The sequence below is a fragment of the Centruroides vittatus genome, unplaced genomic scaffold, assembly GCF_030686945.1.
Source record: "Centruroides vittatus isolate TY-2023 unplaced genomic scaffold, ASM3068694v2 scaffold_1015, whole genome shotgun sequence".
Classification (NCBI taxonomy): Eukaryota; Metazoa; Arthropoda; class Arachnida; order Scorpiones; family Buthidae; genus Centruroides; species Centruroides vittatus.
This window is the reverse complement of record NW_027122666.1, coordinates 3,893,890-3,965,978: the sequence shown is the minus strand read 5'-3', so window position 1 is coordinate 3,965,978 and position 72,089 is coordinate 3,893,890. Positions and strand designations below refer to the sequence as shown.

Below are 72,089 nucleotides of genomic sequence, written 5' to 3'. Positions count from 1 at the left end.
GTGGGATTCAAAATTAGGCATCTAGCAATCTACAAGGTGCGTAATACATTAAACAAGATAATGCATTTCTGAAATGCATTATATGCAAAGGTAATATATAAAAAACTAAAAATTATAAAAAAATAGAACAAATATTTCAGTTGCCCACCAATGAACGAGTGTATAAAACCATTAAACAATGTTAGTTAGTCGCGAGTTCAAACTTAACCAACGGATTGGTTTCGTGGAATTTTCCGGGCGTTCTTCACGTGTGTAACACCTAAATACGGTCAATTCCCGTATAAAATTCTCTCGGAGACCTCCCCTTGGCAGGACGCCCATGTGCTGCATTTCTTTATCCCATCAATCCAATTCAAATATTTCAGTTGTTACTATTACACAAATACAGGTCTACAAATACATTACTTAGTATTATACAGGTATATACAAAGTATTGCTCAATTTTGCGTGCACAACCAATGGGTGAGGCGACAAATATTTAATTAATATAATCAAAGCATATGTAATCAAATATTTAACATAGCATCTATTTTGTAAAGACATTTAATCTTATTTCTAGCTTTAAATTAATGAATGCAAAATTAATGATAAGCTGATTTATGTTGTTTTGAACCGTGGATAATTTGGTACTGTTAATCTTATGGAGGGGTTTTTTATGCGTTACATCTAATAAGAAAAGAAATAGAATCAAAACATAACTCTGTTATGAAAACTTAGCCAAACAAAGCTTTCTTTTATATTTTCTAAGTTTAGTTTGCCAGAAAAAAAGATTATAGTTTTGTTATGACTTCTTTATTTTTAATCTAATTTTTGTATGTTATTTGATCCAAAAACGACCGTTTTCTGTCTATAGCTTATTAATGTACAGTACATAATGTTAACAACTGAAGGATTTGTCATTTAATGATAAAAATCTAACCATCCAATCTGTAATAAAATAAAATATTTATCAAAAAATTTGAGGTTCTGTCTGAGGAAATATAAATTGAACTATATAATACATTACTGAGATGGATAACAAAAAATAATGGTGCTTAAATATATCAAAATTTATATCTATTGCATATTTTGTTTCAATTTTTAATAATAGATGGCACCACTAACAAAACAAGTTTTTAATTTTTATTTTAATAATAGTTTTATTACTCGTAGATTGTAAATTCTAATATTTTAAATATTTTAAAATTTTGAATTTCAATTTTTAAATTTAATATCACTTATTTCATTGTCAAACAATTTCTCAGTTTGATAATAAAGCTTTTATATAAGTATACGAAATGTCTCACTTTCTACAGTAAATACAGGACTGTCGTAATTAAAATTCTCCTGTTTAATGCTGTCTAGAGAGATATTCAGCAGCCTAATTGCAACCACCAAATTTGGTATGATGACATTTCAGGACAATTCCGTTAAAAAAAAGCAGGGACGAATTCTCTGGTCTTGCTTAGCATAAGCCGCATGCTTAAGAGAAAGTTTTGACTGTCAGTATACTTTTTATATGAGAACAAATATGCCAATAATAATTTATTCTAACGTGTAAACTCTTTTATCATTTGTGTTTGCTTTTACACTGGCAGCTAGTGGGTAGCCGTTTTAAGTCAGTGCGATGCTTGCGGGAACTCGATCGCTCGCTCGTGTGGGTTTGCCGCAGCAAACAAGCGCGCGCATGACGTCATTAGAAGCATTTAACGCAGCCAGATTGCGGTACCCAGTCAGCATACATGTATTGTGTACAGGGGCAGATCTACATAGAGATTAATAGGGCTTAAGCCCTGGGCTTCCAGTGTCAAGGGCCCACAAAATTTGAATTATTATCATAAATTTTTAATACTCTTTCATTATATTTCGTATATTTTGTGTGTAGTATAATGGGCTTTATAATAGTCCATACTTTTATTCACACCAAATAACGTTTCGCCTATTGTTTAGTGCTAGAGATAGGCCTATTATTTTTATTATAACTTTCAGCATGCTCAAAAATTTTAGGATTCGCCCCTGAAAACGTTATTGACAATACTTACCACTCTGGTACTTTTGACTCTGCAAGCAATAAACATTTTATTTCTACAGTACAAGACATTTATGTTTAACAGTGACCTTATTCCGGGGTTAATGCTCAACGTGGTCCATATTTGGAGGGTGTAAAATCTGAAGACGATGAACCGAACGTCGAACGTTGAACGGTATTCAGTTTCCGATGTTCGATTCATCGTCTAATAAATCAATCATTTTCATCAATTATGAACGCAGTTCAATGCCCGACCATAATCAATTAGAAGGTTGGACTCAGATCTTTGGCTTGGAGATGAATCCGAACAAGTTGAAAAATCCCAGGAATTTTTCGGAGTGGTCCGTCCTGGATAAGTCGTTTCCACTTTCATCACTCGGCCGCTCCATTGTAAGCCTGGCAGAATTCACGATGGGCTTGTGTAAAGTCGCCGACAGGTGGGGATAAGTTAATCCCGTGTCAGGATGAACCTAAGGGACGTTTGCATGTGGGTGTGGCGGAGGAGGCAAATGATGACAAGTGTTTTCCATAAGAAAACCCGTTTATTGGAGAACATATATGCTTACATCCACAATAGACAGTCCACTTCTCTACAGTCTATCGGAGTGGCGAGGATTTCCCTTCCGTCGAAGCCCCGGGGCGGACGAGATGAGATCGCTGGACCGATGCTAGAGGTGCTGAGGCGTCGTACGTCGTTGGCGGCGACACAACACAACACAGATCACGGCTCTTTGCGGGATGCGGAGGAGACTCTCGCGACCTTCAAGATCCCGGGTTTTTATAGTTCTTCGCTCGCTATTCCAATTTCCGATTGGCTCCTCATCCCCTTTCCCGTTTTCCGATTGGTCTTTCCCTTGTTTCTAGGCGAAACTCGGGACGACCCGGGTCATGGGAAAGGTCCGATTCGGAGTGTCCTTCTGGCGTCTTTTTGACCATTGTGTTCGGAGACTGTTGACAGATTTACATGACTCGAACTCATAATTTAGCTCGTTAATTGCGATTTCTGTCATAATTTCATTTATTTATGGACTTTCGTGTCAGAGTTCGACTCTTCCATTTGACATAGATGGATCGTTTTGAACACGTATTTTGGCACGTGTTCCGGCACCTGTTCCGACACGTGTTCCGACACTCGTTGTTTACATTTTGCGCCGCGATGTCTAGATCAAGAGTTTTTTTTTCTTTTTCTCTCTCTCTCTCTTTTCTATATAATCTATTGTTGTAATTTAAATGGAAGAATTTCGTGATTTACGAACCTCGTCTGCAACCTCACACTTGTGAAAAAGGCGCTCCTAGTGCCCATAGGACAGAAGTACAAAAAAAGATCATAATAGACCCTCTGTGATGCTTCTCACACGCAACACAATATTATTTTTTAAGGCTGCTAAATTTGCAACACGTCTCCATAAACTACGATTTTTAAGTGTACGGATTATGAGCCAGATGATGGGAAACGAACGAATAATACGTATAAACTGCTATGTGCTGCGTTCGATGTATGAAAACACTCGAGACGGAAGATAAAGGCATTGTAACTGAGCACTAAATAGCGGTTAAGACTAAAAGATTACCACTCTGAGATTCCGTGATCAAATTCGGACGAACATCTAAGAAATTTTTTATGGGTGATCTGTTACAAATATGTTATATTTGTACTTCACCACCCGACGCCCATTGTTGTCTGGTTGAACCCACGAGAGTATGGAAAAAAGATCCTTTTAGTGCTCACAGGACGGAGAATCAAAAATTAGAAAAAAAAAAATCACTAGAAAAACTTAAATAGGGATAAAAACTAATCATCAGGATTAATGGAATCTTTACTTTTTTTCTTCAAATAAACATATACGAAAGCTCGTATCACAGTGTGTTGTTAAAGCCACGAAGCTTGTGATAAAGAAAATACAATCTTGATTCCACCAAATAATAATGTTTTCCTAATGATTTTTAAAGTATTTTTTGTTCTTTTCTTCAGTGAACGTCAGAGATATCCATAGACGTGCTTGCGCATGATATGCTTGCCGTGTAAAAGTTCACGCTCATAATTTCTGATCGGTGCGTCTTTCGAAAAAGAAATGTTTTAGGTAAAATTTGTTTATTTTTGATGTAGAATCCTAATATGCAATAAAAGAAAGATATTTCCATTTAAGAAAATGAAGTTGACTCCGTTTTCATAGGTTGTAGCGCCATCTATGATGAAACCAATAGATTGTACAGATTGTATCAATACTGATGTACAGAACTGTAAAGAAATGTAACGTTTACAGAACTGTAAACGTTACATTTAAACGTTAAACGTGTAAACGTTTAACGTTTTACAGAAATGTAGTTTTTGGTTCAATGATTTTTTTTCTTAGGATGCATATCTTTCCGAGTAGGCCTACTTTTAACTTTAGACGGTCAAAAATGAAATATTTATATATCTATATATATAAATAAGGACGTTTGTTTGCTTTTTTAGTTTGTTTGTTCGCTATGTACGCCTATTCCGTTCGACCAATTACTATGAAACTCGGCAGTTACGTTCAACTACTTTCAACTTAGATAATGTCGTACATTCCACCCAAAATTATCGATTGGATTTATATGTATCGATTAATCGTATGAAATCGATTAATTTCTGTCTACATTTCATTGCTGTCTTTACATGTAGCACCATCTGTTGGAAAAACTTGACAAAATATAATTTTTTTAAAATGTATATTATATTCACTGAATTACGGCGACAATGATACAGCGCACAATAGACGTGCCATATGCCATCACTGCGAGAGGTAGCACATAGCACTTACCTGCATGGAGTGTAGTAGTGTTTTGCCCCCGTACATCATACTTTTCCTGTTAGAAATAGAGTCGTGCCGGTTATATATCTAATTCCGTTCAGGGCAAATTTTTTGAATTGAAATAACGTGACTTGCAGTACAAATCGGAAGTTCATATATAGTTAATCTGGTCCTCTTTCTCTTACTATTTGGCATAGATTTTGGAAAATTTAGGGGAATTTTAAAAGGGATGTATCTCATCCAATTTTTTGCGACTTTTATTAAAATTCATTCGTAATTAATAAAATATTTTTATGGTTTTCTTAGTGTGTGCTCTCTTTGATAGCCATTAATATTGATAACATTAAAACTCCGTTAATTGTCGAATCACATACAGATTATTGTATTCTATATGTTACTATTATATTTAATTAATGATGTTAAGTAAGAGTTAGCAATATTGAAATACGAGCGAAATTTATGCGCAGATAATTTTTTACTATAATAAATTTACAGAGATTTTAACAGAAAAATTCATCACAAAGCGATTATTGATGCGAATGTGTGAAATTCCATTTAATCCATGCAAGTTGTGATTACCAGAGCCCCTTCGGCCGCCAATTTAAAGTGTTTTAATCTTTAAAATTGGCGTTTCCACTTCCCGGGACGAGGACCCAGGGGTTGGATTTGTGGGAAGCGAGTGTTCGGGTTGTTTCATTGTGTGGAATTATGCAAAACGAGGCGCTTGACGTGTAAGTGCGTGAGTGCGAGGATTCGAGTAAAGGTTAAACGGTGTATATCTTCGTGTACAGTGATGTTATGTCCGTGCGTGCGTGTGTGTGTGTCTGTGTGTTCGGAGAACATCTTCGGCACGTCTGAAAACAGAAAATCCAGTAAATTTCGATACGAGAATAAGATGTGTTGAAAATGAAATGAAAGAGTTCTTACCATCGGAGATTTCGGCAAATATTCACTTGTACGATAAATGGCAAATTGGTCCTCTTCCTGGTAAAGTTGAGGAGGGAGATTCTTCTCCCTCCCAAATGTTCCTACAAAACACAAAAACAGTGAGAAAACGAGAAGTTGATTCATTTATTATCTAAAATCAAAATTATTACCTTTATCAGATAGACTTTCTTCCCGAACAGTGTCATGAGGAGAGCGAAGGACCTGACCAAGCCTATCTTAGCCTAACCTAACCTAACCGGAAGCTCAATCCTCGTAACAGCTGTTTGGGAAGAAAGGTCGGCCGAATGTCGCGTCCGGTGAAGAAACGTGTCACGTCCGGGTGTCACAATCGGGAGTCAAATCCGTTGTCGTCGACCGAGTGTCACGTTCGGGAGACAAGTCCGTGGTCACATCCGGGTAAGAGAAGGTCACGTCCGAGTAAAGGTGTCATGTCCGGGTGAAAAGTGTCGAATCCGGTCAGAATGTCGCATCCGGGTGCAAAAGACGAGTTGGGTAAAACCGAAGAAGATCACCGCCTAGGCCAAAGGAACCGCAGCCACCCGCAACAACAAAACCGCGGTTCCTCGACTTCGGCGGCGCTCTCCTCCGATTCTTCCCTGTTCCAAGTTCGGACAGGCGGTGGCCCTAACCCGTCCGTCGCGAGCTCGGACGAACTGCTGTCACTCTCTACGTCTTCCACAACAAGGCCTGTGGCCGGCTGATCCCTGACGACCTTGACCAAGTGGAATGGACTCAGAACTCTCCCGCCTCCGGGAGAGTCCCACGCCACACGCACTGGGGGAAGGTCGTCACCACCCGCTGCCTCTCGCTCGACGGTCTCCAACGACACCGAACATTCGGCAGAGACCAAGTCCACCTCCGGCTCCTCGAACGTCTCATCGGAGCCGTCCGAGGAACCCCCTCCCTCCGGCGCCGGCGCCACCGCATTCTTCCGTCGGAACCTCCGGCGAAACCACTCCAACATCTTCATTCTGAAAAAAAAAAAAAAAAATTGCAATTAGTCGATTAAAACAAAAGCTTAAATTAATGTCTAAATTCTTCCGAGAATAAGCAGAATGCTCACCGCAGCTGCCTTTTTAAATCTAAAAAATTCGAATCCGACCATCGAACGACGTGACGAGATGTCTTCTGGGACCGATTAACGCAGAAAAAGTTCAAGATTATACTCACGACGAATCGGAATTCGGATAGCTCGCGTTAGATCCTACCGGAAATTGCTAGAACGTTCCTACTGTATTTGCAGTAGAGAAGACCGACCCGGAACGAAGAAACTCTCTTACGTGTAATTTGTATTTGTACGACAGTAAATTAAAGACACGCCGCACGTAGCCATGAGGAAAAGGCACTCGAGCCCGAGTCGTAACAAGTGTTTCGTTCTAGAGCAATTTACCTAACGTGTACGTCAAATAAACGCAACGACGGCATTTAAAATTGCAAAGAAATTGCCAACGAGTCGACCAAAACACAAGACAAACGTACGAAGAAGCGAAACCCGCCCGCATCCCAACTCGCCATTCGGGACACGAACGTTTAACTGGCACAAAGCATAGGCAGATCGACTGCACTCAGAAAAGACCACCTCGTGGAAAGAGACAAAGAGCCTAAGGAAAAGAATTCTTTGTGTCCAGCCTGTATAGATAACTGTTAAGTGTATTAGTATTAGATGTATCACAAAACCTTGTGTCTTCTTTTAACGTCCTTTTCGCACTCGGGAAACAACTGTCTTTACGGCGGAGTCGACCTTCTTTTGTAGGCTACTCTTCCGCCTCAATATGTAAAACACGGTTAAAAATATCCCCAAGGCTTTCGGCACAATCATTAAATTTAATTTACAAAAAATATAATTATAATTAAAATTATAATTAAAACATGCCAGGACAGAATTCATACTTTAAATATTAAAATTCACAGAAGCAATCACAAAAGGACGTTAAAAGAAGACACAAAGTTTTGTGATTGCTTCTGTGAATTTTAATATTTAAAGTATGAATTCTGTCCTGGCATGTTTTAATTATAATTTTAATTATAATTATATTTTTTGTAAATTAAATTTAATGATTGTGCCGAAAGCCTTGGGGATATTTTTAACCGTGTTTTACATATTGAGGCGGAAGAGTAGCCTACAAAAGAAGGTCGACTCCGCCGTAAAGACAGTTGTTTCCCGAGTGCGAAAAGGACGTTAAAAGAAGACACAAGGTTTTGTGATTGCTTCTGTGAATTTTAATATTTAAAGTATGAATTCTGTCCTGGCATGTTTTAATTATAATTTTAATTATAATTATATTTTTTGTAGTATTAGATGTGTTTGCAGACAATTTAATTCTGGCAAAATAAGCCATTGAAGAGCGTTGTAAGTAGTACATAAATTGCATGGAGAAGTCGGAGGTCAAAGGGCGAAAGTTTTGACCTGTCCAAGGAACATCCCATGCTTCGGAATACGGTCTCCGTTTATCAATGTTACCAGAATATATTTCAGTTAAAATTACGATAGAATTCGTATTTAAAGTTTAGTATTAAATAATTTTTAATTGAATTTCTATAAATAATCCTTATTCTTTGACCGCGTTTATAAAATATAAAAGAATTAACTACGAAAATAAACCAATGAGCAAATACTTAATCCGTTTCCGGCGCTTCGGTCGCTTTCCAATGTGGCGGCAAGTTTAAAAGTCGTTTCGGATTCTGATTCACAAGCGACGTCTGTTCGGAGAAAGAGCATACAAGGCTAACATCTCCATATAAACCAGGAAGAAGAAGAATTCACAAGCGACGGCACATTTAAACGCAAATACGCCGCCCGATGTCGTCTTTGAAAGTTGGACTAAACGAAACGAAAATAAAATCTTACAGCTAGCTAAATTCTAATTAAAATCTTACTTGGTATAATGTAGGCGTCCAAAAGTCTTCTTAAAACCACGTTCCGGTAGCAAAAAACACTGACGAAAGGCAAAAAACACAGCGAAAACAAGAGCACAGAGCGCACACGTCCGTCCGGCAAGCGAAAAGCGTGCAAAGTGACGCAAAATCGTGTTGTATGGAGATTAGAAAGCGCCTAACGAATTCGAATGCAATTGACGTAATGAATTCTTTTTGAATTTTAAGGCTAAATATCTGCATTTTTTATGTTTCTATCCCCCGAATGACGACGGATTGGGATCGAGAGACTCCCTACCACCCTACGCCTTCGGTTTCCATTCTCCACAAGGGGTTAGAAGCAAGATTTTCTATAATCGAACGTCTCCACCCCCAAAACTAGAACAAATCATTCCTCTCGTTCGTCCAGTATTCTCCGATTGCAATTTTTACTAAATTTCGTAATATTTCGTTTATCCGACGCCATTTTAAAAGCGATTACCTGACGTCTTCGGACGTTGGTTATATGAAATATGCGTGTTATAGTTTAGTTACGAAGTGATGAAATATACAATGAGCACGAAGATCTTTAAAAGAATTTCGAATGTTTACAGATGACTGTTTCTACGCTCAAGCAAACTTAAGCCTTCACGCGATTGAAGCGCGTGAAGGGGTAAGTTTGCTTGAGCATAGGCAGCCGCCTTTTTAAACCTAAAAGATTCGAATCCGACCATCGAACGGTGCGCCGAGATGTCTTCTGGGACCGATTCTCCAAGTAATATTAAATAAATTCTTACGTCTAGGGTCAATATGGACTAAGACTTACCTGAAAAATCTTTAATCTTCTCTGCAAAAGTCTTCAAACAGCAAAAAAAGCAACGCAATCCAAGAGCACAACAAGAAACACAATCGAACTGCGAATCGTCATGCGTGACGAATTTCGAACAAACGTTAAAAGATGTTCGAATTACGTAAAAATAAGAATTAAAAATAATCAATTTATTTTTTTAAATTAATTTTTAATGTTTTTTCTTTTTTAAATTTTGCTTCGATCATTTTCTTGTGTTCGGAATTTGATAAATAAATTATTTTCTGCATTTACGTGGTGCAGAATGTCCACCGTGGACAGGTAAAAGACGATCGTTTTAAATTCTACGTTTCGAGGCTTGATTATCTCCGAAAATTGCCCGAAATTCGTTTGATAAATATCTTTTTCGTCCATTTTCGGCCATCGGATGAAATAAATCAAATTCTTAGGATTTCGATTTCTTTCGCCCAATATTATTTCGCTTTACGCCGTTTACGGAAAGATTCATCGGTCGCCGTAGGGGTTGCGGGTTTCGCGTATTAGTGCGACATCAAACTGGATAAAGTTAATATTAAAAATACCGAAAAACCTATATAATACGCCCGAACTAAAATGAAGTCGGGTCGGAGACAAAGGGGAAACCGTCACGGAGGAAAACAGACCGAGCCGGGGAAGAAGCCACCATTCTTTCTCCTTGAATTTTTGGCTTTCTAAATAAATTTATTAATTATTACTGTGTTCATTAAGATAATTAAAGGGGCAGGATTAAGTTTATACAGGGTTCCTACTGAAATTTCTGTATTAAATTTTATAACATTCCCTGACCAACTTTATACAAATTCTCCGGCAGTACATCACATTGACAAAATGAAACAGCACACGACTTACTATCCAAATTTGCTATTGTTTCTATTACCTTTTAGTCAGTTATTTTTTTAATTAACAGTTACATAATTTATATATTTGCTGAATAATTAAAATTAAAATAAAATGTTTTATTATAAATCCCTTGTTTGGTCGCCGCTTCTGTGAGAAGCCATCTGGTCGTTATTTTCGTGGCATTTTTCCTGAAATTTTTCAAAAAATTTCAAAAAATTTAAGTTCACCAATCTTTTCGAACTGCAAAAAAATGCAATAAATAACATTTTTATTGCGCGCCGAGTTTATTCAGAAAAAAATTCCAAAAAGTGCTGACTTTTAACAAGCTTTTAATCCACAAGCTAACAAGCTTGTGAATCTTAAGAAACCAGAAATGAATAAGATTAAGACAGTTCTCGATAATATCTCAGCTGCCATATTGCAAGTGTGATGAAATATACGATGAGCACGAAGATCTTTAAAGTAATATTAGTTATTCTTTTCTTTATAAACAATGATAATGATTAAAGCTACATATAATTCTTTTGTTATTTTAACTCTTTCAGCTCTGTGGAGACTAAGAGAGACTCTCCAGGAAGCGTCTAAAACATGCGAGTTGAGTCACGTGCTGCCATACTGAGGCTAGTTTTTATTTTAAGATAGTGAAATTATCGGAATCGCATTAAAATCTACGATTATACTTTTAATTTTTGCATATTGTTTCATTTTTTAATGGTGAAAATACTCGTGGGTTAAAAATGCGTTTCACTACTGTTTCATGTATACATAACAAGGCAAAGTATTGGAATTTTGTCAAATTTAACTTTCCGAGTTATTTGCAAATTTCCACCTTTTCAGAGCTCCTGAACCCAAAAAAGTCAAAAAAAAAAAAAAAAAAGGAAAATCATCTGTGGTTGTGTAATAGAAATTCCTGTTTGAACTTTCCAAACAACGAGATAACATTAGAATAAATGAATTTACTTGATATCTGTAAATTTCATTTTATATAATTTTATTTATTAGAAAATAGACGAATTTTAATTTTTAAAGTGAAATAATTCAACTCGATTAATGTTATGACGTAACGCGCACGTATTTATCAAAAGTAACCAATTGTTAGAATGCATTGTTGGATGATTCCATTATTAGCGCCGTTTTGTTGAAGGAGAAAATACGAAACCGCGAAGAGAAGACGAGGAATCGTTAACGTTAAAAAGATGTTATTCAAGTGTGAGTTAGGACGAACGAAACTACACAAGTGATGTTAATCACGTGAAGAGTTGCATTCTTTCCAACTCTCAGTGGAACTCTGACGCAGCCACCTCTCCGTGGCGAGTTCTGAGTTGCCGTTCGTTTGGAAATAACGAAAAGCAAGCGAAGAGTTGCGTGTTTTTCTTTATTTTATTATTAAGAATTATAAGAAGGGATGAAAATAAGCCAATACACGTAAAAGTAACAGACGTAAAAAGCAGCTATTTATTTTGACAACGTCATAATGTCTTGTTCCTGTGCACTGTAGATTTTCTGTTAACAATGGAATTAAATTGAATGCCGGTCATCTATCCAAATAAATGGCTGCCATTCATTGGAAAATATTTGAATTGAAATAACCTGATTCGTATACGCCTCTGTTAATGGCGCCTTCTCCCCAAAGCTTTCCATATCTGCTTTCGATTTTTATGCATCTAATTCTAGAAATTAAAAAAGGACACACAGATAGACAAACGTTAGAGGGAATTTATATGTACATTTAAATCACGATTATGGATTTTGAATCTACTTCATTTAGCTTTATGGCAAGAAATAACTTGTTAATATCGAGTTACTATTTGTGTGGGTAGAGATTTGCAGCATAAAATAAATACTTATAGAACGAATTACCTTTCTAACTAATTCCACATATCGACAATTATAATTACTGCAGTTGTTTGGTAGATTATTATCATTTTAACAGTCGATTTATTAAATTAATATCTAAAAATTATGTTTATCACATGAAACGCGTTGTACTTCGTTTATGTACAACGCGATAAATTATGGAAATTAATTTTTAAGCCTCTTCAACACGATCGCTTTGCATTGTCATTGCCGTTCAATGACACACAGAACGTGTAGAAAGAAGATTATGGTCTATCCGAAAAAAAGGAGTTAAGACAGATCGGGCACGCTTTAGGAATGTGTTAGCATTAGATGATGGCAATTGCAAATCAGATGTCACTATTTGTTAGAAACATTCAGGTTTTACATTCATTTTCTGTCTGATTATTTATCCAAGTATTTTATTAATTTGCATTTGCATATTAAAACATAAACAGATACACAAATTTTTCAGGTAATTTCATCAAGCCCCAAGCTGATCAAAATCGGTGGGTAGCAGGAGCACCCGTACAGCACTAGGGGCATGTGCCCTCTTTTGTCGTCGGGATGTCCTTTTCGTAATTCTCAACTGAACTCTAAAGTTTCATTTTATTTTAAAATTAGTTACTCAGTTTTATCACAAAAAACTTTTTACTGATGTCAAAATTAAAATAAAAATATTTCTATTAACCGAAACTTGTTCTTTCGAATCGTGATTGTTTGACGAGTACAGAGTATTGTATTTAATTAAAGCGATTTTGATATATGCGGTAGCATCGAGAAATTAATTAATTGCGTTAAGAAAGGACAGAGACGAACGGACGACAGTGGGAATTTATAGGTCTACAGTTTATTTGAATTGCAATCCAATAAATACCCTCCAGTAACCGAGTGGATAAAACCACCGAACACCTGTCGTGAGTCGGACTGGCCACATGGAGTTTTCTGGGTTTTTTTCGCGTAAGTAACATTTAAATTGGGGCCAGCTTTACATAAGTCTTTCCGAGATGCATCCTCTTCGGCAGATCGCTCATGTGCTGTAAACCAAACCAATTCTAATAATTTTTCTATAAACGCGATATTTACGAAGACGAGTTTAGCTACCAGGAAACCTGGATATCCCCAACTGTCACAGGTGTGGTTGCAAACTTTTGCATTTCTCGTTAATCGTCAGAAATACTTAATTTCAATACCTATTATTATTATTACTTTTTTGAATAAGAAACCCATCATAACCCATCCAACACGGATCATTTTTCAAATATTAATAGTAAACCGGTATTAATTAGTAGTGATTGACCACCCGGGAGGAGGTTAACTACTACTTTTGGTCAAATTAACTTCGACTCCCTTTTTTTCTATCGGACCAGCGGTATGGTGGCATTCGAATAGGAAAATTACATAATACGAGGTTACCGGCGAGCACAAAATACTACTTAAGTGGTTTCGAGGGTGCCGAGTTTAAATATTTGGACTATTTTTCCCCGAGATTTGATTCGTTGGCAGATTACCGTTTGATATTCGGCTGTGAATGGAACAGTTTCTTAGAGGCAACATTTGTAACTATATAAATCAAATACTATAATATAATATAATGGAAGGGTTAGAAGTACGAAAGAATCTAATAATGTTTATGTTTATTGTTATTTTTTGCCCGAGAAACGTCGGGCTCATCTGCTAGTTTTATATATAAACCAAAAAGGAAAATCATAATAGTTTACATAAGAAATATTCTGTTATTAAATGAAATCAATTTTATATAAAAGTATTTTATTTATATAAATAGCATCTACATTTTGTTTTTACATTATACGTAAATGATCATAAAAAAAAGTGAATTTTTAAAGAAATATTTTCGTTTATGGCTAAGTTAGGCTTTAAAAAAATTGCACATGAAATCATATGTTAGTTTCATAAAATAGAACCATAATCGTGATTTAATTTTGTCTCAGAATGACTTTTAATCTCAAAGGAACTTTTGGACGAAGAACCAATTCTCCTCCTGTAGGTACTCGATCTCTAGGATCTAGAGAAATGAAACTGAATTTTCGTAATATCTGAATTAGCATTACTTTAATTACAATCTGGGCGTATCTCTGACCTATTAATAACGATAGAAATGCTATAAATGTTTTTAGTTTTGTTATGAATAACAAAGAAACTATCTTACCCAAACAATTTCTTGGCCCAGCGGAAAATGGCAAATAAGCAAACGGATGCCGTTTTCGGCAGTTCTCGGCTGAAAATCGATCGGGATCGAATATTTCCGGGTTCGGAAAAACTTTAGGGTCTCTATGAAGTTGATATAAGAAGAAGAGGCAAAACGTTCCCTTCGGAATAAAATGATCACCTACAATTACATCACATGAAATTATCTTATTTAAAGAGGTTCACGTGCCTACATTAAATCAATAGTTTTTATGATTTCATTTAATTTTTGATTGTAAAAATAAATTACAGTCAAATGCTTTACAATACAAGATACAGGGTGATCATAATTAAACTTGTCCTACTTAGAGAACTTCGTAGCTCCAACCAATAAGCCGACTGACACGAGCATTTGTTTAAACTCTATTCAAAGGAAGCTGAAAAGGATTTTGCAAAGAAAAATTTTAGTTCCAAAGTTGTCTGCCGCAAGCAAAGAAATATGATATGCAGAGTCACGTGGAATGCAGCCGAGACGGGGTAAAAAAAATGCCGACAACAGAGCGAATGCTATTCTTATCAGCTACAACTATAATGACCATCACTGTTGAAGCGCGCATTTTTCTTTAAATGGCTGTGAGTCCATTTGAAAAATGGTTTGTCATGATAATGTTTCAACATCGAGAGACTTAAAGAACAATTTGTGTAGCACGTACCAGTATGTTCATATAATGCTTTAACAAACGAATAACGAATGAAAAACGAATAAATGCGTTTTCACTGTGTTTCTGTTTCGTCGCATGCAGTGCCATTTACCCCGTAACGAGCAATTTTGAAACAATTTTTTCTTTTCACATTCTTTCGATACACAAATTTTGGTGCCACTCGGCATATTGGTTAGAGCTACAGAATCCTCTGAATACTCCAACTTTAATTCTAATCACCTAAAATTCCGTATCCAACAATAGCTTTTTAAATTATTTTAAAAATATATATACTTTCAAAGCATTTATCAAAATTTTCAATTTTAATTTCAGTGATTAATTATGAAGAATACAATCATTAAAATTATTTTAAGACCTTGAACATTTATCTGAATTTAAGTTATAGCAATCAAGTTATATTAGATTACATTAAGGAGTAGTCTATAGGTTGTCTTGTACCTGTCCAATTCCAAATTTTTACATCGGAGAAACAGGGAGAAAGCTTAGTGTAAGGATAAAGGAACACGAAGCGGCGATCAGATTCAAAAGAAAAGAGTCAGCGTTATTTTTACATTGTAACGAATTTAATTGTTATAATAATAATAATAATGTAAAAATATTATACAAAAAAGAAAATTGTACCGAAAGAAGAATTATAGAACATTTTTGTATCATCGCACATGCAAATGCTATGAATTTGAATACCGGCATAGCTGTCGATGCATGCTGGGATAGATTTGCTTGACAGATTTACACTGAAGAAGCTCAGTTATTGAGAGAAATGCATCTGGAATTTCTAAATTGTAAAAAGGATAACAAAATAAAACTGGTAATATTAAAATACTGAGGTCGTTTTTCATCATTGATTCGTCCATTTAAACTTGTATCGTTCCTCGAAGTCGGAATAAGTCAAAGTAGTTTTCACTTGTTTTAAAACTAAAGATAATTTTATTTTTAGTACATTAACTTTTTATGTACACTACTAATAACGGCTAGAGGCGATACGATATTGAATTCTGCCTATACGGCCAATACGATAATTTTCAACCGATCCGATACTTGCTTTTACTTGTATTCCTACTGGACAGATGTTGGTGATAAAGGAAGACATGAAAGCTTATTAGTTTAGAGCAGCGTGTCCAACCTTTTTGTTTCTCTGGGCCAAATTGGAAGAAGTCAGCTGCCACAAGTATATTATATATACTTGTGGCCCAGGTATTGATATATTGTGGTCCAATCCTTAAATATACAAGTATATTTGTAAAGTTCTTTTTCCCGTCTTTCGGTATCCGTCGTTTACACGTGGTCCTTTCTCCTTGCCTTCTCGAAGCTTCCGTCTCCATCTTTTGTTCCACGCTTGTCCTATTGTTTCAACAATCACCGGTTTTTAGGCACTGAGCCGTGAAAATAACTTTTTATACTTATGTTAGTCCACTCTTAAACCTCTATTTATTTGTAAAATGATTGGTTTGCTTCATTCAGGGACTAGCCTTTGGTGCCAAAATGCGACAACAAATGTCATGTATCTATCGATGGCAAATCACATAGGGAGAGGATGCACTGTCTATGGCAAGGCTACTTAGGCATAAGGGGTACGAATTAGGCAAGTTTCCCCTAAAAGAAAAACCATCATATTATCGAAATTAATAAACAAAAATTATTTTTTATTTTAAGTAACTTTTATTTGAGAAATATTTTATTACTACCATAATCAAATTTAGCATAAATCTTATAAATTTCTGAGAAATAAACAATTTAAAAAAACACTAAAAAAGTACGATTTAGAACCATTCATCTTAAATCGTACTTTGAGATCCTATCATTGGTTTGCATCCTAAGAATCAAAATCTTAATCAATAATGTATTAATACGTGTGTAGATTTGGCTGATGGTCTTCGCCAATTCTTAGCAGTCATCGCAGTTGTAATCCGTTGCTTTTTATTGGTTCCTGCGCAAAGTTCATATACCCATATCTCACATCGTGTGCATCTGATCATACTTTCTTTTACGTCTTCTTGGCATAATTTACAGTACCAACTGTTATTTTCATTTTTTTCTTATTTCTTTTTTTATTCTCCTTTTGTGATATTTTATTAGTTTTACTTTTCTTTACACCAAGATTCTTTGATACGTTTTTGTTCTTGAATTCTTCTATTTTATTCTCGAGCTCTTTTTTTATAAGGACTTTCTATAAGAACAAGAACGCAACTTGTGTGGTATGTGCTGGCAGAGAGAGCATGATTATTCCATAGTCCCTTGCAAGATAAATGGATCAATATTCTTCATATGCGTCGAATGACCGTCTAAGATGAGAAGAACTTGACTGTCTTGTGATGTTTGCAGTCTCAGACACTTTATAAAATGTTTAAGCCATTCGACAAATAATGTACTCAGAATCCATCCGATTTCTTAACAACTTTATAACGTATTCGGTGGCCCTCCACGCTTTAAGTCATCTGCTATTCTTTTACGTTTACATATGAGCATGGGTGGCACGAATTCTCCAGCAGCGTTCATACAACAGATGCATGGTGGTGTTGATACCACGTTCGCTACTAGTGACAGCTCAAACCTGGTGTTTCCCTTTTTGAGCCAAAATTTTAGAAAGCTTATAAATCGTCATTATATTTTTTAATCGCTTCTTCCATATTTTCTTTACTCCAAGAATTATATTTTCTTTTTGACACGTTGTTCTAAAATTAGACAATTTAGTTTTAATTTGTTTTGAACTTTTGCGGTTATTTTTGAAATCAGTAACTTAGTAAAAAATAACAGTTTACGAATCGGTAATAGCTTATTGTGACATTCGTCTAAACTGGTTTTCCTAAATCGTACTAGTACGTTTTAAGAACTTGCCTGGAGTACGAAATAGGCGCAAGAGTCGAACAAGTTTTACATTTGCCTCCAAAAAATTTGACAACAAATACTCATATATCATCACATCAGGTGAAATCACAACAATACGCATTAATACATCACAGATAGTTAAAAAACTTATACACGATCCAATTTGAAGAACGTTCTTACGAAATGTGCAAAAATATTGCAGAAAAAGTTGAAAAAACTTACCTTTTCAATATTTTTGTCGGAAGTTGCGTAACAACGTGTTGTCTGTCAGATGGTAATATGGCCGACTGTTATTTACTTTTTTTTGTCACTAAAGGCACTAATAGCTATTACCGGAGTCGAGATATAAACGAAGTACGAATTAGGCGCAAGTACGAATTAAGCAAGTTCCCCTACAAACGTGAAGACACCCGGAAAAGTCCACTTGATCATCCCGTTGACTAGGCGTGAACCCACGACCAACATGCAACTGTTTTTATGGTTGAGTAGACACTACCCATAAAAATAGTTGCATGGGACAATAGACAAATATCGTTCATTAGCTTCTTTTATATTTGCAAAATAGGCTACTATAAGTCATGAAGTTTCTGTTGTTTGTTGATTATGAAATTTGGTCCCCCTTTGAGGATTAGGAAAAGGGCAACTCAGACGAAAAAGGAAACGCCTGCCCCAAGTGCTCCAATGTACGAGCGTCCGTGGCGAGTAGGTAGACCCAATTATTATAGATAACTGAAATACTGTATTAACATTTTTTTCTTCGTAAAGTAAAGTGCATCTTCATAATTATTTACTAATGAATAATCTAATACTTAAATTTCCTTCTTTAAAGTTTTATTACATCAATTTATTATTAACATATAAAGCAGATTGTAAATGAATTAATTATATTTGAAACGCCTAAAAACTCACCAACTGTGATGTCTTCAAGCAAATCTCTTGCTATGAAAGGTATACTTGGATAGAGCCTCAAAACCTCCTAAAAATAAATATCAGAAATAATATTTTTGATTGCTTTAGTATAAGATACACTGTAGATATATGTAAACTTTCTTTGATCACGCAGTCCAAATATTTAAAATGTTTTAAGTGTTCCGGTTGCACAGGACTATCGTTTTCTTCTCCGAAGAACGAGTCAATTTCATCTTGCAATTTTTTCTGTACATCTGGATGAAGACCAAGAAGATAGAGAGTCCAGCTTAGATTAAAAGTCGTAGTATCGTGTCCCTGTGTATGAAGAATACTTTGTAGGATATCAATTTATTCTATAAACTAATAAAAATATAATGAGACTAACAGCAAACATGAAAAGATTAATTTCATTCAAAACATCATCTTTTGTTAAACTGCGATCTCGAAAGTAATAATGCAGGAGAAGATCCATGAAGGCTTTTCTTAGTCTAATCTCAGTGTAAACGTTATCATTTAGATTAAGGTCTGATTCTTCATCTTTCTTTCTACAGAATTCTTGTTGCTTCTCTGCAAATACCTAAAATTAATTTTTAATGAATGCAAAAGTCAAGAAAAAGTTATATGCTGTAAGAACCATATTAGAGCTCATTATTATTATTATTTTATTATTATTATTCATGAGAAAAATAAAAAGTGAACCTTAAAAATATTGAAAATATTTAAGAAATCTTTTACTTAATACACTATTATTGAAATAAATATTTATTTATACTTTAATACTTTAATTTTAATCATTATAGAGAATTTATAACATAAAAATAATACAATACAAATTAGCAATACAAAAAAAAACAATTTCTCTGTTATGGGGGGAATAAATAAATATTTATTTATAATAAATAGGGTGTCATGTATTTCTAAATTTTCGATATTTGAAGTACAGTACTTTACTATACAGTAGTTTTTGGTCATTGTAATTAACTTAAAATGCACCTAAACTGATAACAATAACCGTCTGTTATGGTTTGCAAAGTAAGTAAATAAGATTATAATTAATGAGAATTCTCGTTTTATTCACTGTAAACAAGAAATTGAAGAGTGTACATGTAAAAGGTGGTAACTCACATTAATCTAGTTTTTGGAAAAATGCAATAAAGATTCTTTTATCGTTTGTACTTTAAAAGTCGAAGTTATAGGATTTTTGATTGAATTCGCCTTCTCTATATGATCATAAATTAATATTTCTGATCACTTCACAAGGCGGGTGTTAGAAACAGCAATGATCAGTAAGGAAAAGTATATTTTTAATGGGTTACCATCTTTTGTGTGCTACCACAGAAACTCTTCAATTATTTAACTAAAACCTGAAAATTTTCAGTTTACTACAATTGATTCACACTCATTGACAAAAAATTTATTCATCAGACAGAATTGTCTGATTACTGACAAAATCATCATATAACCTAGTTATGTCTCAAACAGGTATGTAAATAGATTTTAGTGGTGTTCCGATTGGACGCCATTTAATGCCAGCAGTGTCTTAAAATGTCCTAGTATTTTATAAAAAGCTTGCAGAAGATCATTGACTTGCATTTAGAATTTTTAATATATCTAATGTTTGGAGGCTTTCAAGCGGCAGTCATTCACTGTGTCTTACAAGTGTACGACGCAGTTAATTAAAGAGATTAGGCGAAGCTATTCATCAGGGTCGATCTGTATAAATATTGAGGAAGACGGCATATGACTATGAAAAATTTCTCATTATCCAGTTTTGACTGAATATATAAAATAAGCATATTTCTTATGTACAGTACTCGTTTCTGCTTTTAATTTTTGTAATATGGTATACATTTAAAATACATTAAGAGGGGAACAATTTGATAATAAAAAAATATTGGGGAAATATGTCTCCTCTTTCTCATATAGACCAACGTTCTTGCAGCTGATAGAGTTTGACAAAGGTCGCATAATCGGGTTGAGGGAAGCAGGATGGCAGTTTCGCCGAATTATTCACCCTTTGGACTTTTCTGACCTAATTGATTTGTGAGGACACACATGATACATGCATGCTGAACAGGCTCTGGACGTCCCAGACAGACTACCAAATGAGGTGATTGTGTCTGATCGTGATACAAGCACGAACAGCTGCCACGGTTTTTTATTCAACATCCAAAGAAGATGGAAACATTGATACAGAACCCTGTTTCCTATCTTACCAAATGGCATAATATAGCACAGCAAATTTGCATGCAGGGCGACCGCCATGCGTCCTACCATTAGCACTCCAGCATTTTCAGCTTTGTTTGTAGTGGTGCTATGACAGAAAGCATTGACTGCTACAGATTGGCAGAGTATCGTTTTTAACTACAAATTCCAGTTCTGCTTGGGAACGGACGAGCCCCGTGTTAGTGCATGGAAGACCATTTCAATCCCGGTTTTATTGTTGAGTGGCACACTGTCCCCACTGATGATCTGCATAGTCTTAGTTACTGATGTGATAGTAAGCCATCTTGTATGACGGTCGGTTACCCTAACAGGTAGTACGAAGGACATTGACGGTAATGGTAAATTCAAGAAATCCTGCTCCATTATGTGTTGCCTTTCATAGAGAGGTTGCAAACAGTAATTTTCCAAGTAATGCTCGGCTGCAGATAGTTAGGTTTTCCTAGGAGTATCACCGTCATTTTGTAACATTTGTTGCGCATCGAGCATTGTAGGATCAGGTTTTGCCCATCTACGAGTGTGAGGGATCTGGAGTGGCAGTTGCAACATCTGTAAGAAATCTGTGTTGTGTGTTTGCTTTGAAGGATAGCATACAGTGCTTCCATGCCTGACCATATTATAGCATGTTTCCAAACTGTAAGGTATGGAATCGCCAAGACGCGCGATTCCCACCTGTTTGTTATAACGAACTGTCATAACGGAAAAGTCGTTAGGATCGGCCGTTGGAAACGACCGTTAGGAACTTCCGTGGGAAGAACCGTTAAGTTTCGAATCGTCAACCATCGGACGATTGGCCGGCGGGAAGTGACCGTTGGCGGCCGTTGCGGGAACATTCAAATTTGATTGGAGCAGGGTTCGAACGCCGTCGACTATTTAAGCTCGGATCGAGCTCCTATCGGAGGAGTTCGGATCGGATGGTGTGATCGTATCGGAGGTGATCGGATCGGATCGGATCAAGGGAGATCGTCGTTATCGAGGTGCTAACTAACTCTCTCGTGGGAAGTTACGTGTTTGTGTATGAACTTGTTCCTGACTCGGAGGTTTTGTTAATTACAAGTCTGTTTGTTCGTAAGGAGTTCTTTCGACGACTTTGTACGGGAATAGTCGGTTGTTGTTGGAATTAGTGTTGTGCATATTTAATTGTAACTCTAAAGTGGATTATTTTGTACATTACTGTAAATATAAAATTTGTGTTTTCGTCAAACCGACTGAGTGGTTATTTTGAACATTACTCAAACAAAGTATTAAAAGTTTGTTTAAATTGTACCGTTGTTTCATAGTAAATTTGCTATGATATTATTATCCACCAAAGCAAAAGATTTAGTGGGTACCTTCTTTTTTGTCAATGAATGTATTTGAATTTATTTACCTTTTCTATTATCAAGTTTTGTCTTATATAAAAATTACTCTTACTTGTTCTGAGAATGTATTAAGACCTTCGACGTGATGTAGAAACTGTTTGCCAATAGACGTGAGAAAAAAAACGAAATCGATCCATAACCATGGTTTGAATAATCTACATAGAAACAATTCTGCAACTCTGAAATAAATTTATTTTTTACTATTATGTTTATTTTGAATTTAAAAGTGAAGAAAAACATAAAATAAATTAGAAAAAGTAAGATGAAATTAACATATGTACGATTAGTATATTTTTAAAAATTATTTCTAAATTAAGAATAATTTGGAAATAAGTAACATTCAACAAAAATGATAAATTTAAACAATAATTATATAAATTTACTCATTTTACTTTTCCGACTTTATATAACAGAGGGAAAGTATGACAATCTGTTAAAAATGATTCCCCAAGGTTTTTATATTTTTAGACTCAGGGAACTTTAATAACGTCGAGAAATGCAAAATAATTCGTTTGTTTTTTTTTTTTCATCTATATGTATAGATCTTAGTGTTTGGAAGGGGCATGATTTTGTTCTTTTGCAAGGAGGTTTGCTTATTAAGGGAATTGATGCTAATAAATTTTGGTGGCTAAAGGTAGAAGGGGTTGGAAGATAGAGGAGGTCGTGTGTGATGAAGACTTGATGAAGATTTACTCGTAATTAGTATTTACATTTATAAAATTCATCCCTACCCTCAAAATTAAGCGTTTTGCAATTTTATGATAATTAAAAATATAATAATTTATTTAAAATCTTTTTATAACAGATGTTGCCAAACGCAATTTTAAATGTTGCCGAAAAAGTTAAGCAATTTGTTGCTGGTTTTATTTATTTATTTATTTATTGAACTCTTCTTGTTCTGTGAGCATTAAACGGGTATCTCTGAAATGTTTATCTTAGGTACGATTAAACATGCAATAGGATATAGAATGGCGAGAGAGGGGACTCTATTCGAATCTAGTTTGTTCTGAGCAAACTGGATTCAGGCCAATGTCTTAGAATTTTCGATTATTCGCTTGCCATTTGATTTACATTTTAACTTGTTATTTATCATTATTTTGAATATATTATAATTTTCTGGAAAGGAATGTATTCCTTTTCGAGAGGATTATGATAGTATTTACAGTTATTTGAATAAGAACGTAAAAAATATTAATTTATAAGATATAGTAAAGACATGTGAAAAAATGTAACAGAAACAAATCGAAAAATATTTCATTTTTATTGATTTAACGAAGTAAGAGTTTTCATATTCTCATTGGATCATAATTTTTTATAGATAAATATTTAACATTTGTAATAATGTATTTATCTCTTTAGAATATGTATATAAGAATAATATATTATTTTATAGCTAACTTATTGAAGTTTTATAACGCTTTCAAAATATAGTGCTAGACTACAATAAACTCTCGGTAATCCGGCAATTCCTTGCACAAAGATATGTCGGATTAGCATGAATCCCGGATTACTGAGAATGTGTAGACCTAAAGGCAATGGAGGGCAATGTTACCTGTCGTCCTTTGGTATCGATTCTGTTTGAAAGAAGTAGAAATGGCCAGTTAACTATTCTCAAAATAGTTAAGTAATGTACTAGTTACAATAAATTACTGTCCAAATTTAGTAATTAAACTACTAGTTAAGTACATGTTCAGTTTCAATTACTGTAACTACTTTTGCTTTTAATTCACTGAAATATTGTATGGCATAATTTACAGGTATTTCATTAAGAAGAATAGACACGTCTTAATTTTTATAGAGATTTTCTTCATGTGTCTAACAACTAAATAGAGGTCGGTTTCCCATAAAAGTCCTCTCATGAGGCACTTTCCTTTTATACTAGTTTAAAAAAAGTTAACTATACAGTTATTTTTTTTTATAAAGTTAGTGTTCATCATTAGAAGACAGGTAGGTAAACACAAAAATGAAATCCGAGTGAACAGGAAACAAGTGTGACATGACTGGCATTTTCATGGAAATGGAATCGCATAGGCGATTACACTGGACGGTATGCCGGATTATAGCGAGAGTCTGTATTCGTTTCCTTAAAAAATTAATTAGTATAATATGTTTCATTCGACTAAGATTATTCAGCATAAAAAATAGTGAATATATTCATTTTATACGCATATACGAATACAACAAAATGGATGTGGCGTGGACACAAAGCATTTTTCTTATCAAGAATATATTATTGTATGTTAATTATTCAATTCTACAATGGAATAAAAAATAAATTACGTACTTTTCCAAATTGTTTCTATAACCTCTATCCTGATGAGTTTGTGAATTTAATTTAGTTCCCATTGCTGTCTCTGTAAAATAAATAAATAAAATAACTATTAAAATACTTAATATAATATAAAAAGCGAATTATTTTATGAACTAACCACAGTTAATATCAAGATTGCATTTAGTAATAATAGGCACGATATCAACCCATTCTTTGTCAGCTGATTGTTTCATTATTTCCAACATGATTGAACAGTGTTCATTAAAAATAGGAAAAAAGTCTTCTAAAATTTTAAAGTGAAACGAACGAGTAAGAAGTTTCCTTCTTGTTTTCCATTTCGATCCAGAACTAAAATAATAGAATAAAACATTAAGAAGAAATAACGAAATTTAAATTTTTAAAAAATTTCATACCTTATCAGTAAGCTATCCTTCAACCAAATTTTAAGAAATTTATATCCTGTTTCCTTGTAGATATTTGTGTTATTACTCAGGAGAATCTGAAAGAGAGATACTAGTAACATACTTTTAAGTAAATAATTCTATTGTTGAAAACTATATATCTCATACTTCTAAATATTCCGCTTTGTAGATAACTACAAGTGGACACGTTCCTACACATGTTCGAAACAATCCTTCTTTTAAGTAAATTTGAGCACAACCACTTAATAATTGAAGATGCCCTAAAACAAATTTAAAAGATATATTTAATTTAATTATTAATAGAATTAAAATAATTGAATCATAGTTGCAATAAACACATTAAAATACCTGATAGAACTGAAGACAATACAGATTATACAGTAATATTGCATACCACTTTCTATTTTATAATTGTATGTATTTTATATAATCATACTTTTACTTTTTAGTATATTAAAATCAATTAAATTTTATTTTTAAAATACTAATCAAGTAGAAATAAGGCTAGTTTTAAAATATTTAAAGCCACTTTATTGTTATTTTAAAAATAAAATTTACATTATGTAAATTTTAACATGTCTGCAATCTTTGATGTGTGAAATTTAGAGAATAAAATGTAACGATTTTTGCGACTATTTTCGATTTAAAACCCTTTTATGCGGAACTGCAACATATTTATGTAAATTTTTTAAAATAAATATTATATATTTTTTTCCTTTTCTATTTTAAACGTTATAGAAATTATGTTAATAAATTTTAAGTTAATTTTATGTGAAAATTATTTATGCCATTCAATTATCGATGCATTTGAAGTTTTTAAATTATTCATTAAAGAAGTGGTGGGCCAATTTGGCGGACCAATCTATGCATACCAAAAATAGTCTATTTCTATCATTCAAGTCAAATATATTGTGGTATGGTCCGTTTGGTGGTAGTTTGGGCACCACTGCATAAAGGCATACAAATTCCTCTTATTATAAAATTAAAATTTTTACAATTACAAACAAGCAAATTACATCGATAAGATAACATTTTAAATTAAAATAAATCATATTTTTATTATATTTATTGAATTATTATGCTATTTGAAAGTCACTGTAAAAGAGTTCAAAGGAAAAAATTAAACCAAAACAAGTTATAATAAAATAAAAAATAAAAGTGAAAATTGAATAGTTGGGGAGTGATTAAGAGTTCTGTGAATAGCAAAATACAGTGTAATAATTCTTGGTATCAAATAATAAAAAATAATTTTAAAATAGTATTTAAAACTAGATATATAACAATGTATTAATAATTATTTATTTGTTATAACTACAATACATATACAGGGCATTTAAAAAATATTTAAGGTCAATATGAACCAGTTATACTGTATTTATAGTAGCAAGTTGTTCTTTGTGCGTAGTTTTTAACAGGTACAAGTCACAATCCAATTGTGGAGTTCCCAATAAATGTACCACTTCACTACTTGTACACCTTCTCCATACAAGTGTTAACATTTTTTCTAATATTCTAAATTAATATCAACTATAAAAATTAGATAAAATTACAAATATGTATAAAATTTAATTATAATCAACTTACAGACATTTCTCTCGAGGTATTTATTTTCGAAATATATGTATAAAACAGAAATAATTTCTAATAAAGGGTGAAGTTGATTTCCTGGTAGACGTCTAAGTAAGCGACGACTATATGTCAAATAAAAATAAAATGCAATGATACAAATGACACCAACAGAAAAAAGTATTATTGTGTATTGAAGAAATGAAGAACTGTCAAATAAAACATTTTCTACTATCCATAAGTTTAGACATATCTGAAACATGTTTATTTCTGAAGAATTTCGATATCTTGCGACTAAAATATTTTATTATAACAAAGTCACATACACACACATATATATATTTTAAAGAAAGTTTCGTTTGATTGGTTAAATACTCAAAGGGAAATTTTAATAGAATAAAGAATGACAAATAAATCGTATTCTCTGATTAATCATTGTGACAAAATATTTTGAATATTTTCTCATCTTTGCCTCAATGTTAATATTAAACTATTTCTTTCTGAAAATTCTGTGTTGTGATAAATTTTACTTATTTAATAGCCATGATGATAAAACAAGTCACAAACTTAATTGTTTTTCATTCGTTTTTACTCTCCCAATACAGTTTCTTTTCTTGATTTTTAATAATAATTGAAATGGTGAAAATGTAATTTTTTTAAATAATTCATAGGAAAAATTTACGAGAAATGAACGAAAATGAGGGAAATGATACTTAACCCAAATCAAGCTTTTATGGTAATTAAGTAATTTGTTTTTTAATTTATCAAGTGTTTATTCATATTTAACATTATCATTTAATATAGTAAATATATGTCAAAGGTTTGAATAAATAGTTGGATCTTTGATGACTATTATCAGAGTTTTGCTATGAAACGAATTTGAATATCTTTTAAGGAATATTCGCTAACTTCAAAGAACCTATAAAACTTTTTATATTAAGATATGGGTAGAAGACAAAAGCGTAAATTTAGACTTTTATTTATTTTCTAATGCGAAAATAATTATATCAAATTTTCAATTACTGATATATATACAAATTTTTATTGAAGCATAACGAAAATTCAGTTCGAAAGAACTGTTTTTAATATTCTGTACACAACTGAGACTTTTTCTAATTTACACTCTTCTGATGGTTTGGCAGGCCATGTACAGGATTTTTAAAATAATAAAGTTTTAAAAAATTATTATGTTTTAATATATATATATTAAAACATAATAATAAACATATATATATATATATATATACAAATTAATAAAATACAGTAGAATGAGGAGAAACTATAATAAATAATACATATAAGTTGTATACAATATACTGTTTTATTAGCACAGTAACATCTTTCTGTTTGAATTGCCAAATGGGAGAGGTTAAATTCTATTGAAAATGAAAATTTTCTTATATTATTCAAATTATGTTTCTTAATAAGGGTTACATAAATAATAAAATTTAAAATATACCAATTTTAGTTTATGATCATTCAATCATGTTTTTCATACATCATTGTTGCCATGCAATCATTCTCGTGAATCATTTGCCTAAGTTCGATGATCCTCAAGATAGAAGAGTAAACATTTTAATTTCTCTGAGTTTACAAGGATAAAGATAGTTTGACACGTATGTAGTGTCACGTATAGGGAATCTTTCTTTTTATATGAACTTTGATGCGCGGAAAAATGTGATAAAAATGATTGAATACTATGTAATTTGATCGAAATTTTATGTAATTCGATTCAATTACTGATTGATTTGATGAAGAATAATTTATATTTATATTAAATTTTTGGTTAATAAAATAGTAATATTTTTCTTGTTTTACGTATAATCATTAAATCGTTTAAATTTTTTAAAAAAATTACGTTACGTTAAATATTTAATAATAACTAAATGTAACGCAAACAATTTAATATATATTATATAAATATTTCATATAATTAAACTATTCTAATTAAATATCACCAACAGTCACTGTTACAGAGAAAAATATAATGGTCATAAAATAAATTTAAAATTAAATCAAAATAAGAGTTTAATATTTTTTTTTAATTTAAAATATTATAATAACTAATTTAGAGTGGTTTATGTTTGTAATTTCAGAATTACAATTTAAGTATTTTATGTTTTGAAAAATGTATTGTTTAATAGTCAGGCTTGCACACTACAGCTGAATTATGTTAAAATTATTTTTAAATTCAAACAATCAGTGGCAAATAATTAAATGTTAAATGTAATACTGTAATGGGCGATAAACACGCTTTTATAACAATAACTAGTAAGTTTATTCAAGTTTAACTCGGTTCGCTTCGTTAGCACCCAAAAAGCGAAACTGAAACAAACTTTCTGTGGAGTTGCTCGTTCAAGTAATTTCAACTTTATAAGGTTAAAGTGAATTAATAATCTATTCAATAAATAAAAACAAATGAAGTTTTTACAAAGATTGCCATATTCTGTCAGTATGACTTTGATTTATTCCGACCTTATAGACTAACTGTTTGTTCCTGTAGATCTTTCATTAATGAGATGCATTTCAGAGATGCTGTTTACATGTAAAATACATGTAAACAGAATCTCTGTATTGTACATCCGAACAATATAAGCAAAAGTATGTAGTATTATGTAGGCTTAAGTTATGTCTATTATCATGATTAACACCGTTATGACTGATTTCACTTTATTTTTTATTTTTGACATTTCAGTCTTTAGTTGACCAAGAGAGCTTTTTATACCAATTTTATTTATGACGGAAGTCCTACAACGAAACTGAATTGTAAGTCCACATATATATTGATCAAACTAATATTATAGTCAACGTACACATTATATTAGAATTAGTTTAAATTTGATATACCACTTCTAAAATCTATCACGTTTTTTACGCATCATTATTATGATAATTTATTCTCGTAAATCACTAGTTTAAGTTCAATAATCCACACTAATAGAAGGTTAAACGTATCTGTACTACTAGGTTTATAGGCTAAGAATAAAGATAGCTTGACACGTATACGGTGTCATATACACAAATTCTGTTTTTATATTTTATAAAAATATAAAAACAGAATTTGTGTATATATTTGAATAAAAATATTTTAAAAAATTCACTAATGCTCTATTTAGATAAATTTTCAGAATATTGAAATAGCAAATTAAATTTTAAGTAATATTTACAGTTATTATTGAAATATGCAATTATTTGTTTTTATGTTCAAATTAACCTTTTGTTCAATTTGATGATTTGTTGAAAAACATGCTTAATTATGTTTGAAAGTATTCGAAGATTATTGTTTTTGTTTGTCACTTGACTTGCATCTTGACTTTACATAGAAACGATCAATTGTTTGCTATAAAAGTCAAGATGCAAAGGTACTAATAATGGAATTAACAGTACTGATAATGGAATTATCAGTACTGTTACATTGCAGGCAGAATATATTAAAAAGAATAAATTAAAATCGACATAAGCAGTTCGTTTGCACATTTATTGCTACTATTTTGAATCCTTTCCCTAAACCCTCATTTTTATATTAAAAAAGTATTTCAATATTAAATTATTAAAATATTAATTCGATACTTTAATTCAATTAAAATACTAAATACAGCCCTAATATTTTGACTATTTAAAAATTAAGTAAAAGTGTAGGCCTATACCTAGAAGTTAAAGTAATGGATTACATTATTTTTAAAATTATTTGAAATTTTCAATCTGTTCAAAATGTTTTCATATAAAACAAAGTAAATAGATACAAGTTAGAAAAATGAAGATTTAAGACTTCTTTAAAATGAAAATGTAAAATAAACATAAATAAATATTATGAAATATCAATTTAGTTTTAAATAGTCGTCAAGCGAAATTCGAAAATTTTGGATCAATAGTATTTAGCCTACGTAGAACGACAATTCTAAGTTGTATACAGTAGATCCATTTCTAGTGTTTATATTCCCGTGACTATAATAGAGATAATCAGTTTGTATATCAATTTGTAAATCAAAAATTAATACGTTTAATTAGTTCCAAAAAGTAAAAGTGTCATTTTGTGTGATTTTCGTATAGGAAATTCAAATTAGTTTTTACAGACGCGCATGTACAGTGGCACAAACAAACATGGGCCTACGTGGTCGGGTTCGTTTAATAATTTGGGATCACAGAATAATTCATTTCTTCGTAATTTAGTATCATTTGTGTCAGCGCACTTCAACAATATTGACCAGTCGTTTGTTCTATTGAAATTAATAAATAAATATCTTCGCAGAAAACTGCATATTTGTTATTTAGTCCCGCTTTGAGCCCATCAAATATACACTGGCGTGCAAAACTTAAGCAGCAATGTAATTTTTAAGCAGACGGTAGTAATTTTCATCATGTACTGTATGAAGGAATAAAATAAAAATTAAAATACAACCGTTTGCATATATAGTAGAATCCGAATTAAGCGTATTATTATACAACTCTCAGACTGGTGACTTTTCCCACTTCTTAAGTATCCTTTAGAAACTGTATATTTTTCCTTATACGGTACTTTTTTAAATAATAGATACGCAATGTGTTTCATAAAAAGAGGTGTGACAAGAACAGAAATTAAAAATAGCCAAAATATCGTCAAAAACAAAAGACTAATTTTTCTGGCGTAATACCATAAAGGCATTTACACTTCTATTGCCAATTGTGGTTAAGTAGAGACTTAACCACAATTGGCAATAGTCTCTACTTAACCACTAAATTGTGGTTAAGTAGAGACTTTAATCTACTAACGTTTGATGCGAATAGTGTTTGGGTACAATCTAGATATGAAGCTGTGGCAAGTTTAAAGACACGAGAAATTCTGCAAAACGATGGCATCGAAGATAAGCACGATAGTTTTTGAATGATATTTATAGAAAACATTTTATCCGTCGAGAATAGGGGAAAGAAATTATCGTCCATTATCGTCAGGAAGTCTCAGCTTGATTACAATATCCAAACCACACGTTTTTATCTGCTAAGTACATATCTCACTTAACAAAGGTTTAACCGTAAATATTAGTATGGCCAATATTAAGTTTTTGTGTAAATCCAATGTTACAATTAGTTTACTTTTAATATTGATGAATTTTAAACGATATTATTCGTTATGACACTTGAAACAATTAGATTATTCAATTACTTTACTATACTTTGGACAGTTAGTTATTAAGAATATTTTCGTATTAAGAAGATATTTACCTTTTAAGATATTATTAAAATTTTCTCTTGGGATTACAATCATATAGAAGTTTAGTCATATTGTATACAGGATAGTTTAAATATTGCTGTAGGAAAAAGTGGTTAAAAATAAAAATTGATCATTAAAACTAGTAAAAGGAGATTAGAATATGATAAAATGTTAATCTGATCATTGACTCTAAAATTCTTAATAGGAATGTTTACGTTTAGAATTTAATAGAGTAACAATTATTTATTTTTATCTGTTCTTGCCTTTTCAAAATTCAGACTTTAAACATTAGGTATAAATTAGTAGTCTTGTAAACTATTTTTTTTAAATATTCCAAATTTTCTGTTTTTGAGTATAACTTATAAGTTATAATTATTAAATATTCTAAATTATTTTTAATATTACATTTATCTCCGAATAAAAAAGTTCTAAAATATTAAAATTGATAACTGTCTTCAATATTATAATTGTAACCGATATTTGAAGTTATTTTCATGTAATTTGACACAATATAATCGCTCTTCTTAAAACTTTCATACATTAATTACCCGATAGTCTGAACTGGTCGATAATCTGGCAAACTCTGTAAGGATGCCGATAATCCAGAACCGTCTTTTAATCCGGCATGCTAGTAATCCGCGGGTGTGCTAAAGACTTCGGACAATAACGTGTTTATTAATGTTTTTAGAAGTTCTTCGTTGACTAGTCATGCACTGCATCATGTTCAGTTAAAAACAAAAAAGGCGTAGGCAATGTTAGATACATCCTTTTAACCAGCCTTTCTTTTATTTCTGTTCTTATAAAGTTTAGATGAAGTGTTCAACAATGTCTGTCACTCACTACTTCTACGAGCATTTTACTTATATCAATGTACATTTTTAAAGATACTCAGCTAATGACAGTGGCGCGTTATCCTACAGGGCAATTGTCTGGGCCCTCGCCAATAGGGAATCAAAACCAATCTTTTATAAACTTATTGCTGTAATAAGAATATCGAAATTTAAATTTGAATTAAAGATTGGGACCTCGATTGTCGGTGTGGTGCAGGCGCAGGGTACACTGGTCGTGTTAAGAAACGAACTAAAAACACTTTTGTTCGGGGAATTTTGGGGGGAATCATCCGAACAGAAACAATGTTTGAAGTCAACACTGTACAGTACATGTGTGTCCCTATTTCAAATATGCCTGGGTTTCCATGAGTCTATAACTCGCCACTGGGTATTATAATCCTTCAGCAGATATAATATTGACCCGGCAGTCCCTCGAAACAATTTTACAACGTCCGTCGTTTTTCGCGCTCGCCTAAAGAACGTGTAAACAAAATCAAAAGCATACGACAGCGTGCACTGGTACAGTATGTATAGTAATATCTGCAAAGTTCAGCTCGCGTATAACTTGTAGATTCTGCAAAAATACAAAAATGTCAGATAATCCAGCATTTTTATTTATATGGCACCATTATGGTTCCGTTAGATGACGGTTTACGATTTGCTACTGTATTTGAAACGAATCAAAATGCCTTAAACCAACATTTTCAGTTCATTATAATTCCAATAAATAGTTACTTTCGTATAAATAATTATTGAAATATAAATATTTTAAATCATTTATTGGATATATAAAAGAGTTTATGAGAAAGGACTAGTTTATTACTTACTAACTTCTGTTCCCAGTTCCTCCGTTCGTTAATAGTTGGATAATTTAATCTCTTAACTAATTTATTGTATTTTTTAGAGTGTATGAAATCCGTATACTCTAAGAAAATACAATAAATTAGTTAAAAAATTAAATTATTCAGTTTATGAGAAGCTTTTTTTTTATAAAAACTTTTATAGTGCTTTTTTATGTTATTGACTATTCTGGTAAAAAGGAAAATTTTCCAATCTATTAAAGACAACAAATTTCTGAATATATTTAAATAATAAAAACTTTTCCTATATTTTGTTTTCCTATATTTCGTTTGTTACATCGACATAAACTATAAAAAACATCTATGCATATCGATATGTATCAAAGCAAACTTTCGTGTGTGTGTTTGTGTATACATATATATACATATATATATACATATACATGCAGGGCCGGATTATCGAATAGGCAAAGTAGGCAAATGTCTAGGGCCCGTAAGTCAGAGGAGCCCGGCTTCAGTGCAGAAGATTTCTCTGTGTGGAAACGAGTTAAAAATTTAAGAAATTCTATAGGACAGAAAATGCTGTGCTTAACAATTCTTTTCTTACTAAGCTCCCCTCGACTACCCATTGCCTAAATAAAAAAAAAAAAAAAAAAAAAAAAAAAAAAAAAAAAGGTTAACAGCCTCCCGTACGTCAGAAGTAACGCCACAGGATCTCTCACGTCATCTAGATATATTCCTAGAGCCCGCGTCTCGTGGTAGTACCGATGTATGAATGGTTATGATTTTTCTAAATCTACACCTATACGTCGCGACATCGCATATTCGATATAGCGTTCAAGTTGCTCGAGTGCGAAGATATTACAATTCAATAGTGTTTTATAAAAGAGTTAAAAAGGGTGACACTACGGTGTGACTTGGGGTGACACCACGATATCCGCACCGGGTGTCACCCATGCTAGCTACGCTAATGTCACATTATATAAGATTTGTTTAGAAGCAACTTATTTAAATGGGGCCCCAATTTAAATTTTGTCTAGGGCCCGCTAGAGGCTTAATCCGGCGCTGTATACATATATTTGATATATATAAGAACCAAAACCAGAGCATATTCATCAAAAATAATCTTGAATTTTCAGATCATATATTTCAGTAAGAAAGGAATGAAACAGGCAATTCCACCATAACTGACAAGAAGAGTATAAATGGTTGTCTTTACTATTAATCATTATTTCGATCGTTTTGATTACACGACTATTAAAAAATGTACACTATTTATATATTTTTTAAGATGCTTAGAATTATAAATTAATCAATTTCTCCGTAACTTTGTTCTTGACAACAACTTAACAGGAATTTGCATGAATCCTAATAGACATATTTTGTCGGGATTAGAATCGTCTGGACGTACGATTCCCGCCTTTTTCTCTATTTCAAACGAGCAACGGTCGACGTTGGTGAAACGACCGTTGGTTTCGAAAGCAGGATCGCTGATTGGCCGCCTATCGTCGAAACATCGCCGGATCTCCGACAGAGCTACGAAGCGCTGATTGGTCAATAAAATCTTATCTTCAATCCATATAAAACGGTCGAGTTTTGGCGGGAAAGGAAGTTGATCAAACGAACTTGGTTAAGAAGGTTATTTTCGTCTCGCTGTTTCATTGTCGGACCTCGAAAGAGTTTGCGACTGGCTAAATGTCAGGGATTGCTTTGCAAGGTGTTTTTCCGACGGATCTGTAAGGATTTTGGTGGACTATTCGAACTTTAGTTTATTCGTATGTGGGGAAACCTACATTGTAAATGTTTTAACGTTGTAATTCGTCTCTTTTATGCAAAATCGTTGTTTTGTAAACTTTAATTGACATTATAAAGTTCTTGAAGTTTTATGGTAAACTTGACGTATTTTTTCACCATTCAGTCTCAACTGGAATGCTGCAAAACATGCTGACTGAGAATCTTACAAGTGTCGCCTCAAAACGTTAAACTTGAAAGTGGAATACTATTTCCTATTTCCACACGGTTCCCACCATCTTGCTGAATTTCATACCGCTTATTCAGCACATGGATTCCATTGAGCAATAAACTCGGAAAGTCGCTTGATGAGAAACGCGTTGCTAAATTTAAACTGTCCGTGTAGATGAAAAACAGAAAAATTCGTTTAGTGTTGTTTGTTTTGAGCACTTAACTGTCTTGACTTTCTTTTTCAACGATCACGAATGCTTTGAAAATACAATCTTCGCAATTGTCAATTGTTGGCAAGTAACGTCTAAGGATTCTTAATGCCTCTAGCGTGAGAAATGCAAAATTGGATTCTAGTGTAACGTTGATGTAGATTGTATACTTTCTTTTTGCTTATCTGTTATTACTTTATTCATAAAAATACATAAAATGTTAAGGCATTTTTATTAATATGTATATATATATATATATACATATTAATAAAAATATTAACTATATATATATATATATTAATTATATATTAATAAATAAATGAACTCCCCTTCCTGAAAAAAATGAGTTCGCACCACACGCGCGGAGTGAATTCATTTTTTCAGGAGGGGGTGACGACTTATCAGAGTGTGGAACAGCAAAAGTATGTCGACTTATCCAGTGGTGACGAGTTAATTTAAATAATATCTAGGGGCACCTCTAGTGGCCGTTCTAGGCATACTATGACAGATATACAAACAGCGCCATCAAGTTGTGAAAAAAAACAATTTTTTTCTATAAAGAGTTATTTTTAAGTTTGCTTATGCATTTACATATTTTTATACTAAATTATTTCTTAATGAATTAGTTATTATTATTATATATACGTAAGTCGGAGGTCCATCCATTTTTAGCTCCTACGACACAAGCGTCCCACATTTAAACCTAACATATTTGGTCACTTTACATTAATGCCTATGTAAGTCGGCCGGGACCGCAGAAACTGACTACTTAACCGATGGTGTCGAGTTATCCGGGTGTCGACTTATGCGGACTCGACTGTATATATAAAGTATACCAGAAAAGTGTTAATCTTTGACATAAACTATTAAATGGTTATTTCATCTTAGCAATACTTTGATCAGGTTTTAATCGGTTAATTAGATGTGCCAGTTGTATAATAGTTAAATTCTTTTGACATTTCATCACAAAATTTGACAGGCTTTTGTAAAAATAAAAATCTTTTTCCGCATACACTCTTCACATTTCTCTTTTGCTCTAAGAATATTTTTATTATAACAAGTTTTTATAGGGCCTAAATAAGAGATGTTCTGAGCGCCAACCGTATAATAGTGAGAATAAAATTTATTATGAAAATTTTTATCGTATTAGGATACGCAGCATGTTATGAATTTAAATTATCCCTCGGTATAAATACCGATACGACTTAGCATCGCGTGCATATGACATCAACCTATGAGATTTTACATGGCATAGTTTAGCGTCATAAGAATGAAATTTACAAAAAAGAAATAAAAATACAATTTTTGATCCACTTATAGGCTCTATGACAAAAATAACGTTGCTGCTTTGATCTCTATTGCTCATTCGAGAGAAAATACGGCCATTTACCGTTTAAAAATGGACTAGAATAACAATATGGATATGAATATTCTCTCGGATGACCGATTAATATCCTACGAATGAAAACAAAAAAACTATAAATGTTGAAATCTGTTATATTCATTATTTGTTTATATTACACGTAAGTTATAAATAAACATTTTCAGAATTTAAAGAGAAAATTATATTATTAAGTTGTAGTTATTTTACCATGACTTTACAATGCTTAAAGACTAAAAGCTAAGAATTAAAGATGACTTATTTTGCTTTTCAAAATTTTTAATGTTTCTATAGGGTACCAAAAATTCTTCCAATCCTCGATCTTATTTTCTTTTATCAATAGTTTAATGTTTAAATATATCTTTGTTTTATTCTTTCTTCCTGTGGGCACTACCTTTTACCCCATACTCATCATGGGTTTTGCCAGGCTCAAAATGGGATGAACCGCCCATGAAAAATTTCTGGATTCATGGATTCCATCCGTGATTACCCAGAGCGGTAGGTTGACACCTTAACTCCCTTATATGTTCTCCACCTCAAAATTAGTAGTCTTGCCTCTGTACACCATACTTTTTTTAACAATAGAGTCTTCTATTAACTGCTTTCATGGGAAAACTTTTGAATTGAATTAACGTGACTTTCGGTTTGCGTCGGAAGTTCATATATAGTTAATCGGGGTCTCTGTCCCTAAGATTTCCATATCTTGTCTTAGCTTTCACCTATCTATCTCGATTCTCGACATAGATAGACAGTGGATATTTATAGGTGTACATTTTTTCAAATTGCAGCCCAAAAAGTAAAATTGCGAGCTCCAAGGGTTCGAGTGTTAGCGCTTGCATTATATGATTACATGGATTTTTAGCTCAAGTTATGCTGAAAACTTTTAAAATCGTAATTACAATCTGTAATTACAATCGTTAAATGACTATTGTCTTTCGATATCTTCAAAGGCAATCCTTCGAGTAAATATCACACCTCCTCGCAATATTTTGTATATAAATAACATATAAACATCTAAGCAAATACTGGAAGAAATATAATTCAACACACAAAAGCTTTTGAAACTCCAGTGGTACGTGTTTACAAAACTGCAAACGTTTTCGACCCAATCCGGGTCTTCCTCAGGCTACGGTTATAAGGAAGACCCAGAGTGGGTCGAAAACGTTTGCTGTTTTGTAAACACGTACCACTGGAGTTTCAAAGGTTTTTGTGTGTTGAAGTAGATAAATAAAATACTTTAAACGAATCTCAGATCCTCCAAAGGATAAAATTGACATGCGTAAAATGAAGGATTTGTCAAGAATCTACTGAGACATGTCTTCATAGGCTGAAGTATTCCATGGACGACAGTTTCTGCTTTTTGCTTATCTACTGTTTTTTGCTGCAACTGTTTTCAAAATCGTAATTACTATCTGTAATTACAATCGTTAAAAGCTACGTTTTTAGTCATACAGTATGATAATTTCCATCACAATGACTGTCAGTCTTTTTCCATCGATGTCTAAAAATGTGCCAACATGATACAATCTAGACACTAAAATGTTTCTATATGTAAAATTTCATTTACATATTTATCATTAAAGTGAGAAATGCTATTAATCTGATCTCTGTTTTCTGTAAATCTCTGATTCCGAGTCAACTGACTACAATTTAAAAAAGTTTAGAATTTCGAAACGTGTATGGTAGCCTAAGTGTGAGTTTGATACGTTTTACGTGTGAAGCTCACCAGTGATAGAGTGGATAAATCTAGTGAACAGTGACGGTTGGTCGAGGTATCTCGCTTCAACAACGTTTTGCTCCCCATATCTAACTCTTAAATGGTGTTAAATTTGTAAAAAGTAAAAGAGCAAGTTTCCCGTAGAAAGTTCTGTTGAAGGCATCCGCTATTGGCAAATTACCCAAATGTTGTATCTAATGCTCTTTATCTTATAAAAACTCGAGAATTATCTATAAAAGAGCACCCAATATTTATAACTTGCTACGAAACGATAAAGACAACGTAAAAAAGGAAGAGAAAGATGGGATATATAAACTTCCATTTGAAAGTCAACAGTTAGAAATCGAAAAAGATTGTGGATGTGACTAGAAGAAACCTGGCGATACGTCTGCGAGAACATAGATACAACATTCTGTACTGAAAAATATATAAAGTTTTGTAAAATAAAACATGATAACAGATAGCGTCACCAAAATTTTAAATGTTGTCGGGAATGTTCAGCAACTCTTTGCTGGTTTATTTTATTATATAAATTATTGTCTGATCTATTCAAAATTAATACTTAATAGATAAACGATTAATCGTGCAATGTTAAAATCCATGTAATCATATAATACAAGCGCTAACACTCGAACCCTTGGAGCTCGTAATTTTACTTTTTGGGCAGCAATTTGAAAAAATGTACACCTATAAATATCCACTATCGTTCCGTAATCTCGAGAATCGAGATAGATAGGTGAAAGCTAAGACAAGACATGGAAATCTTAGGGACAGAGACCCCGATATGAACTTCCGACGCAAACCGAAAGTCACGTTAATTCAATTCAAAAGTTTTCCCATGAAAGCAGTTAATAGAAGACTCTATTGTTAAAAAAAGTATGCTGTACAGAGGCAAGACACTACTAATTTTGAGGTGGAGAACATATATTTTAAATTAAATAAATTAAAAATATGATTAAAAATTGCAGCTTGGTATTTTGACGATGACACAATAAATAATCGTTCGTTCAATATAATGTGTGTTTCATTTTATTTTTATTTCAAAATTTAAAAACCAGACACTTAATGTCTTTTAGCGCTCTTATTACGATGGCTTTTGGAATAATATATTATATAAGGTTATTAATTTTATACGGAATGTTAAAAAAGCATTCATCATTTATGTGGTAGATAACACCCACCATAATAAGTAAAACAAGTCTTAGTAAATTTAGATGGAAAACTATTAACAATTTTGTATGTTAGTATCACGACTGTCTTATTGGCTTCTACATGTCGCATGCGACGTGAAAACGGAAGATAATCATGTCCAATCCTTATCTCGATATTTACAGAAGCTGTTCCAAGTCCTTTTTCATGGAAAGAGGCGGAATGCTTATAATAATCGATTACAAGTTATTTTAAAATTTATGAAGGCAGCTGACATTTTTAATCTTTCCTTATATTATAACTATAGTTATTGGGAAAAAGTGTCTTATCATATTTTATTGTTGACATTTACAAAATTCATATTTCCTTTAAAATGAAATTATATCAATATTTTTCTTTTTTCTACCTTATAACTTAGATCTATTTTGTACAATTTTGTTCGAAAATCAAATATAATATAACATATTACAGTATAACCTTGGAATAGCGGACAGAGTCGGGACCGAGAGGTTTGTCCGCTGTTTAGAGGTAAATATAATGGACGTCCTATTTGAATGGTCTGGGGATTGTAAAAATGTCTGTTAAGTAGAAGTATCCGCAATTCGGGAGTGTTCGTTAATGGAGGTTTCACTGTATATGTGTTTAAAGTAAATTTGGCACAAAGTTATAGTTTAAGAAAATATTTAAATTTTGTTTTTATCGTAAACTATTAAAACAAAATTTAAATGCACCATAAACTTGACTGCTGGATGACAAGGGAGTTAAGGTGTCAACCTACCGCTCCGGGTAATCACGGATGGAATCCATGAATCCAGAAATTTTTCATGGGCGGTTCATCCCATTTTGAACCTGGCAAAACCCATGATGAGTATGGGGTAAAAGATAGTGCCCACAGGAAGAAAGAATAAAACAAAGATATATTTAAACATTAAACTATTGATAAAAGAAAATAAGATCGAGGATTGGAAGAATTTTTGGTACCCTATAGAAACATTAAAAACTTTGAAAAGCAAAATAAGTCATCTTTAATTCTTAGCTTTTAGTCTTTAAGCATTGTAAAGTCATGGTAAAATAACTACAACTTAATAATATAATTTTCTCTTTAAATTCTGAAAATGTTTATTTATAACTTACGTGTAATATAAACAAATAATGAATATAACAGATTTCAACATTTATAGTTTTTTTGTTTTCATTCGTAGGATATTAATCGGTCATCCGAGAGAATATTCATATCCATATTGTTATTCTAGTCCATTTTTAAACGGTAAATGGCCGTATTTCCTCTCGAATGAGCAATAGAGATCAAAGCAGCAACGTTATTTTTGTCATAGAGCCTATAAGTGGATCAAAAATTGTATTTTTATTTCTTTTTTGTAAATTTCATTCTTATGACGCTAAACTATGCCATGTAAAATCTCATAGGTTGATGTCATATGCACGCGATGCTAAGTCGTATCGGTATTTATACCGAGGGATAATTTAAATTCATAACATGCTGCGTAGCCTAATACGATAAAAATTTTCATAATAAATTTTATTCTCACTATTATACGGTTGGCGCTCAGAACATCTCTTATTTAGGCCCTATAAAAACTTGTTATAATAAAAATATTCTTAGAGCAAAAGAGAAATGTGAAGAGTGTATGCGGAAAAAGATTTTTATTTTTACAAAAGCTTGTCAAATTTTGTGATGAAATGTCAAAAGAATTTAACTATTATACAACTGGCACATCTAATTAACCGATTAAAACCTGATCAAAGTATGGCTAAGATGAAATAACCATTTAATAGTTTATGTCAAAGATTAACACTTTTCTGGTATACTTTATAGTGAAGAAATATGTCTATTAGGATTCATGTAAATTCCTGTTAAGTTGTTGTCAAATCTCTATTTTTGTTGGTATCACTCAAATAATAAAAAATCTACCCTGTTTCCACAGCCGGAAATTTAGTGGAAATGTGCCCATTTTTTTATATTGCCGCCGGTTTACATCAGCATTATATTTTTTGAAAATTAATCATTATTAAGAAATATATTAACATCATTAATAAGTTTTATAGGTGGGCAGTGAACTCGAAATGTCAATGACATTTTGCCATTGTGCCATTGACAAAATATTGCCTGAGTAGAAATACAGGATGCGTCTGCATCTAATGACGAACTTGTCACATACCTTGCAAAGAAAAGTCGTTTATAGGATTCATAAACACAGATTAAAAGATAATTAGTTGACATAAATGACATTTGTCAAGCTACCACCACCAATATCTTTACCAGCAACCTTTTTATTTAACTACTCTTTTGATGGTTATGCTAATGTTGGCTTATTTAAAAATTTTTATATTATCAAATGAATGTTATTTCTTTCATTCTCAATTCATTTTATACTTTAATTACAAGAATAATTGTTTTAAACATTTTACAAAATGCACATGTTACTGAATTTATGTTTATTATTTTATTTATTATTATTATTATGTAAATAATTATAAATAAAATAATAAACATTCGTAAATCAATAGTAATAAATTATTATTATTTCCTATTTCCTATATATAAAGAATTATGTAAGTTGATTGACTGTCACATGTTACATGAAAGGAAAATATGGTAATTATACGTGCCATCACGTCTAAAATAAAACATAATGCCCTGAATTTTTTATGAGGTAGTAGCTAACTATTTGGGTTATCAAATTTCGTTCAGTTACAGTTAGTAACACTAATAAATTTCAAAATTATTTAGTAATCTTGTTCTAAAATATTTATACTCGTAGTGTACTGTTGATAATTTGGAAATTGAATTCTAAAAACCGATCATTACAGATAAATTACTATTAATCAATGCTTGCTTCAAATGTTAAGGTGTTTAGAAAATGTTATTTCTGCATTTTGCAATATTTTGCTTTAAAATCGATGGTAATGACATTCACAAAACTTCAAATCATGCAATAAAATCCACGCCTGAAATAATTAAAGTGATATCAGAAACGTTTTTGATTCATGCATCATTCGTTATAGAATCCACGAAGAGTAAACTTGATTGATCAGAAGACAGATATGTAAAAATGATAATAGTATTTTTAAATTTTACTTTTGTGAGATCTAAAATGGAATGTCTGATAATTATAAATGGCAAAGATAAAAGTATTTATCTGGTCAAAAAATCCGAAAACGGATAGAAAAAAACTCGGGGTAATAAAAAAAATCACCGATGCAATTCAATATTGATGGAACATCGTAAGAATATAGGAGAGGACCTTTACTACATACGTGTTTTGTGTTTTGATATTGGTTTTGGTTCCTTAGTTGCAGATTTTAATATGAAAACCGAATATTTGGAAAAATGCATATCAAGTATAGATCAATAACGAGCACATAAATGCCTTGAGGGCATTTACAAATATTGCATAATGCTGCATATTACTCATTTTAAAAACTCTCAAAATTCTGTCATTTTATCTGATTAAAGCGAAAAAATTTAGCAATTTTGCAAACTATGTGCTCGTAGAACATTCAATTTTTCCTACCACTATATGGTTCGATTGGTCTAGATATGTTGCAGCAAATCCCATTTTTGAAATTAAGTTTCATCTGTAACATAAGTTATGGATATACAGTACGAAAGACATGTTTTTATTTATCTCTTATTAAAATGAAAGCATTCAAATAAAAATTATTAGAGCATTAAGTAATTGAACTATAAACAAGTTTCGAAGTGAACGAGACTGAGACTACCTCGAATTACGAAAAACTCCGAATCTGAGATAAGTTGAGATGTGATCCGATCTGTGATTTTGGACTCCAGCTGAGAGCTGTGCAACCGTCAAAATTATGAGTTGTGGATGAGCTTGTTTGGTAGAATTATACCTGCAAGATATTGATATTGATACACAGTTTAGATATACAGCAGAGAGCAGCAACGCTACAGACTTTTTGGATTACGGATGTGAATCCGCCTCTGATTTATAGTATTTCTGAAAAAAGATGGAGGCGCAAAATATGTTTTTCTAACCTACTCAACTCAACTCAGTTTAAGCACATTGCACAGCTAAGATTCTTGATACATAGATATATTTGAATACATAGATCTATGTATTCAAATATATGTATGAGGATCATTGAAAAAGGTAAGCCACTGGGCACATTTCTGAGAGATTCTAGTAATGCATTTTTCATTATCAACTCCTAAGCACTTTTTGATTAAAAACTACTAATTCCAAACTTTTACAACTTTAGGTACTTTGTCTATGAAAACATTCTTTTTTGCTCCAGAGAACTTTTCAATACGCTATCTAAGTATACAATATTTGGCAATTCCAGTTAGTTCGATTAGATGTCAACGGAATTGCTGAATGTCTTTAAATTTTCACATTTCCTGATATATTTTACTCTATACGGTTGACGATGATTCACAGTGTTATTCGTAAGCAGAGATCAGTGCTATATCGTAATTACTGCAAACTTTGATAAAATTTCTATTAGTTTAGCTTATTCTCAATAGATGGAGTGACCATCACATTTCTGTGCTATTAAATTTTAAAGCTTAAAACACAAGAAATGAACAATTATGAGCGTGACAGTTTCATTATAAGTTATTATCTTTATTTAATGTTTTGCTTTATAGTTTTTTCAGTAAATAATATATTAATATTTTTTTCTTTTTCTGATTTATGTACATGTATTATAAATTTTTAATTATGTTTTTAATTTATTTAATTTAAAATATATGCTCTCCACTTTAAATTAGTAATGGCTTTCCCCTGTACATCATACTTTTCCTTTAACAATAGAGTCGTGCCGGTCGTCTATGTAACACCTTTCAAGAAAAAATTTTAAATTGAAATAACGTAACTTCCGGTTTCCAAAGGAAGCTTTTGTATAGTTAATAAGGGCCTCTTGCCCCTAAGGTTTCCATACCTAGTCTCGTTTTTATCTATCTGTCTCCAGTCTCGAGATTAAGGAAAGACAGACGAACAGACAAACAGATGATAGCTGTAATTTATATCTACAATTTTTTCGAATTGCAGCCCAATAAAAATAAATTCTACACGTATGATAATGTACTATATTATGTATAAAATATAGTATCACACACTTGGAAGAAACACATAGTGAAACCTGCGTAAACGAATATTTTTCTGGTTTGGCAGGTTTCCGTTTTAAACAGAAAATCTTTTCTTTCCTACGAATGTAGCTAAAGTTATAGGCTATATTTACTGTTTTACTGTGTATTAATTAGATATCAAATGTGTAATTTACAGAGAAAGTGCATAAAAATGAGATAAATTGATTTTAAAACGTACTTTATTTTACCATTATAAACAAATCTTTAAATATAGGTCAATGAAATAAATTCAGAAGATTTATGGACTGTCAGGAAAATATTTGTCCACAATAGAATAATAAGTCGAGGAACATTTAGGAAATTCAAATAAAGTTTTTCGAAGTAAAGATAATATTTTAAATAAATTTAGTTTCTAAATAATCGTTTTATATTTTTATATAGCAATCAATCATTATACATTTGCATAAATTACTATACAATTTTTCTTCTTGGAGTGATTTTCAATCTGAGTGGAACTTTAGGTCGAAGTACTATCTCACCTCCAACAGGGATGCGATCTCGAGGATCCAAGGAAACCAAATTAAATTTCCGCAACGTCTGGATAAGTATTACTTTAACTAGGACCTGAGCATATTTCTGACCTAAACATATTAATGAACAATTATTATTGTAAATTGAGGTAGTAATAAAAGTTTATATACGATCCTTACCTATACAATTTCTTGGTCCTGCTGAAAATGGTATATAGACAAACGGATTTCTGTTGTGGGAATTTTCTGGCGAAAATCTGTTGGGATCAAATACTTCAGGATTCGGAAAGACTTCGGGATCTCTATGCAATTCGTATAAGAAGAAGATGCAAGATGTTCCTTTCGGTATGAGATAATCGCCTGAAAGCAGAAATAATTTACTGAAATCTTTATACTTTTAATAAGGTTACATTTAATTCTTTCAATTTTTTTCTCAATATAAAATAGAACGATTCTAAGTTCAATTGTCATTACCTGGATAAGAATTCCATCAAAATAGTATAAATACTTTAAATAATTTCGTTTAATATTAAACTGTAGCCTTGTCTGCAGCCTTGTTTTCGTTTTTTAAAATCCATTATTTCTTATTTATTTTATGTCTATCAGAGCAATATTGGCTTTAAAAATTGCTAAATTTTAATGTTTGTTTGTTTGTATACGAAAACATGAGAAGAATGTCTTCCGATAGAATTTTCTATGGGAAACTGCTTCCTATTTAAGTGTTACTTACGTAAAGAAAAGCAGGGAAACTTCACGTTGGTGAGGCATGTTCCCATTGATCATCTTCATAATATTTCATATACAATTAAAATTTCTACACATAAATTTCCACTTTATTTTAACAGCTTCTCATATTTATTTTCATACAGTTACTCATTATTTATAAAATATTTATAAACATTATTAAAACAAGCGTTTTGCGATTTTATATTAAATAAAATCAAAGTTTTTAACAGTATAAACTCACCAACACGGACATCTTCTAACAAATCTCTTCCTATGAAAGGTATGCTCGGATAAAGCCGTAAAACCTCCTAAAATGATAATGAAAATGATTAATAATTTACACTTTACATAGTATATATAATTTAAATAAAAATATAATTAAAAATTAAACTTTAAATAAAGACTTTCTTTAATCACGCAATCTAAATATTTAAAATGCTTTAAGTGTTCAGGTAATACAGGAGTGTCCGTTTCTTCCCCAAAGAATGAGTCCACTTCGTCATGTAACTTCTTTTGTACATCTCCATGAAGACCGATAAGATACAAGGTCCAACACAGGTTAAACGAGGTGGTGTCGTGACCCTATTGATATAAATAAAATTAGTGGTGACCTAAATGTTTACGCGAACGAAAAAAGTATAATAAAATACTGACAGCAAACATAAAAAGATTAATTTCGTTTAAAATATCCTCTTCTGATAAACTATGGTCTTCAAAATAATGATGAAGAAGTAGATCCATAAATGCTTTCCTTTTTCTAATTCCTTTCGTTATAGTATTATCATTATGGTCGCAAGTTCCATTTTGCATTCTTGATAAAAATTCTTGCTTCCTTTCAGCAAATACCTGAATTTTTTTTTTTATTTTTAAATTCAATTTATGCTTTAGTTTGTTTTAAATTAATTTTTAAAAATGATTAATATTTTTACCTGTTGTCCAAATATTCGAAGCCCTTCCGCATGATGTAAAAAATGTCTACCAATTTCTGTACAAAAGAAGAGATAGTCGAACCAAAGCCAAGGTTTAACAGCTCTAGATAAAAACAATTCTCCCACTCTGTAAATAATTAAATTGACAATGGCGTTACATCTTCCTCTTATGCAATACAACAGATTTATTTCTCTAGATTTCCTAGTCAACAAAATATTAAGGAAATAAATCATAAAAGTTTTTATCAATTTTTATTGCTGGTGTGTTTCCTTTTCTTTCGGCATTTCTTTTTATTAAGTGAATGGTGCCATCGTTTAATATCTATCAGTCTAGTCCATCCTCATTTTATTATTAGAAGAATAAGAGATCAATTTTACAAGTTTTAGGTCATGTTGAATATAACACTACTATTTCACTCACTTATTATAAAAGGAAAGTGATGAGAAGATAATGACTTGAAAGTATTGCGAATAATAATTTGTCATTTTATGACGTGGGAGTGTAAGAGGAAATAGTTGAAAAAATTGTTTCGGTCGATCATAATTTTAATATATTAAAAAGAAAATTATAAACGCTTTTGGTTATGTTTGTAGTTGGGGATGGGATGGAGTTATTGCCACCCACATCAAATACATCACACAGTGTCACATAAGGAATTGTCTGTTTGAACTGTGAGTAGAAACTGTAATCGAATGGAAGTACGAACGGTTACAGTGTAACCTGTAACTATTGTGTTAAATATTGCAGGTATCTTATTTATATAGTTGTGGCTGAGGACCGTCTACTGAGGACCGAAATGCATTCCACAAATAAAAGTCTCGATTACTTGACCCCATTGTTGTTTGATAAGCCTCATATCTCTACCAACTGGTTAATTGAGATAATTATTAAATAAACTTTATAGAGACAAGAAGCTTACAACTAATCACTACAATATATTTACATATACATGATTAAATTCTATATTTGTTATGTTTCGGGGTGGAGAAGATTGTGGAGTGGGACGTTCTCTAACATGCAGTCATTGGACTTAGATATGCTGACATGTTCTCAAAGTTTCAGCATTCTATCTTAATTAGAAGTGGATGGAACAATAGCGCGTTATAGTTTCATGGGGCCAAGGCATATTTGAATTAGGAGGCCCCGCGTACAGTGTTGACTTCGTACATTTTTCTTCGGGGTAATGTTTTTAAAAATATTTTTTATAAAATATTGGTTTGGGGCCCCCAACGCAGGGGGCCTAGGAAATTACTCTTTTTGCTCGTAAGATAACGCCCACTGAGATGGAATGCGAGTTGCAAGATTTGAGGACATGATACGAAGCAAGTTTGTAATAAAATAAACTACACACCTTTCTAAGTGTCTTCTGTAACCTCTGTCTTCGCTAATCTGTGAATTCAGTTTTATTCCCATTGCCGTTTCTGCAATGTTTTTGACAGAGAAATAAACTTTTAGCCCGTGTAAAACGAGTAGAATAATTATAAGAACTTAATACAGACCACAGTTGATATCAAGATTACACTTCGTTATAATGGGAACTATATCGACCCAGTCTTTATCACTTGAACGCATCATTATATCCAACATGATCGAGCAATGATCATTAAAAATAGGAAAAAAATCTTCTAGAATTTTGAAGTGAAAAGAAGGAGTAAGAAGTTTTCTTCTTGCTCGCCACTTCGCTCCCGAGCTGAAATAATATTAAAGAAAATTTAAAATTTCGAAAAAATAGATTAATGACAATAATGTATAATGTCTAAATATTAACAATATACCTTGTTAATAATCCATCCTTAAGCCAAACATTGAGAAATTTATATCCTTTATTCTTGTAGATGTTAATATTGCTTGTTAAAATAGCCTTAAAGATATATAAATTTTTAGATATTATTGCAATTTTTAGTAATTTTTGTAATAATTTTTAAATATTTAACCTCTAGTATATTCGCTTTGTAAATTACTACAACAGGATATGTTCCTATGCACGTGCGATAAAAACCCTCCTTGCGATAAACGTGTGACCAGGAACTTAATAGTTGAAGATTCCCTTAAAATATGTAAAAATTATATATATATATATATATATATATATTTATTTATTTATTATTATTATATAATATTGCTATTTATATTACCGTTAAATATATAAAACAAACTAAAGAGCTATTTTTATGCTGTTTTAATGATGTTCAATGACGATTTTTCTGGGTAAAATCTAAAAATATAGACTTAAATGAAACTTTACTCGATTTTAAGTCGTGTTAAATAATTAATAAAGGTCATACAACCTATTTTTTTATTCTATATTTTTTCTTTACGAAGTAAACTTTGTTAAGTTCTGTGTAAAATATTAAAGTTAGAATTTAACCGTTACGAAAGGATGTGGAGAAAAGAAAGGTTATCGAACTACTTTCCACTTGGTGACTCCTTTTCACTTCGTTTACAATTCATCACTCTTTACTTTCTAACTAGGAAACTTGAAGTTGCGAAATTCCTCTTAGGTTCTCTTTAATGGCTTCACGCATGGCAAAAATCATAGACCAAGCAGAAAAGTGTACACCAGTTATATAACATATTTATTAAAATTTATAGATGGATGAAATTTTTATTAAAAGAAACAGAACAAGAATTTTTGATAAAAATGTAAATTTAAATAAAATATTCCTTTCTTAACGAGGGTGGAAACCTCTTCAGAAGCTCTAATTTAATTCATAGTTAAGCTTTAAAAAGAAAGTAATCGAAAAATGTTATAAATAATTTTATAAATGCATGAAAATAAATAAAGAGACGTTGATATATGATAATATATTTTAATGTTCTAAAATCCTAGATAATTCACTTGACCGATATTTCTTATTTAGAAAAGTTGTTTGGTGTTTTATTTAGAGACAGATAAATTTAGAAAAAGACTTTATAAATTACGAAAACACAATAGATTTAAATTATTTTCTGCAGATAGCATTTTAAGTAGATTATAAATAAATTCTTAAATTTCATTGCTATTTGAACCGTGCTTTCACTCCATACGTTGTTTGATCAGGATGAAGTATTGGTGATGTGTTTTATCTCCTTATATTGCTGTAATAGAATACGTGAGCACTAAGTTTTGGCTCTGTGGACGACTTATCACGTACTATTAAGCAGGAGAAATGATGGATAAATACTGCTTATTTATTGCCGTTTTTACAATAAATAACCAGTGTTCATTCATCTTTGAGTCAATAGTGTGTGATAAATCCACCATTGAGCGCTCATATATTCAATTACGATGAAGTATGGTTACTAAAACACCAGCAGACTATTCAGCATCCTTTATTAATCCTTTTCATTGGTCGATACATTATAAATTATTACATTTGTTCAAATCATTAACGTGATATCACTCAGTTTATGCATTGTTTATACTACTTTTAATATATACGACTTAAAATAATTTTAATTTATCGTTATTAATTATTAATATAATATATTTTAATTATTAAGATGGAACTTACAGATATTTCTATCCAGATGCTTATTCTGAAAATATATTTTCAGCACAACGATGATTTCGGTGAGAGGATGGATGTTAGCACCGGGTAGACGATCGTAAAGACGTCGACTAAATCCGAGATAAATATAAATAATCAAAAGAAAAATTATGGCGATAGCTAAGAGTATAAGCAAATAGCGAAACGGATGGAGTAAGTGAAAAAATAAGTCTCTAGTCTTCCATAAATCTGTGCGGAGGAACATCGTTGATACTTGTACAGCATCAGAGTACTTTCTCTTCATCTCGAGTATGCAACCATATATTTACATCAAGCAGAACGTTCTACTTTCTGATTGGCCGAACGGTTAAAAGAATTACAACAAATATTAGCAATATAAAAAATGTTTATCGTATTAAATGGGCATAACGTAAATAAATTCCTTCTTTTACTGCTAAATAATTTCAGCTTGTTAAGAAATTTATAACTGAAGCCATATTTTACTCTCTTGGAAGTTTCAAATCATCTTTTTGTTGATTGAACATTGAAATATTGAAATTTCTTCCCTTCTTTACTTCTTGACGTGATAAATAGATAGATTTATCAAATTTTTAAAGTGTTAACGACTTATTTTTTTTGTATTCCTGGCAGGTTCATAATAAAAAATTACATTTTCAGTTAGCGTATAAATCTTTTAATAAATACCCTGTTCATTGAACGGAATTTTTAAAGGTGATTTCTCATGCGACTCTTTGTTAAGGACTCACCGGTTTAATATTAGGATATACATTAATATTTGTATGTACGCTATTGTACATCATCTTTACGCAGATGAAATATAACAGGATTAAATAAAGTAATGGAATTGTAATAATTTTATGTTGTACAATTATTAATATATTTTTAAAAAAAATTTAATATCAAAATATTAAAGACAAAATTTTAATATAGAAAAATATTGTTAAAGTCTGAAGAATCTTATAAAAATATATAAGCTAGAGATAAATCAGTGGCGCGTTATAGTTTCACGGGGCCCAGGCAAATTTGAATTATTTTGAGGCCCATGTATAGTGTTGACTTCAGTCATTTTTCTTCGAGGAAATATTTTCTTATAAAAGATTGGTTTAGGGCCCCACCAACAGGGAGCCCTGGCAATTGCCCTGTTTTGATCATAGGATAACGCGCTACTGAGGTGAGGTAAATATGAAGAAACGTAATTAAAAATAAAGATAAAATATTTTATTAAATTATTTGAATTCTTGAAAGAGAAAATGTATCACGTTAAAATAGGTCTAATTATATTGGTCACGACTATAAAGCTATTATGCTCTGTTTTCTTGCATGCAGACATAGATATATGCATTAGTTTAATGTATCTAACCAGGAAACTCGTTTAATTCACTATCGCTATGATGATTACATTTAAGTTGGTCAAGTGAATTTATTTTTTTTTAAATTACATATTTAATTCGTTAATAAAGAATTATAATTATTAGCTTATTACTAATACAAAAGTCGTCGTCTGTGTGAATTCATTATAACTCCTGCAATTTTTGTCCAATCCACACGAAATTTTAGTTATATTAGTTTTATGCTCTGACTGGCTATCAATTTTGTGGAAATATTAGCTATAGAATAAACGTTTAATCGATTTCAGATCGATAATCACACTATTGTTGCAGTGACGACAGTGACTACATGACGTTCATATTCGACAAGAGAATTTGCCTAGGGAAAAGCGTAAGAGTAAAAATGGTCAGGTAACTTCTAATGTAAAAGAATAAGAACAACCGAGACCCCCGAAGGAACGTGAAGTGCGACTTGAACAACATCGAGTAAGAATGGCTTTGACAAGTGTTACAGGAAAAGCATCACAATGTCGAGCTCGACTTGAAGCTCTTCTCAATTCTCCAATTTCTACTTTCTCATTAAAAATATTCCGTCATGCTTGACGGAAGAATTTCTAGTATATTATAATAATTGATTCATACTATGTTAAATAATTGAAGGGCAACAGAATGATAAAATGTCATTTTTTAAAGAATATTTTCGTATTATTTTATTATTTAAAGTGTCTACTGAGGATAATCGTTTCTATATGATTAAAACTTATACTAGATTTCTTCCAATTAAATAATTTTAAGAGAAATTTTATTTATTTATTTTTTTAACATATACATTTAGAATTAGCATCTTCTTTAGAGTTAGCATCTTTCATTTAGAAATTGCAATTAAAATTAGAAATAATATTTTCCAATAAGGAAACAATTTGTTAAAATGGAAACGTGTATAAGACCTATTTTTTTAAATTTTATTTTAATATTATAATTAAAACTTTATTTTTTTCTGATACTCAGTGTAAGAACTTCATCTCGTCAAATCATCTTATAAAATATTCTGCAATGACTCTAGTATAAAATAATACTTTAGCTCACCGGTTACTTTATTTATATTAGTATTTATTATACTGTAATGTGAATTTTTATCTTCAATATATGTTATACACTTTTATAAAAGGAAGCTGGACAAATGTCACAATGCAGGTAATTGGATCAAACGATGTAGAAACGTATAAACTAAGTTAACAATTTCGTTTTCAGAGAAATTGTCAAGATTAGAAACAAGTCACTCGCATCTAACAAGATACTGTAAGGGACATTGACCCATTTACCTATTCGCTGGCTTCCTCTGCATTTACATAACTGAGAATAAATATCGACTGCGCTAAAATGTATAAAATGTAGTATCACACAATGAATAAAATTACTGTTATATGTGAGCAATGGAAAAGAAATTTCTGACAAATTAACGAATAATTCTTATATTTAAAGGTTATAACTTTACGGCCAACAATATTTGCATAAAGAAGAATAATTATAATCGATATAAAAATTTTCTATGTGAAATTAAGATTAAAAAATGAAATTTAAATTAAATTTTTTATGTCTACTTTATTACTGTTGAATACTATCAAAATATTTAATTTTAAACTAATCAATAATATTTTTAAATTAATAATTTTGATGATTTTTAACTCTGCTTATACAATAAATATGCTGTTAAAAAACACAGACGGACAGGCGGACGAACGACAGCGGGAATTTATAGGTGTGCAATTTTTTCAAATTGCTGCTCAATAAGTATGTCTATTACACTCGATAGGAAATAAATAACTTTGCAATTTATATCAAAGTTATGGAAGTATGTTTTAAATAAAGTTTAAAGAATATATACTCTAATATACGCTAAATATTTGAAAATTATTGGGTATATATTCCCACTGCCGTCCGTCCGTCCATCTGTCTTTCCTTAATCTCGAGAAAGGTGTTAGATATATGAAAGACGAGGCCAGACATGCAAATATTATAGTCAGAAGACCCAGTTTAACTATATTCAAACTTTCCAGGCAAACCAAAAGTAACGTTATTTCAATTCAAACGTTTTTTCCTGAAAACAGTTAATGAAAGACCAGCACGACGCTATTGTTAAAGGAAAAGTATGATGTACAGGGGCAAGCCACTACTAATTTGAGGTGGAGAGCATATATTTTAAGTTAAATAAATTAAAAACATGTTTAAAAATTGCATTCCGACGTCACAATAAATAATTTCACGTTATAGAGAACTTTCTTTCGCTTCATTTATCACGGATATACGGAGAGGTTAATTCTCTCTGCACAAAATCGCGAACTAACCATATCTTTAAATACAACGTAAATTTTAGGTTATAGTAGTAGAAAGATAACGTTATAATAAATTAAATAAAGAAGAAAAGGTGCAATAATATTCGTTAAATTAATATTAGTTTCCTTATCTATGTGGTTCACAATTTTGTAATCTTTAAAATTACTAAGATATCATGTCACCAATAATTACCGTCAGCGATGAGAATCATTTTGTATACAATGAATGCAATTAGATATGAGATTGAAAATGTCGATAAATCATAAAAAGTTTATTAATTAATTGATTAATTTTAATTTCCATTAATTAATTGAAACAAAAATTGAATTGTTTTATAGGAATTATAACTATAGATATAGAGATAAATATAATTCTGTTACTTATAACCGATTATTTTTATCGTAGTAATTTTGATATTATTTCTTCTACCGTAAAAAATTTGCTCATAAAAAGTTATGTATTCTGCATAGAAATGTAATCTATATATATATAATCGAGACGAGTTGATAATAATAATAATCAGTGCAGAACCCAAACGGTTAGGAGTCGAAAGTTGAAATTTGGTACACAGTTAGGGTACATCACGAGAACGCACACTACGAAGGGATTTTTCGAAATTCCTCCCCACGGGGAGAGGGACAGGATTAAGGCTTAACACTTCCATCAACAATGAAAGTGTTACGTAACAATAAAAGTGTCAAGAGAAAGCGACGTGCAAGACGCTGATGGAGATAAAACGGGCGCTGGAGAAAAAAAAGAAATAGAGTAATATGTTAGAGCATATTCGATTTTCAAATTTAAACAGATTAGTTCGGTTTTTCTCGACTTTTCTTCTTTAGAACATTCGATGAAAATCGAACAATATTAGAACATTCGATTTCAAATTCGATCTTTCTTTAGAAATACTTAGTTTGTTGATGAAATTACTCTCTTTCTTTTGTGACTATAAAGTAATAATCTTAATCTTCGCTATCGTTACTTTTGCCCGAGCAACGCCGGGCAAAAGTAAACGCTGCTAGTTAAATATAATAATCTTTAGATATAAAATTTCGTTACGGTTGATTCTACGGTTGATATAATTTTTAATAAAAGGAGCAAGAATATTTGAATAAAGATTGCTTTTTCATTCAGAAAATAATACTTTTTATTTTAATATTTATTAAATTATTAGTTTTAGTAATATATTTCTGTGTATTTTAATTAATGTAAGTAAATATTGTAAACTTTTTTTAATGATAAACAGCTAATAATATACGGAGTGAGAGACAGACTCTCCGTAAATCATATTTATATGACTAATGAATCTAAAAATTATCTTTCGTTTTACAAAATTAAATATTTTTTCCTTCGAGTAATAATTTTGAAAATTAGTAGATTTTCTGCACAGATCTAAATTTTTGCCATCCCGGCTGTTATATATAATAGAGAGAAAGTATGGCGATCAGTCAAAAAATGATCCCCTCAAGACTTTTACATTTTTGGACTCAAAAGACCTTGGCATGTCAAAAAATGCGAAAAAAATTCAAAGTTAATTTCTGTATGTATAGATGTTAGTACGTGTGAATAGTGTATATGTATGTGTATCTGTGTGACACGATTTTTTTCACCCACTTTGAAGCTTAATAACTCCTGTGTTTTTTATCGAAAATTTCCGAAATTTTGAGTGGAGGTTTAAGCATTAGGGAAATTGATACTATTAAATTTTGGTAATTAAAGGTCGAGCGAGTGGGGAGATAATGGAAGTCGTGTGTATCTCCAGTAGGGTCGGACTTAATCACGATTTTTCTCGTTATTAGCATTTACAATTTTTTATAAAACATCTTTATTTTCAAAATTAAAAGATTTACCATTTTGTAAAAAGTTTTCTAATAAAATATGATAACAGCAATTTCAGCAACATTAAAAATTTTGCCGGGAAAGTTGAGCAACTTGTTGCTGGTTTATTTTTAAAATTTAACAAATACAATTTAAATAATTAATAATTAAATAAATAATTATAAATTAAATCGCAATAAGCCTAAATGCAGATATTATTATTATTATTATTTCTATAATTTATTAAAGTTATTTGAAATTCAATATGGAGATATATATGATTTGCACTTAATTTCTCTTTTATTCGGTATATCTTATTAGAAAAATTTTTAGTTGGTTCTTGCAACGTATAAAAGTACAATATACCTAAAGCAAGCTAAAAAATATATATATTATTTTTATATAATTGTTAAATTGGAGGAGCAAGGCCTTTCTACACTTATTTTCTATTCTACTTTACTGCTTAATAACTAAATATAAACTTTTAATCTTATTTTCATTTTCATTTTTATACGTTCTTCGATATGTCAAGCAGACACTTCAATCTTTGTAAGTGTTTTTTTTACCTTCTTTTAAAATAAACGTATAAATATAATTGGCAATTAACACAGATGTGTTAATAGCCAAAGCCAAAGGGTATTTCTATGTTATAAATGGAAGCATAGTTCTATATACTGTACTTTATTGCCTCTTGTTCTCGTTTTAATTCGTAGGAATGAGCATAAGATTACTTCAGAGAAGGTTTTATCCAAAACTGTAGAAATATGTAAAATATTATCGTACTTCCTCGATTCTAAGAGACATTTTTAAACTATTTTTACTTGGCCGAAGTAGATATGCGTTTTAAATTCTCGTTACAACAAAACAATCAGCAGTCATGCATTAATAAAACACTGTTTCAGTTATACAACAGTTACATAAATTCAATATGACATAATGATGAGTATTAAAACAACAGTTATTATACAGTATATTCAGAGAAGCATGGAGATAGAGCTGTCATACATTATATACATGGCATTGTTTTTACTTTTCCAGTTATATAAATATATATCATAGGGAAAGTATGGCGATCAGCCAAAAATTGACCTCCTCAAGACTTTTACAGTTTTGGACTCGGGACCTTGAAACATCGAAAAATACAAAATAATTGGGCTTTTTTCTTGTATATATGGATGTTAGTGGATGTGTGTGGGGAGCACGATTTTCTTTACTCAATTTAAAGCTTAATAACTCCTGTGACTTTTGTCGAAAATTTCTGAAATTTTGCGAAAAGGTTTGGGTATTAGGGACATTGATGCTATTAAATTTTGGTGGTTAAAGGTCGAAGGGGTTGGGAGATAATGGGAATGTGTGTTAAAATCGAAGAAATGCGGTATATATTTATATTAAGTGTAATAAAGATGCGTAATAAATTATTTATCGAATTAATTAAACGAGAAATTAATTTTAAAACATTATTGCAAATTATTTTTTATTTAAACATAAAAGTTTACAATTAATAATAACTGAAGATTTATATATATTTACAGCCGAATCTTCAATAAGGGCATCCTCTCAACTAGCTGTTTCTAAACAGTTGCCATTTTTTCAGGAAAATTTTTGTTTTTAATGAAAATGCTTACGAAATGACCTTCAAACGACGGACATTTTTTGTTTCCGCCAGTGTCCATTGTTCACAGTTTTCACTGCATATCATTATCCTACATCTATATATATAATCGAGACGAGTTGATAATATAATAATAATAATAATCAGTGCAGAACCCAAACAATTAGGAGTTGAATTTATATATATAATCGAGACGAGTGGATAATATAATAATAATAATCAGTGCAGAACCCAAACGGTTAAAAGTTGAAAGTTGAAATTTGGTACATAGTTAGGTTACGTCACGAGAACGCACACTACGAAGGGATTTTTCGAAATTCCTCCCCACGGGGAGAGGGACAGGATTAAGGCTTAACACTTCCATCAACAATGAAAGTGTTACGTAACAATAAAAGTGTCAAGAGAAAGCGACGTGCAAGACGCAGATGGAGAAAAAACGGGCGCTGGAGAAAAAAAAGAAATAGAGTAATATGTTAGAGCATATTCGATTTTCAAATTTAAACAGATTAGTTCGGTTTTTCTCGACTTTTCTTCTTTAGAATTTTCGATTTTCAAATTCGATCTTTCTTTAGAAATACTTAGTTTGTTGATGAAATTACTCTCTTTCTTTTGTGACTATAACGTAATAATCTTAATCTTCGCTATCGTTACTTTTGCCCGAGCAACGCCGGGCCTACCTGCTAGTTATTCATATTCTACAGAAATGACTTATTGAGATCACTACATCAATATTGGCAAAGTTCAAAGAAAGGTTCACGTTTTTCTATAGATTGTTATTAAGACTATTATTAAAAATATTTAAAATGATGTTTTCTTTCTTTACGTGTTTATGTAAAAAAGTCTTAATTATTTAGATTTTTATGAAAAGTATAAATTTAATTGAATATACAAATATTACCAGCAAGTTAAAATAACACTATTTACTTGTTTATAATCTATGACTTGCACAAAATATATTTTCAAACAAATGTTTTGCATCTAGGAACAGCATGCTTAAAATATAACAAGTATACTATTATTTAGTACATTGCATACTGATTTTTATCAGCGTTTATTAATATTAAAGAAACGATATACAAATATTAACATATTTTAGATAATATAGTAAACTCTCGTTAGTTCGAAACTCGGATATTCAAATCTCCTCTTAATTCTAACTGGATTGTTTCACCTCCTGTTAGTAGATTTCTCCACTTTTAAAATTTAAATATCCAATTTTAAATTAATGAATTAAAACTTAAAACATTTCAAATCGGCGCACGAATAGGTTGGTTTACCGTCTCCCTGTGACACCTCGTAATTGTTTTCTTTATGCCAGAGGTGTTAATGTGTTGTTAAAATTATTTCTTTTTTGTTCTGTATCATCCAGAAATGATTTCCTTTTAATTCGATCTATCTAAATAGTTCTAATTAAAAGGAAATAATTTCTTCTAGTCCCTCTGAGTTCGAATTAACGAGTGTCTATTGTGTAAACAATAAAATCATCAATTAGTTTTTAAGATTTAGAAAGAGGAGCAAAGTATTTTTTGAGATATTCAAAGCTGTTTGTTTCACTCAAATTAATTTCATCGGATCTTAACGTACAATCTTCTATCAAATGAAAATATGGATTACACATTTCGATAATCCATTCTGAATAAATGAATTCTATCTGCAACTTCATCAAAGGTATAACTTTGGCGCCGCACTTACTTTCATACAGTGTTAAGATACATCTTCTTAAATTATTCAAAGCACTTTAAAATAAAATAAAATTAAATTAAATTTAAAAAAAAATGTATAAATGGAAATTTATATTACATCTACACTTACCAGCAAAATATTTCTGCCTTGTCTTTAGAATAATCTTGAAATATAAGAAGTAAGGATGATAAATTATCTCTGAAACATGACATTACATCCCCGTAATTTCGTTTTATACACGAAGCTTTTTCCAAATAATCTAAAAATATAATTATTTTTATTCATATTCTTATAAATTTAAATAATATCATTTTATTTAGTAAAAATTACAATTTCTTACCTTTGTAAAGCTGTTTACTTGGATTGCAAAACTCTTTCATTTTATCTGCGGTTCCATTGTAACTGAAGTGATGGATTGCTTTATCTGTAGAAGTCACGCATTTACGGCTATAATTGTATATGCAACTCCTCACCTCTTGAAATATTCTACACAAATTTGAAAGCGCTTAAAATTTCTGAATAATTATGCGTAAATAATTAAAAAAAAGTCTTACTGGCATTGTCTAGTCAACTCTATTTCATTACCAGGAAAAATGTTACCGAATTCTCTAGCAAATTGACTTATTTGCAGCACACAACTTCCTATAATTTCTATTTCGCATCTGTTATTAGGAATTTTTGCTCCTTTAATATAAATAATAATGCAATAATTACCAACAAAATAAATTCAGTACACATGAACTACTGACACAAACATAGAAATTTATTTAATTATATTTTATGCTTATGAATAGGATTTATAATTACATAAATATTATATAAATTTATGTAAAAATATTTAAATATCAATCTAACGAGCGATTAAGACCTCGGAAAGTAATGAAGAATATAAAAAAACGACATAATTTATTACACTTTACTTCAAGGAAAAAGTATATTAAATATGTTGAACGAGTTTATAAATGTATTAAATATGTATATGTATAAAAAGAACGAGATGCTTACCTACTGATAAGAAAATTCCAAGTAATATAAATATAAATATCTTCATTTTAAACTCCAAACTCCACAGATGTAACTTCAAGCAACGTTAGAGAAGGTATTGTCGCAATCACTGAACAGAAAGTTTTCTTTAAACTCGTTAAGTACATAGTGTAAATACAATGTTTTTTGTCACTAAATAAATCATACGTCTACATGTTTTATTCAGATGTTAATTCCTAACAACTCTGCGTTGTCAAAGTAATGACTGTTCAAGGTAATATTAAATAACAAATAAGTCTGTATGAGTAATGTATTAACTTAAAAAAATCGCAGTTTATCTTATTTATTATGCCTTTGAGGTTTGAAAAAAATGATTATCATTATATTATACTTATAATATATATAGCCTATATATATATATATATATAATTTACATATTATATACTGTAAATATACATATAATTATATAATATTATAATATTTAGGTTCTTTTGTCTAGTGGTCGAGTGTATAAACACTAAACACTGATAGTCGCGGGTTTGCGCCTGGGTTAGTCAAGTGGAGTTTTCCGGATTTTCTTCACGTTTCTACCTCCTAAATAGGGACTAATTTCCTATAGAAAGTATTTCGGAGCCACCCTCCCCTTTGGCAGATCGCCTAAGTGTTGCGTTGACGTATCTCACTAAATCAAACCAGTTTCTTTCGTAAACCAATGTATGAAATTTTTAAAACTAACAAAATAATAGAGGAGACCGGCCGGATGACATGGCGATTAAAGTGTTAGCCTATCATTCTAGGGACTGAAATCGAATCCAACCGGGGGAAGAATGGAAGAATTCTAGAAATTTTCCATGGAATGTTGGTCTCGGATATATCTGGTCCCCGTCCCTACCATGGATTCAGTTTGGCCACTCCATTGTGGTCCAGATTGTATCCACTCTTGGTGCCACAGTACGGAAAGAGTCAAAAATAAAATAATAAGAATGATAATAGTGAAGATCTAGTGACGATCTAGAGATGTTGTTTCCCAAACTCCGTCTTGTGAGTTGGGTTCCGTGTGTATCACGATCCGATAGTTGATTCAGGTTCGATGGAAAGTACACCTCCACACTCAATTCAGAGAATATTTACAGTTTATTTACAAAACAAAATACGTAGAATGTACAAGTTCGACAACATAATATATACAGGACAACAAAATGTGGTGTCTCACGTATTGGATTGGCTTCCGGGAACTATTAAACTCTGGAGAGGCCTCTGTCAGCTTGTGGAGTTGGCTCAACTGCACGGTCAGTCCAGTCTTTGCACTAACCCGTCCCTGAGGTGTTTGCCAGAGGAGAACACTCTCTCTATGCTCAGCGGGTTTCCCAAGTGCCTGAGACTACCGTGTACCAGTCTCTTGCCCTTCTCTCCTCCCTTTCCCGTTTGCTCCTCTATTTAAGGGTTTTTTGGACGGAAAACTTACGACCAATCACAAACCGTTCTTTCGTGAACAGCTTACACTCAGGACCGCCGTTATCCGACGAGAATGGAGCTTACATTAACGTCCGCCACTTCTTTACGTTTAGTAGTTTTTTTTATATGGCAGCGGCCTATCGTCTGACCACAGGTGTGTCTAATTGACAAAGTCGGCGCTTCTTTTGTTCCCTCTCTGCTAAAAGTCCAATACTTTACAATAATAATAATTAAAATTTGAAATAGAGAGAAAAATACAGTAAACGTTTTACAGAAAAATTACGAAGATCTTCATTACAGTATAGAGATTGATAGTAATTTGATGCTTGATAATAAAAAATTAGATAGCAATCTTAATATGTCAATGACATACAATATCCATTATGTATGAAATCCAAGAAATATGTAATATTTTTCTCATTATAATAACTTATATAATAAATATTTCTTAAACAGAAAATTTTCAACCACCCTAAATGTCTTTACTTACCAAATCACAAAAAGTTTTCTATATAAAAACAAAAGCAGAGGGAAAATAAACAATCTTGAGCCTTGTATGCTTAGCTATATTTTGTAAAACTGCCACAGAAAACAGAAAATAGTTGACAAGCCAACTTGCTGTGATGCAACCATCATAGCAAGTTGGCTTGACGTCAGTGGCCTAGAAATTACCGAATTACCATACCGAGAGTGGGTATGGAAACAATCAAATTGAGTTTGAACTCGAATCTTATATATAATGTGTACTTAAATATAAAATTTCACTTTAAATATCGGCTCAATCGCGCTTAAATCGGGATAATATTGTCACTAACTCAGTATTTGTATGCATAACTGCAAAAAGAAGAATTATTTTGACCATGAAAGAAATAATATTTATTTTCTCCAGTTCAAATGTTTTTTTGTATTTCAATGCAGGAATTCTATTGTACATTCGAAATACATTAATATATGTTTAAAATATAAAGGAAGTTAAATTAAGGTATTCAAAACACAGCATTGATAAATATCTTTGCTGGCAAATAAAGCCTTCACTCATAATCAGAGGAAACATAAAATACTAAAATGCCATCTGCACTGAAAAGGCATTGACTTTAACTACTTTTTCATAGGGAATTAATAATAATACGAACGTATGGCAAACACTAATGAAATATATTCTAGATAATATATTGTGGCATAGCTTTAAATCAAATGGTCGTGGAATTTTTTCGCCATTTTGTTGGTGTTATTTATAATTTTACTTTTCCGGTTGTTACAACATAACGCAGGAAAGTATTGTAGTCGTGTCAAATTTGATTTTCCGGGTGTTTACAAATCTAGATTGTGTTTAGACTCCCTGAACTAAAAACAATAAAACACAAAGGTAAAAATTCGTGTGTTGTGTGTGGATGTGTTGGAGTCTATTTCGTTTAATATGTTATTATGGGGTACAGCGTAAGAAATGAAATTTGGCATGATAACTTATATGATGTAAGGGGCATTGATGCTATTAAATTTTGGAGCAAGGAAGTCAAAAGAGTGGAGAAATGGGGGATAATGTGTAGTATTTCGAGTGGGATGTGACTTATTGAAAATTTTACTCGTTATTTACATTTATAATATTTTTAAAAACTCATCTCTACTCTCAAAATTAAGCCTTATTTACCTTTTGTCTGTGAAAGTTTTTCAACAGTTTTGAACATTTTATGGTTCCTTATAATATTTGTTTTAAATTAAAATGTGATGAAGCCTTTTGTACAAAATTTTTAAAAAGATTTTTATAATTTTACTACTTTTAACAACAATTAATAATGATATAAAAGTTATTTTTAATAACATCTCATAACGGATGACCCTATAACTTTGAGCTGATATCATAGTGTTTTTAAACTTAAATATTTTTTAAATAAAGATTTTTACTATCATTCAACAAAATTTCTTTTTTTTAACCTTTTGTAATTACGTAAATTTTGTATCCTAATCATGAGCATCCAAAGAAAATTTTCCTGGGGTGTAAAGCTTGGATACAAATAATTACACCAATAAATTATTATTCAAATATTTAACTTTTAGGAATTTTCATGAATAGATTATTGAAATAAAAAGACGGACAAAGTGTCTCATGGTCGAGAGTGTAATGTTACATACCTCAATCATTGTTACTATTATAATTTGTGAAATTTTTTAGTCGATTCCTGGAAGAAACAAGTGCACCGTTTGGCCCCTTTGCGAATGCCCATGATTCTAGTATAATTGAAAATCAGACCTGATTTTCGATTTATCTCCTGTTCAGGCACGAGGAAAGTCGTACAAGAGCCTTTAGTAGCTTTTTAAAACTATAAACGTTTTGATCGTTTACACGTTACGTAGGCGCTAACATAAAATCAAGTTGTAAACTTAACTAGAGAAAATGAATCCTGTTATTTTTAATTGTCAAAAAACTTCCTCTTCTAGTACTTATGCATACACAGTAAATATTAAATTGAAAACAATGTTGCCAGATATCGGAATTTGAACTTGATTGCCCTTACTGTAAAAGACACCAACAGGAGGCCGAGACTGCTTGTTTTGCCATTTCATATTTTTGAGTAGAACCGATGCTATTTGTCTACTGATGGATAATATGATGACATTAAGATTACTTTTTCATCTGTACACAATGTAAATTCCAATAGAATGGCTTTGCTGATTATATAAAAAGTTGCATTGGTCAAGCTCCATGGCATGAAAATTTCATCTGATTTAATTATGTTATATAAAACTTTATATATAAAACTTGTATAACAACTTTATATAACAATGTGCAACAATTTCTAACTTTACTGTACGCGTTATATTTGTCATTACTTACAGTTGGTGTACTGTGAGTGTACTGAAACAGGGAACACAAATATTCTTCTCTGTTTCTGTCTTCTTTCTCTGTCCTTAACGCATAGCCTGGCACACTAAAATCCAGGCAGATTGCTTTTTGTTTTTATCCAGTACAATTCCGCTGACACATTACAGATTTCAGGATATTTTTTCACCACATCAATAAAATGTTCGTTATCAATTTATTGTCCATAACTACAACTAGCAGGTAGACCATTCGTGTGCATGTCTCACCTAGTTCGTGAGTACTGGTTCCACGCGGACACGATGAATTTGACGTAAGTCCAGCCAGCCAGTGCCAAATTTACCTTCGAAGGGACCAAGCAATTTAAATTTTTCAGGACCCTTTTTGGTTATAATGATATTCATTATTCTTTCCTATAATTGAAGTATAGTAGATTTTCAATTTTCCTTTTATGACTTCTATGTAATTACATTAACAAAATTACTGTATCTTCAGTAGTTTTAAAACTAAAAAGGCGCAAGGGACTTTTAACTCGCTCCATACATTAGAGAACATTATTGAAAGATCATTACTTTGCCAACCTTCTTCTCCAGAAAAGGGGCGCTGAAGCGAAAACACCAGCAAGATTAAAATATAATAATAATAATAATAATAATAATAATGCATTTATTCAATGTGATAAGTAATGAAAGACGTTTATAACTTGATATTTATTATATACTGCACTTAAACACGCATCTTTTGTTTTATTTTTAGAAAATCTATTTTAATTCTAATGAAATAAGAAAAGAGGTGAAAAATCGATACGAAATTAATCGATTTTTATTAATTAAAATGTCTTCTTTATTGTATATTTATTAGAATTTTAGAAAATTACTGATCATTTGTAAAAATTCCCATTCTTTCAAATGAAGTTTTTTAGAACTTCCAGAAATCAGTCACTAACAGATTTATCAGTTAACCTAAGATTTCGTTCACGTAAGAATGAGAAAAGAGGTCACTTTGTCGTCACGCAGCTTTTTCATAATACGTTTGAATGAAACACTTGACTTGACGAGCGAGGGTTGGGCAGGATGAATGTAACACACGCGACATGCCACGATAACGACTTCTAATGAATGTTTATGTAAAGTAGAAAAACTGCTTAAAATATTAATGATAAGATTCAACTAGTAAATGTTCTTGAAAATAAGCTATGCACAGTACAGTATTTTGATTTAAAAAATTATTTTCTTATAGATATATTTTAATATTAAACGGATTTAATTTATGTATACACACTGTAATGCATGATATGAGAATATTTGAATCATTGATGGCTTAATGCCAAAAAAAATATTTTTGATAGCAAAAAATTTTCTAGTTGAACTAAATAATAATTCTGAAAAGTATAGTAATCAAAGTAGTTGCTACCAGTAGCGGATTAAAAAAATTGCCACTGGTAAGTGCTGAAGTATTTGCCGTTCGTACATATATACAGTAAACTCCCGTTAATTCGGACTAACAGGGAATAAAGATTCTTCAGGTTAGCGGGGTATTTTCTCCCAAGTTTTACTGAGATTCAGCAGATTTTGCTATTAGATTTATTATTACAGGAGATGGGTTCAAAATATTTCATGGCAGTAGTGTACTGTACAATCTTTAGTAATTTACCCGAGTATAGTAATATAATGCAGGATATCACAAAAACTTGAAGATACCGAAAACACTCTTTAAAAACTAAAGGATTTTTTTTTTACTTTTATCTTGCCTGTTGACATTAAGAGAGGGTCTTTTAATCATGGCTATCATGAATTCAGCCAGCCGCCTTCTCGTGGGTCTGGTCCTGGCTGAATGGTCAGGAACAGATTGCCCATGAAAAATTCTTGGATTACTGGTCTTGATCATGATTTTGGGTTCCCCAGAGCGGTAGTCCGATAACTTAAGTACCTCGACCAATCGATCGTAATATTTTCTATAGGCTACTATTAACGTTTTTGATGAAATTAATATTTATTTTATAAAGTTAATTTCTTTCGAATAACATTATTGTTTTTTGAAATTGTTTTTTTTCTTCCTGATTGATAATTATACGCTTTTTTAGAAGGACAAATACCTTCTCCAATGAAAAACATTAGACAGAAGTTGTAGAATAAAAAACTAACAACAGACAATAATAAATATATTATGGTAAATTTATACCAAACAATATTTATTTTCCTTTTTGTGTTGCTGATAAATATTGATAATAATTTATTTAAAAATTTTAATCGTTTTTAGACTAATTTTTACTTCTTATTAATTCTTAAAGAAAAAAATACATACAGTAAAACCCCCGCCAACATGGACTTCACGTAATCAGACAAAGTTTTTCCAAAATTGTACAGTAATTTAAAATTCCTTGACATTATAATTAACAAGTAATTAGAATTATGACGGAATTATAATTAACCACATGCTAGTCACGTGGAGTTTTCCGAGTTTTTTTCATGTTTGTAACACCTAAATGGAGTCTAGTTTCCCATAGAAAGTCTTCCCTGGAGGCATCCCGGTCCATATTTGGTGTTTCAGTATCCCATCAAAACCAAACCGACCCTTCAGCTTTTTAACTAAAAATTTACTGTAATTAGAAAAACAGAATTTATTATTATTCAGAAAAATTAAATAATTTTTATATTTTAAACTAAGTAAAAATTAAAATTATAAAAAAAATAAAGTGTTCATAACAAATAGCTTAATTATAAAATAAAAAATTTAATATTAAATGCTAAAATTTTATGTTAATAACAAGTAATTCATAAAAACCAGTGCTGCCATCTTTTGAGATTAATTATATCTAACAGTCAAATAATATAATTTAATAAAAACAATGCTTTTATAAAAGATAAAGAAAATAATACTATATATACTGTATATGTTATTTTCTTTAACTAATTAAATTTCTTTAAATAATCAGAAGTTTTTAAAAAAAATCTAGCAACGAGTTGCGTAATTTTCCCAGCTGTTATAAAATTCTATTTAAAAGTAACTTTTATAGCATTAACACAATTAATAAAATTGTGTGTGGCGTCATCTGTTATGAGATTTTGTTATAAAAATATTTTTATATTTTTAATTATTTATTAAATGGCAAAAAGTTGAATTCTGAGGGTAGAGATGAGTTTTGTAGAATATTTTAAATGCTAATAATGAATAATAACGTCATTAAGTCCGACTCCTCTCGAGATATATCCTGTGACCACCCTCTATCTCTCCATCTCCTTGACCTTTCACAACCATAATTTAATAGCATCAATGCTCCTTACATACCATCTACTGTGCCAAATTTCGTTTCTTTATCTTCATCCAGTCCTGAGATATTAAGCGAAATAGATGCCAACATACATTCCTATAAATGTTGTTATAATAAAAAGTCTATAAATTAAATTTAGGTGTTGGTTAATTATTAAAGTTATTTTTCGTTATAGATTTATTGCCATCAACATTTAATTCTAGTGACCTATTTATTGTGTATTTTATTGCATTATTTGATTAAACAGTATGAAAATAGCACTACAAAATTTAATTTTTCAGAATATAATCTGTTGAATATTTATATTTTAAATAAAAGTAAAAATTGTTTAATGTTAAATTTTATCAATATGTACGCTACTGTCAGCATACACCTCTGGGCTATCCGGGATTGATCCCGGATCACCCAGATTTTTCTGCGGGTGGTCTGTTCCAGGTGTTAGCCAGCATCATTTTTCCGCCTTCATTTTGGGTCCAAAATGAAGCAGATGGGTGATGAGAGATGGGCTAAATTTACGAAGGATGCCTTCTTTATGCTTACAGAGCTACAAGTTAAAAAATATCTATATATCAGGGATAGCGAACCTTTTTGAGCCCGCGTGTAATATAGTAAGCATATTTAGCTTTGAAGATGTTTATGCCTGCCAAAATTTTAAATTCGAATAAAAATATTTAAAATAAAATTAAACGAATATTCTTTAATTAGAATAAACGTAAAAAGCTGATTAAAAAAATGATAAGGTGATAAACCGAAAGAATGATTGAAAAACACATCGAAATCGTATAATTTTGCTTACGTGCCACGTTGGACACACGTGCCATAGGTTGTTCACTCTTGCTATATATGCTACTTATTAGAATATTTATTTGAATTAACATTCAGAATAGTGTGTATGACTTTTTAACATTCTCAATGAACTTTATTCTTTATTTGTTGTATACGTTACTTCTTTGTTATACGTTTTGACTTTGGACAGCTTAAGCTTGTAATTTTCAAGTTAAATAATTATACCAATAAAGTAATTTTATAAAAATCATAATGATATACTAAATACTTTTCTCATTACGCAGATAAATATTTAATAGAGCTATCAATTTAAGTAAAATCGAAATATTTATTTCGTATGACTACTCATTAGTTTTCATTATAATAGATGGAATTAAAAATTTTTCAAATAAGCCTATACAAATTTTCTTGCCCATTAAAACAAATTTTAAAATTTAAAATGCATTGTTAAACTAAATTACTGCATTAAATTATGTATTTAGTGCAATAATTTAATTTGACAAATACACCAAATAGAGATTTTATGGTAAATCTTAAGTATTCGAATGTTCTTATCAATAGTTCCACTATGAATCTCAAAGCTTAGTTAATATCCCGCATAATAAATAAGCATATTAAATTAGAAAAAACGTGTACGTACAATTTTTCTTTTTTTGACTCTCTCTACCTTCTAGACACAAAGAGAATCGTTTATTCCATGCTCATCATGAGTTCGGTTAAGACCACACAATGGGTGCTACCGGATTGTAAAGAACCAGGATTGGCATTTTCGAGATAAACCACTTTCCGAAAAATTTCTGGAAATTTCAGATCGCTTGGATTCAATCCCGGGTCCTCCAAAGCGGTAAGCTTAGCATTAACCATCTCGGCCATTCAGCCTGTATATACATTTAGAATTAGATATATAGTGGTACCTGTAGAATGAAAGAACTTGATTATGTAAAGTTAGACAACAATTCCAATATAGAACTTCTAAATAATAACTGTTTAAATACCATTTTTCATAGTATAGTACCTTTAAGTGTTCTTTAAGCGGAAAGGAGGTATATGACCCAAAATCCCTTATATCATTATAATAAATTCATTGAATAATTTAACGTCGAGAGTTCATAGCAGACAATCTTTTTAGAATTAATTTAAAATCTTATCTGCAGCATTATTTATTAAAAGTAAAAAAATGGAAGATTATTAATTATAGCTCAAAGCTGGTTGCTATTTTATAATGCAAAACGTCTACGACAGGGCTTCTTAAACTATGAGTCGTGACCCAATATGAGCTCTCGTACCAGAATTATGGGGTCGCGAAAATTTTGGCAACTGTTCGCGAAAGATATCACTTTCAACCTAAAATGTTTTTCTGTCAGATTTTTCAATACTCATTAACAAAAATTATTACGAAAGCCATTTTAATTTGAAATTAAAAATTATGAATTCATTACAGAAAAGGCCCACCAGTGGCCAAGCGGTTTCGTCCCCGAACACTGGCAGTTCGGTGGGAGTAAAATGTTCTCGGGCAAAAAAAATGTAGCGAATGAAAAATAATCCAACAACAAGTTGCTCAACTTTCCCGGCGACATTTGGTGGCGCCATCTGTTATGATATTTTATTTTTAAAATTTTTTATATTTTTAATTATTATAAAATGGCTAAAAGCTTAATTTTGAGGAGAGGAATAAATTTATAAAAAATTGTAAATGCTAAATAACGAGTAAAAACCGTCATTAAGTTCGACCTTACTCGAGATACAACACACGACTCCCCTTTATCTCCCTACCTCTCGACTTTTAGCCACCAAAATTTAATAGCATCAATCTCCCTAATAAACAAACCTCCCTGCAAAATTTCAAAAATTTCCGACAAGAAGCACAGGAGATAATAAACATTAACAAGTAATATAAAAAAAATTTTTTTAAAGTCAATTCCTACTTTGGTCAACAAAGAAAAATTTTATTTTAGTTACTTTTTATTAAATAATTACAATTAATATAAATATGTATATACATATGACAGAATCATAATATTAAGTGGCAAAATAGAAAGAGAAATCGGAATTGAACCCAAAGCATAAAATTTCTTCAATTTTATTTTTTGAGAAAAATCCTTCATTCTAACCACTAAGCCACAACTGCTAACTCACTCTCGAAGATCATTTGAATAAAACGTCTACTTAAAGCAAAAATTTTCAAAAATTTATTGATTTTCGCAAGAATTGAACTCGCATTCTTCACCTTCGCGTGAAAAATACTGAAATCCTTGCATTTTACCGATTGAGCTATTGCCTGTTGATTTCAATTTTCATTACAAACTGCTAAAACTCTATTTAAAGTATTAATAATTAGGTTAATGTTACCCGTGGTATCGAAGATGGCGACGGGAAATTTTTTTCCCTAGGTACTAGACGGCGACGGGGAAATTTATTAATTTGCATAATGCGACAGATAGTACGGGTACGCCCCCTAACGTTTAGATCACTCGGTATTCTACTTCGAGATTATCCATTGTTAATCTGCTTCCAGATTATCACTCGATGATCTGATTCGAGATTACCGGAAACGCGGCCATCTCGAACGTAGGAAAAAAAAAATTTCCCGTCGCCGTCTAGTATCTAGGGAAAAAATTCCCCGTCGCCATCTTCGATACTACAGGTAATATTAACCAATAATTAAATTTAATTAATGAATTAATATTTGAAAAAACTATATTAACATCAAGTGTCTACAAGTTTTAAAAAATGTATTTGAACTTGAGTGGATGAATAGAAAGTATTTTATTAACGATTGAAAATTTGAACAAGATATATATATATATATATATATATATATATATATATATAAAGAGACTGTGAACTAATAGTAGAAATTTAATAAAAAGGGTGAACAAAATAGTGTCCCTCACACATACAAACACATACACACTAACATAAAGGAAAAAACCCGAATTGTTTTTGCATTTCTATAGGGCCTACGTTTCAAGGTTTGGTGAGACCAAAAATGTAAAAATCTTGGAATAATTTTTTGACCTATCGCCATACTTTCCCTCTGTTATGTATAACAGAGCCGGAAAGTAAAAGTTTAAGAAGGGCTAATCTATAGAATAGATTTCTATGTATACAAAGTAAAGTATTGTTCTGATGAACATTTTGAGAGTTTAAACAATAAAGATAAATGGAATAATCAAATAAAATGTAATCATTAAAGCATGTTTTAGGATTTTTTTTAATGAAGATGAAGAAAAATACAGAAGGTAATGATCAGACAAATTATTAGTGGGCTGATATACTAAATATCAAAAAAGTGATTAGTAATAACTAATGTTATATTTATAAAATGCTTTGTTTTAATATATAGTAGAAGACAGATTACTCAAAATTGCCATTCAACATTAGCCTATAGTAAAAACAGATTAAGAAGTAAACCTCGGAGAAGATGGCGAAAGCAAAATTATTTGATTTAGATTGAA

General features: G+C 31.3%; 2 protein-coding genes across 2 annotated transcripts; both read right to left on the bottom strand.

The window, feature by feature from the left end:
* Positions 1-13,945: 13,945 nt before the first annotated feature.
* LOC136986288 (uncharacterized) lies at positions 13,946-50,828 on the bottom strand. Its single transcript, XM_067283784.1, has 22 exons — positions 50,549-50,828; positions 48,989-49,101; positions 48,830-48,915; positions 48,554-48,744; positions 48,406-48,475; positions 47,054-47,180; positions 46,779-46,970; positions 46,533-46,706; positions 46,366-46,432; positions 45,579-45,758; positions 45,346-45,509; positions 33,987-34,011; positions 25,143-25,255; positions 24,987-25,072; positions 24,731-24,921; positions 24,586-24,655; positions 22,354-22,480; positions 19,103-19,294; positions 18,859-19,032; positions 18,718-18,784; positions 14,283-14,462; positions 13,946-14,213 (listed from the first exon to the last, which is right to left on the bottom strand). Exons 1-22 carry the CDS (start codon positions 50,826-50,828, stop codon positions 14,050-14,052), a joined length of 3,033 nt encoding a protein of 1,010 aa, XP_067139885.1. The 3' UTR covers positions 13,946-14,049.
* Positions 50,829-58,894: 8,066 nt separating this feature from the next.
* LOC136986194 (uncharacterized) lies at positions 58,895-60,465 on the bottom strand. The gene is made up of 6 exons (XM_067283676.1): positions 60,323-60,465; positions 59,872-60,001; positions 59,658-59,803; positions 59,447-59,576; positions 59,069-59,370; positions 58,895-58,987 (listed from the first exon to the last, which is right to left on the bottom strand). The coding sequence occupies exons 1-5, from the start codon at positions 60,366-60,368 to the stop codon at positions 59,130-59,132; spliced, it is 693 nt and encodes a 230-aa protein (XP_067139777.1). The 5' UTR covers positions 60,369-60,465; the 3' UTR covers positions 58,895-58,987; positions 59,069-59,129.
* Between the last annotated feature and the right edge of the window lie 11,624 nt (positions 60,466-72,089).

Coding starts and splice junctions, on each gene's coding strand:
- LOC136986288 (XM_067283784.1), bottom strand. CDS start 50,828: ATGAAGAGAAAGTACTCTGATGCTGTACAAGTATCAACGATGTTCCTC. Junction 45,510..45,578: donor AGGACCAAGAAATTGTATAG/GTAAGGATCGTA, acceptor TAATATGTTTAG/GTCAGAAATATGCTCAGGTC. Junction 34,012..45,345: donor TCACTCCAAGAAGAAAAATT/GTATAGTAATTT, acceptor TTTTTTATTTAG/GCAATGGGTAGTCGAGGGGA.
- LOC136986194 (XM_067283676.1), bottom strand. CDS start 60,368: ATGAAGATATTTATATTTATATTACTTGGAATTTTCTTATCAGTAG. Junction 60,002..60,322: donor TGGAATTTTCTTATCAGTAG/GTAAGCATCTCG, acceptor TTTATATTAAAG/GAGCAAAAATTCCTAATAAC. Junction 59,577..59,657: donor AAGTAAACAGCTTTACAAAG/GTAAGAAATTGT, acceptor TTATATTTTTAG/ATTATTTGGAAAAAGCTTCG.